We start from the raw sequence: 72,089 nt of genomic DNA, 5'->3' as shown, positions 1-72,089 counted from the left end.
CTGCCCTCCTCTCCCCCCACCTTCACTCCCTGTTCAATAGGATTGTCCAAGGCGACCCTTTTCCCCCTGAGATGCTAGAGGCTAGAATTGTGGTGATCCCCAAAGAAGGTAAAGATCCCCTTAACTGCGCTAGCTATCGCCCCATATCTCTCCTGAACTTAGACCTGAAAATCTTTGCTAAGATCCTGGCCAACCGCCTTAACCCATACCTCCCTTCCCTTGTTCACTACGACCAAGTGGGATTTATCCCGGGCCGCCAGGCGAGAGACAACACCAGACGTGCTATTGACCTTATACATATCTCGAACTCCAGGAGATCCCCCACTATCATGCTCTCCTTAGATGCCGAAAAAGCATTTGACCGGATCTCCTGGGGATTTCTGAGACCTGCCTTGGAGGCCTATGGCCTGTCCGGTGGCTTTCTCACTAGCATCCTAGCATTATACTCCACCCCCACTGCCACCATCCTAATCAATGGTATCCCATCTGCCCCACTTATTATTTCCAATGGCACACGTCAGGGCTGCCCCCTCTCCCCCTTAATATTTGCCCTCATCATAGAACCCCTTGCCTCTCAAATTAGAGCACATCCGGATATACACGGAATACAGGTAGGCCCCACAGATCCTAAAATCTCCGTCTTCGCAGATGACATTCTTCTTTCCATTACCTAGCCTCTCATCTCACTCCCAAACCTATTCTCAGTTCTACAAGCCTATAGCCTTATATCAGGATACAAGATCAACTACTCCAAATCTGAGGCCATGATACTCCATATCCTCCAACATGAGGCTGAGTCCCTTCGCGCCAACTTTAATTTTAAATGGCAGCCCACGAAGATTAAATACTTAGGGATATACTTAACCCCTCGTTACGACTCCCTTTCGGGAAAACTTCCCACCCCTCCTTGCCAACACACTTGCCGACCTGACCTCTTGGAACAGACTCTTCATCTCGTGGCTGGGCAGGATCATAGCAGTTAAAATGACCATAATCCCCAAATGGCTCTATCTTTTTCAGACCCTCCCAGTGGCGGTCCCGGCCTCCTTTCTCCGCACTATCCAACGAGCCCTTGTACGCTTTATTTGGAACCACAGACCTCCCCGCATTGCTGCCAACACTCTGAAAAGACCAACCTCCGCGGGAGGCAGAGGTCTTCCCGATGTCAAACTCTACTACCTAGCCTCCCATCTATCCCACATTGTCACTTCATATGCTCCTCCAGGATCGGTATCCTGGTTAGACATTGAGGCAGCCTTCATTGGCATCCCAGACCTGACCCCCTTATGGGGCCTCTCCTCCGCCTCCCAACCCCCAACCTCTAAACTTCTCCCCACCATTAAATTCAACCTTAAAACCTGGGACACCCTCTCTCTGAAGAGGGGTCTCACTACTACACCCTCACCCTTGACCCCCATCTGGCAAAATCCCATGTTTCCCTCGGGACTCTCGATTACGAGGTCCCGGACGTGGATAATACTGGGCCTCAAATTCCCAATCAACTTTGCCGATCGGGGCCAATGGTTGTCCCTACCTGATCTCCAACAGAAAACCCCCTCACAACCACTTAATCCCTTTCAATTCCTACAAATACGCCATTTTCTAAGCTCTCCCCTCCCCCCCACCGCCTTACTTCGTGCCCTCACTCCCTTTGAAAGCCTATGAATCAACTCCCATTCCTCCAAAGGCATAATCTCCCAACTTTACTCTCTCCTATTAGAATCCTCCCTTCCCCTTTCCCGGCCCCATGAACTCGCATGGGAATGGGACCTCGGGCCCCCACCAGAAACTGAAGACTGGGAGGACATGAGACTAGGGATTGCTAAATGTTCCATTGCCACCGCTTTTAAGGAAATGGCCTACAAAGTTTACTACCGCTGGTACTACACCCCCGACCGCCTTAACAAATTTTTCCCGTCTTCCTCTCCGGCTTGCTGGAGGAACTGTGGGGCTAGAGGCACTATGCTCCACATATGGTGGACCTGCCCGGTCATCGTGCCCTTCTGGGACCTAGTGCACTCCCTCCTCAACTCGCTCCTAGAATCCCCTGTGCTGAAAGATCCTTGGATCTCCTTACTGTGTTATCCCCCACCCCCTCCTCAATAAATTCTCCCAAAAGCTGACCTCACACATTCTAATCACTGATCGCCCTTAACTGGAAGAGCCCTTCCCCACCTTCCCTACTGTCCCTTAAAACTAAAATTTGGCACATCGCCTCAATGGAAAAGATCACATACTACCTCCACGACCGGGGCCACATCTTCGAGCAGGTCTGGTCCCCCTGGCTCGCCGCCGAACGTAGTTAGCCATACCCCTCCTCCTGCTCCTTGCCCTCTCCGTAGACCCATGGGCACCTCCTATCATCCCTCTCTCCGGCATACCTCTTTCTCCTACCTCCTCTTTCTCTATCGTCTCTTCTTCCTTTATCTTGTCTGTTCTCGCCTCCTTCCTGATTCCCCTCCCTCCCCTTATTCTGATCTTGTTGTTCTCACGATATATATTATGTACAGATGCTACTGTGGTTCCCCCCCTCCCCTGTTCCTCTCCTCCTCCCTCCCTCCTCCCCCTCGAGCCCCATGTTCGAACTCTATTGTTCTTTCTACACCGATTACCCTGTTGTTTATTTGAAAATTTGTGGTCTATTCTGGACGCTGGCTATGTTGGCCGTCTGTCCCATGTACTCCTGTAATGTCTTCTCTATGTGCCTGACCACGTACAAATACAGAATTAAAAAAAAAAAAAACCTTAGCAGCTAAACAATGCGATAATGAATACACTTTAAACCTTAGCAGGGAAAAGAGGACACAACACCAATTTGTAGTTAATCCCTGGGTTCCGACACCACAGTGTAATATTTCTGAAAGGGGGTTAACAATACAAATTATGCACTACAATACAACAGAGTAAATGGCTACAGTCAATATACATATGTGAGAATATTCGCATGCGCCTCCCGGTCCGGTCCTCCGCTATCAGGTTGATAACGTTGAGAGTCTTGTGTCAGGCCGGGCTGCAGCAGGCTTTATTTATACAAGTCTTCCAAAAGCAATACAATGGATACTGTAATAACGTTGTCCATTGGACACAGGAATGCACTTTTACAGTACAGGAGAGGTCATAGGTTAATTTGAAAAGGTAGGCAATGTCTTTCCCAACTGCTCTTGTGGGTGGTCTCCTCTGGATTCCCACCGCATACATAATATACAGTAAATAAAGTTTATATCTATATTCTGCTTCTGCACCTAACTATCCGTAGGAACATGCGATCTTCCGCAAAACAACACCGGAATGTTTCCCTTAAAATACCCTACAGCTGGATACCAAATACCACCTTATAACCTTAGTCTGTCCCCTCTTATCCTGTAAAGGTGAATCCCTTTGTTCTGCAACCATTTAAACAGCTATAACTTTCTGATGTGGTGCAAGGAGACTTTGTGTACATTGTGCACTATTTGGATTAAATATGTAATGTGTTCTGATGGCCCCCCATGCGTACACAAACTCTGCCGTAAACACCCATACCACGCGCCGATGCGCAGGACCGCGGGAGCGACCATACGCAAAGTGCGTACATGTGCACGCACTGCAGAACAAGTGCACGCGCAGTGGGCATGTGTGTGCAGTTTATACGTGCTGTGTGTTCTGCAATATTTTTCGACTTTGACACCATTGATTAGAACAAAAAATTCCAGTGATTTTGTCATTTTCTTCCTTTGATTTGGACCAATAATACCATTGATTAGAACGAATAATTCCAGCAATTTTGTCATTTTCTTCCAGTGATTTGGACCAATAATACCATTGATTAGAACGAATAATTCCTGTGATATTGAGGTGTTTGTGTCGCTTAGCTTAGCCGTCCAGCGACCACAGTGCACCTCTTTTTCTCTTTTCTTTGCATCATGTGCTGTTTGGGGCCAATTTTTTTAAGTGCCATCCTGTCTGACACTGCAGTGCCACTCCTAGATGGGCCAGGTGTTTGTATCGGCCACTTGGGTCGCTTTGCTTCGTCATCCAGCGACCTCGGTGCAAATTTTAGGACTAAAAATAGTATTGTGAGGTGTTCAGAATAGACTGGAAACGAGTGGAAATTGTGGTCATTGAGGTTAATAATACTATAGGATCAAAATTACCCCCAAATTCTATGATTTAAGCTGTTTTTGAGGGTTTTTTGAAAAAAAACACCCGAATCCAAAACACACCCGAATCCGACAAAAAATTTTCAGGGAGGTTTTGACAAAACGCTTCTGAATCCAAAACATGGCCGTGGAACCGAATCCAAAACCAAAACACAAAACACAAAAAATGTCTGGTGCACATCTCTATCTGATACCAGTTCCTACTTCCGATTATCGGAAATCTGTGCAGGCCCCTATTAAAGTGGGCTGGATCCAAGGGAGTTGCCTGCTCTTCCACAAGACCGTGATATACTTGATCACCATATTAGACACCACTAGTCCTTCTGCTTCTTCTGTCTGTAACATACAGTATGCTGTCGTTTTTTCAGCGATAGAGCAAAATATTGGGCTCAAATATATAATACCAGACACACTTAGGGTGGAAATGTATCAAACCGTGATTTGTGAAAGTGTCAGTTGTGGGCAATCTAAAAATTGCTGAAAGGCGAACTGATAACATACAACTGGTGAACCACCATCTGTATGGCGCAAAACACAGAAGCTAAAGCACTAAAGTGATGGTACAAAGGACATTGATGTGAATGTAGTTAAATAGCTGTAACATTAGTACTATAGGTGGGAATTACTGGAATGTGTCCTTAAAAAATAGATTATGGTTTTTATATGTTACTGCACATTTGCACTTTTCCGCCTACAGAATGCATCTTTCATGGACCACAAGTTCACAGGAGATAGATTGCATGTGTTTGCAGATTAGAGATTGCTTTAATATTTATATACTGTGCCCTAGGATGATAACATGTTAAAGATGTATTGCAGTGTTCTTCCATAGAATCATGTACCGATAAATAATAAGTTGATGGATATTTTGTATAATTTTTCCTGAGCTATGTTTTTTTGAGGAGCAGATATAGTAACAGCATCATGAAACAAAAATGATGAGCATCATATTGTGTTTCATTTGTGTTAGCTGTATTGATGCGAAACCAAAAGTCCCCGCGGTGTTGCACAGAGGTTAACTTTGCACTTCAATTAAATAGCATGATTTATGACAAATATATCCAACTCATTTTTCATGTTAGCAACACAGCATTCATGCTGATCATCTGCTGTATGTACTAAGCAATCACAACTGTTGGGGAATTATTATGGCACTATAACTTAAAATTAGTTTTCTACATGGCAGCCCACTATATTATACATAAAAAGATGACAGAAAGCTAAAGAACATTCTACAAATATTCTACGTTCCACTATGTACAAATATACATACTGTATATATATATATATATATATATATATATATATATATATATACTGTATATATATATATATATATATATATATATATATTAGAGATGAGCGGGTTCGGCTCCTCGGGATCCGAACCCTCCCGAACTTCACCCATGTTACACGGTTCCGAGGCAGCCTCGGATCTTCCCGCCTTGCTCGGTTAACCAGAATGCGCCCGAACGTCACCATCCCGCTGTCGAATTCTCACGAGATTCGTATTCTCTATAAGGAGCCGCGCGTCGCCACCATTTTCACTCGTGCATTGGAGATTGAACGAAGAGGACGTGGCAGCGTTCTCTCCCTGAAAAGCTCTGTAATCTGTGCTCAGTGTGCTGCAAATATCTGTGCTCAGTGTACTGCAAATAATCTATGCTCAGTGTGCTGAAAATATCTACGTTCTCTGCCTCAAAACGCTCCATATCTGTGCTCAGTGTGCTGCAAATATCTGATCAGTGTGCAGCATTGTGGGGACTGGGGACCACCAGTATAAGTATATACATGATGTGGCCATTCACTGGTACCTGGTGACAGAACGTATACTGGATTCCCCCCACAATGTAACTTTATATCTGTCACCTATATACATGATGTGGCCATTCACTGGTACCTGGTGACAGAACGTATACTGGATTCCCCCACAATGTAACTTTATATCTGTCACCTATATACATGATGTGGCCATTCACTGGTACCTGGTGACAGAACGTATACTGGATTCCCCCACAATGTAACTTTATATCTGTCACCTACAGTGGCGGATTTAGGGGGGGGGCACCAAGGCACGTGCCCCCCCTGTCATTTTTAATAGATGTTTTGTATTGTCCATGCTGCTGTGCGCACCCGCCCCCGACATGTCCCCCGCCGCTGTGCGCATCCGCCTCCGGCACCCGACATGTCCCCCTCAGTGGCGCACGCCACCCTGATGAGTTGAATCTCCTGTTCTTGAGATGGAGACACAGCTGTCTCCATCTCAGGTAAAAGCCGCGATCGCGTTCGCGACCGCGGAGCCGCTGCACTGCAGCGGCAGCAGAGAGCTACCATAGCTCTCTACTATAAACAGTCCGGAGGGGTGAAGGGGGAGCTGCTGGCTGCTCAAGTTCCCTCCGTCCTTACAGTGCTGCTAGCGCCTGGTGGAAGGGTAATTACATACTGTAACTGTATGTATGTTTGTATTTGTAGTAATTTATGTATGTGTGTATGTATGTGATTGTGTATGTATGTTTGGGTGTGTGTTTGTGTATATGTGTTTGTGTGTTACTCTGTGTGTATTATATGGTGCAATACTGCATGTCCCTGGTGCAGTAGTTCCCTGGGTGGAGACTGGCATGCACCCCTCCATGCAGTGGAAACCAGGTGGCACTTAGTAGCCTTTGTGAGTAAATCAATGTATTACAAAAGGCATAGTGTACCGATGTTTCAATGGGCGTTTTTTTCAAGGTGCTTTACTGTAGGCTTGAAGGAAAAAAAAACGCTTTATGTGGCGTTGAAACGTCGGTACACTATGCCTTTTGTACTGTAATACATTGATTTACTCACAGAGACCGCTGAGTACCGCCTGGTTCTACTGCATGGGGGGGGGGGGGGCATGCCACCTATTACATATATGGAGGGCACCTTGGTATTAAGCAACATCTTCAGTGAGTGCCTATTTTTTGTCATTAGATATATATATATATATATATATATATATATATATATATACATACACACACACACACACACACACACACACACACATGTACGTGCACACATACATACATACATACATACATACATACACACATACATACACACACCCACACATGGAAACCCCCCTCACTAAATCCTGCGTTTGCCCCTGCCCCTGCTCTCCTCTCCTGTCACCTGCTGCTGCTGTTCTGCTCACACGGAGGAGCCGAGCAGGAGGAGGAACTTTACAGATGCAGCCCGCCGCCGCTGGGGATCTCTGCTACCGATCTCCGGCGTGGTGCTGTGCTCCCCACTGACACCACGCCGTGTACGCTGTGCAGTGAAAGTGTACTACTCACACTCTCACTCTTAGCCGCCGGCGCTGATCCTCCCCTGCCTAATAACCAAAGGGAACCTGGTGCCCGCAACGTAATGTGAAGACATCACGCCATCCGCAGCAGCTGTCTTCTCCTGTACCCTTAGGACCTGTACCCGCCATGCGCTGTCGGCTCCTTCCAGTCCTCAGGTACCAGCCAGTGGGGCAAACCTGCTGTAAGGTATTTGCTCCAAAACAATGCCCACTGCCTTGACTATAATATAATACTACAAGTGCGTGGACTGTAATATAATGCTACAAGTGCCTGTAATATAATGCTACAATGCACTTGTAGAATTATATTATATCCCATGCATTGTAGCATTATATTACAGGCACTAGTAGCATTATATTACAGTCCATGCACTTGTAGTATTATAGTAAATGTGATGCCGGGAGGGAGGCATGGGCGTGCGATATTGTCAGGGAATGCTTCATTATTTAGATTATTTTGAATAGGAAAGTATGGTTTTTTGAGAATAGTATGTACAGTCACATCATGTGTATATAATATATTTTTCTTTCCTGAAACAAATGTTTTGTCCCTGTATCTCTACCTCAGCCCCCTCACCCTCCCTGTATCTCCCCCTCAGCCCCCTCACCCTCCCTGTAGCTCACCCTCAGTGTCCCTGTCCTCATCCTGTAAATCCCCCTCAGCGCCCTTACTCTCCCCCTCACCCTCCCTGTATCTCCCCCTCAGCGCCTTTATCCTCACCCTCCCTGTAACTCCCCCTCAGAGCACTCACCCTCTCTGTAACTATCCTCAGCGCCCTTACCCTCCCCATATTTCCCCCTCAATGCCCTTACCCTCACCCTCCTTGTAACTCTCCCTCAGCACCCTCACCCTCCTTGTATCTCACCCTCAGTACCCTTACCCTCACTCTTCCTGTGACTATCACTAAGCACCCTCCCCCTCCCTGTATCTCCCCCTCAGGGGGGGGAGTGGGGGTAAACTGGGGAGAGAGAATGGTGCTGCTGTGAGCGGTCTTTTGCTGGGGGGGGAGGGAGTGGGGGTGACCTTCCTGCTGTCAATCTTCATGCGATCGCCCCTGCGATCGCTTTCTTCTGTGTTCTTGTCGTTGCCCAGCAACGGCCGTCGCTGAACAATAATGCGCCTGCGCATTGCGTCCGCTACGTATGTGCAGTTCCGACCCGTTCGCACGGCTGCGAAAACCAGCAGCGTGCGAACGTTTCGGAATGATCCCCATAAGGTATAAGAACTAACTGTGGACCTGTACCCCCTCCAGCAGTGCATTTCGATCATAGACACACTCGATACTCACATTGAGCACTTGACCACACCCCCTCACACAATTGGTCACACGCACTGAAACTTCGCCACGCCCACTCCACTTCTAACTCCACCCCTCCTTGATAGCACAACCACTTATGGTGCCCCCCCTGTCATTCTTTTCTGGATCCGCCCCATGTCACCTATATACATGATGTGGCCATTCACTGGTACCTGGTGACAGAACGTATACTGGATTCCCTCACAATGTAACTTTATATCTGTCACCTATATACATGATGTGGTCATTCACTGGTACCTGGTGACAGAACGTATACTGGATTCCCTCACAATGTAACTTTATATCTGTCACCTATATACATGATGTGGCCATTCACTGGTACCTGGTGACAGAACGTATACTGGATTCCCTCACAATTTAACTTTATATCTGTCATCTATATAATAATTATAGTAATACAGTACAGTAGGCCATTGCTGTATCTTGCAGCCCTGTGTCACTGCAAGTGTCCATTCCATATCTGTGCGGCATTTTTGTGAGCAGTATATATAGTATTGCAGTGCAGCATTTTGGTGACTAACAGTATATAGTTGTACAGTAGGCCATTGCTGTATCTTGCAGCTCTGTGTCACTGCAAGTATCCATTCCATATCTGTGCGGCATTTTTGTGAGCAGTATATATAGTATTACAGTGCAGCATTTTGGTGACTAACAGTATATAGTTGTACAGTAGGCCATTGCTGTATCTTGCAGCTCTGTGTCACTGCAAGTATCCATTCCATATCTGTGCGGCATTTTTGTGAGCAGTATATATAGTATTACAGTGCAGCATTTTGGTGACCCAACAGTATATAGTTGTGTACAGTAGGCCATTGCTGTATCTTGCAGCTCTGTGTCACTGCAAGTATCCATCCATTCCATTTTCTTCCAGTGATTTGGACCAATAATACCATTGATTAGAACAAATAATTCCAGTGATTTTGTCATTTTCTTCCAGTGATTTGGACCAATAATACCATTGATTAGTAGAGATGAGCGCCGGAAATTTTTCGGGTTTTGTGTTTTGGTTTTGGGTTCGGTTCCGCGGCCGTGTTTTGGGTTCGACCGCGTTTTGGCAAAACCTCACCGAATTTTTTTTGTCGGATTCGGGTGTGTTTTGGATTCGGGTGTTTTTTTAAAAAAAACCTAAAAAACAGCTTAAATCATAGAATTTGGGGGTAATTTTGATCCCAAAGTATTATTAACCTCAAAAAACATAATTTACACTCATTTTCAGCCTATTCTGAACACATCACACCTCACAATATTATTTTTAGTCCTAAAATTTGCACCGAGGTCGCTGTGTGAGTAAGATAAGCGACCCTAGTGGCCGACACAAACACCGGGCCCATCTAGGAGTGGCACTGCAGTGTCACGCAGGATGGCCCTTCCAAAAAACCCTCCCCAAACAGCACATGACGCAAAGAAAAAAAGAGGCGCAATGAGGTAGCTGACTGTGTGAGTAAGATTAGCGACCCTAGTGGCCGACACAAACACCGGGCACATCTAGGAGTGGCACTGCAGTGTCACGCAGGATGTCCCTTCCAAAAAACCCTCCCCAAACAGCACATGACGCAAAGAAAAAAAGAGGCGCAATGAGGTAGCTGTGTGAGTAAGATTAGCGACCCTAGTGGCCGACACAAACACCGGGCCCATCTAGGAGTGGCACTGCAGTGTCACGCAGGATGTCCCTTCCAAAAAACCCTCCCCAATCAGCACATGATGCAAAGAAAAAGAAAAGAAAAAAGAGGTGCAAGATGGAATTATCCTTGGGCCCTCCCACCCACCCTTATGTTGTATAAACAAAACAGGACATGCACACTTTAACCAACCCATCATTTCAGTGACAGGGTCTGCCACACGACTGTGACTGATATGACGGGTTGGTTTGGACCCCCCCCAAAAAAGAAGCAATTAATCTCTCCTTGCACAAACTGGCTCTACAGAGGCAAGATGTCCACCTCATCTTCACCCTCCGATATATCACCGTGTACATCCCCCTCCTCACAGATTATCAATTCGTCCCCACTGGAATCCACCATCTCAGCTCCCTGTGTACTTTGTGGAGGCAATTGCTGCTGGTCAATGTCTCCGCGGAGGAATTGATTATAATTCATTTTAATGAACATCATCTTCTCCACATTTTCTGGATGTAACCTCGTACGCCGATTGCTGACAAGGTGAGCGGCGGCACTAAACACTCTTTCGGAGTACACACTTGTGGGAGGGCAACTTAGGTAGAATAAAGCCAGTTTGTGCAAGGGCCTCCAAATTGCCTCTTTTTCCTGCCAGTATAAGTACGGACTGTGTGACGTGCCTACTTGGATGCGGTCACTCATATAATCCTCCACCATTCTATCAATGTTGAGAGAATCATATGCAGTGACAGTAGACGACATGTCCGTAATCGTTGTCAGGTCCTTCAGTCCGGACCAGATGTCAGCATCAGCAGTCGCTCCAGACTGCCCTGCATCACCGCCAGCGGGTGGGCTCGGAATTCTGAGCCTTTTCCTCGCACCCCCAGTTGCGGGAGAATGTGAAGGAGGAGATGTTGACAGGTCGCGTTCCGCTTGACTTGACAATTTTGTCACCAGCAGGTCTTTCAACCCCAGCAGACCTGTGTCTGCCGGAAAGAGAGATCCAAGGTAGGCTTTAAATCTAGGATCGAGCACGGTGGCCAAAATGTAGTGCTCTGATTTCAACAGATTGACCACCCGTGAATCCTTGTTAAGCGAATTAAGGGCTGCATCCACAAGTCCCACATGCCTAGCGGAATCGCTCCGTGTTAGCTCCTTCTTCAATGCCTCCAGCTTCTTCTGCAAAAGCCTGATGAGGGGAATGACCTGACTCAGGCTGGCAGTGTCTGAACTGACTTCACGTGTGGCAAGTTCAAAGGGCATCAGAACCTTGCACAACGTTGAAATCATTCTCCACTGCACTTGAGACAGGTGCATTCCACCTACTATATCGTGCTCAATTGTATAGGCTTGAATGGCCTTTTGCTGCTCCTCCAACCTCTGAAGCATATAGAGGGTTGAATTCCACCTCGTTACCACTTCTTGCTTCAGATGATGGCAGGGCAGGTTCAGTAGTTTTTGGTGGTGCTCCAGTTTTCTGTACGTGGTGCCTGTACGCCGAAAGTGTCCCGCAATTCTTCTGGCCACCGACAGCATCTCTTGCACGCCCCTGTCGTTTTTTAAAAAATTCTGCACCACCAAATTCAAGGTATGTGCAAAACATGGGACGTGCTGGAATTGGCGAAGATTTAATGCACACACAATATTGCTGGCGTTGTCCGATGCCACAAATCCACAGGAGAGTCCAATTGGGGTAAGCCATTCCGCGATGATCTTCCTCAGTTGCCGTAAGAGGTTTTCAGCTGTGTGCGTATTCTGGAAAGCGGTGATACAAAGCGTAGCCTGCCTAGGAAAGAGTTGGCGTTTGCGAGATGCTGCTACTGGTGCCGCCGCTGCTGTTCTTGCGGCGGGAGTCCATACATCTACCCAGTGGGCTGTCACAGTCATATAGTCCTGACCCTGCCCTGCTCCACTTGTCCACATGTCCGTGGTTAAGTGGACATTGGGTACAGCTGCATTTTTTAGGACACTGGTGACTCTTTTTCTGAGGTCTGTGTACATTTTCGGTATCGCCTGCCTAGAGAAATGGAACCTAGATGGTATTTGGTACCGGGGACACAGTACCTCCAACAAGTCTCTAGTTGGCTCTGCAGTAATGATGGATACCGGAACCACGTTTCTCACCACCCAGGATGCCAAGGCCTCAGTTATCCGCTTTGCAGTAGGATGACTGCTGTGATATTTCATCTTCCTCGCAAAGGACTGTTGAACAGTCAATTGCTTACTGGAAGTAGTACAAGTGGGCTTACGACTTCCCCTCTGGGATGACCATCGACTCCCAGCGGCAACAACAGCAGCGCCAGCAGCAGTAGGCGTTACACGCAAGGATGCATCGGAGGAATCCCAGGCAGGAGAGGACTCGTCAGACTTGCCAGTGACATGGCCTGCAGGACTATTGGCATTCCTGGGGAAGGAGGAAATTGACACTGAGGGAGTTGGTGGGGTGGTTTGCGTGAGCTTGGTTACAAGAGGAAGGGATTTACTGGTCAGTGGACTGCTTCCGCTGTCACCCAAAGTTTTTGAACTTGTCACTGACTTATTATGAATGCGCTGCAGGTGACGTATAAGGGAGGATGTTCCGAGGTGGTTAACGTCCTTACCCCTACTTATTACAGCTTGACAAAGGGAACACACGGCTTGACACCTGTTGTCCGCATTTCTGGTGAAATACCTCCACACCGAAGAGCTGATTTTTTTGGTATTTTCACCTGGCATGTCAACGGCCATATTCCTCCCACGGACAACAGGTGTCTCCCCGGGTGCCTGACTTAAACAAACCACCTCACCATCAGAATCCTCCTGGTCAATTTCCTCCCCAGCGCCAGCAACACCCATATCCTCCTCATCCTGGTGTACTTCAACACTGACATCCTCAATCTGACTATCAGGAACTGGACTGCGGGTGCTCCTTCCAGCACTTGCAGGGGGCATGCAAATAGTGGAAGGCGCATGCTCTTCACGTCCAGTGTTGGGAAGGTCAGGCATCGCAAACGACACAATTGGACTCTCCTTGTGGATTTGGGATTTCAAAGAACGCACAGTTCTTTGCGGTGCTTTTGCCAGCTTGAGTCTTTTCAGTTTTCTAGCGAGAGGCTGAGTGCTTCCATCCTCATGTGAAGCTGAACCACTAGCCATGAACATAGGCCAGGGCCTCAGCCGTTCCTTGCCACTCCGTGTGGTAAATGGCATATTGGCAAGTTTACGCTTCTCCTCCGACAATTTTATTTTAGGTTTTGGAGTCCTTTTTTTTCTGATATTTGGTGTTTTGGATTTGACATGCTCTGTACTATGACATTGGGCATCGGCCTTGGCAGACGACGTTGCTGGCATTTCATCGTCTCGGCCATGACTAGTGGCAGCAGCTTCAGCACGAGGTGGAAGTGGATCTTGATCTTTCCCTAATTTTGGAACCTCAACTTTTTTGTTCTCCATATTTTATAGGCAGAACTAAAAGGCACCTCAGGTAAACAATGGAGATGGATGGATTGGATACTAGTATACAATTATGGACGGACTGCCACGGTTAGGTGGTATAAAAAAACCACGGTTAGGTGGTATATATTATAATAATAATACAATTATGGATGGACGGACTGCCTGCCGACTGCCGACACAGAGGTAGCCACAGCCGTGAACTACCGCACTGTACACTGGTTGATAAAGAGATAGTAGTATACTCGTAACAACTAGTATGACACTATGACGACGGTATAAAGAATGAAAAAAAAACCACGGTTAGGTGGTATATATTATAATAATAATACAATTATGGATGGACGGACTGCCTGCCGACTGCCGACACAGAGGTAGCCACAGCCGTGAACTACCGCACTGTACACTGGTTGATAAAGAGATAGTAGTATACTCGTAACAATTAGGATGACACTATGACGGTATAAAGAATGAAAAAAAAACCACGGTTAGGTGGTAGGTATATAATAATAAATAATACAATTCTGGTCGGACGGACTGCCTGCCGTGTGCCGACACAGAGGTAGCCACAGCCGTGAACTACCGCACTGTACACTGGTTGATAAAGAGATAGTAGTATACTCGTAACAATTAGGATGACACTATGACGGTATAAAGAATGAAAAAAAAACCACGGTTAGGTGGTAGGTATATAATAATAAATAATACAATTCTGGTCGGACGGACTGCCTGCCGTGTGCCGACACAGAGGTAGCCACAGCCGTGAACTACCGCACTGTACACTGGTTGATAAAGAGATAGTAGTATACTCGTAACAATTAGGATGACACTATGACGGTATAAAGAATGAAAAAAAAACCACGGTTAGGTGGTAGGTATATAATAATAAATAATACAATTCTGGTCGGACGGACTGCCTGCCGTGTGCCGACACAGAGGTAGCCACAGCCGTGAACTACCGCACTGTACACTGGTTGATAAAGAGATAGTAGTATACTCGTAACAATTAGGATGACACTATGACGGTATAAAGAATGAAAAAAAAACCACGGTTAGGTGGTAGGTATATAATAATAAATAATACAATTCTGGTCGGACGGACTGCCTGCCGTGTGCCGACACAGAGGTAGCCACAGCCGTGAACTACCGCACTGTACTGTGTCTGCTGCTAATATAGACTGGTTGATATTTAAAGAGATATTAGTAGTATACAACAATACTATACTGGTGGTCAGGCACTGGTCACCACTCCTGCAGCAAAAGTGTGCACTGTTAATTAATATAATTGTACTCCTGGCTCCTGCTAACAACCTGCAGTGCTCCCCAGTCTCCCCCACAATTAATTATAAGCTTTTAATTTATACATTGATGACTGTGCAGCACACTGGGCTGAGCTGAGTGCACACAGACTGAGTCACACTGTGTGACTGACTGTGCTGTGTATCGTTTTTTTTTTCAGGCAGAGAACGGATATAGCAGAGAGAAGTGAACGGATATATTATATTAAATAAAAGTTAACTAGCTGCTGCACTGGTCACTGACTGTGGTAAACTAACTCTGTCTGCGACTCTGCACAATCTCTCTCTATCTAATCTATCTATCTCTATTCTAATGGAGAGGACGCCAGACACGTCCTCTCCCTATCAATCTCAATGCACGAGTGAAAATGGCGGCGACGCGCGGCTCCTTATATAGAATCCGAGTCTCGCGATAGAATCCGAGCCTCGCGAGAATCCGACAGCGTCATGATGACGTTCGGGCGCGCTCGGGTTAACCGAGCAAGGCGGGAAGATCCGAGTCGCTCGGACCCGTGGAAAAAAAAGTGAAGTTCGTGCGGGTTCGGATTCAAAGAAACCGAACCCGCTCATCTCTATTGATTAGAACGAATAATTCCAGTGATTTTGTCATTTTCTTCCAGTGATTTGGACCAATAATACCATTGATTAGAAAAAATAATTCCTGTGATATTGAGGTGTTTGTGTCGCTTAGCTTAGCCGTCCAGCGACCACAGTGCACTTCTTTTTCTCTTTTCTTTGCATCATGTGCTGTTTGGGGCCAATTTTTTTAAGTGCCATCCTGTCTGACACTGCAGTGCCACTCCTAGATGGGCCAGGTGTTTGTGCCGCCCTCTTGGGTCGCTTTGCTTAGTCATCCAGCGACCTCGGTGCAAATTTTAGGACTAAAAATAGTATTGTGAGGTGTGAGGTGTTCAGAATAGACTGGAAATGAGTGGAAATTGTGGTTATTGAGGTTAATAATACTATAGGATCAAAATTACCCCCAAATTATATGATTTAAGCTGTTTTTGAGGGGTTTTTGAAAAAAAACACCCGAATCCAAAACACACCCGAATCCGACAAAAAAATTTCAGGGAGGTTTTGACAAAACGCGTCCGAATCCAAAACATGGCCGCGGAACAGAATCCAAAACCAAAACACAAAACCCGAAAAATGTCCGGTGCACATCTCTAATATATATATATATATATATATATCTCTATCAGCGTGCAGAGGTGCGGCACTCTGGCTTTAGAAAAACTTCACTTGAGTCAGTGGATATAGATCAACACTTCAATATTTATACATATTGTAATCAGGATAATAGAACCAAATAATGAACATACCTTAATAAGTGCTCACCACGAATGAATGAGGGCATCAGGGCCAGGACCGCTCACCCTCCCCGTTGCCGCACTGAGGGGTGACGTCATCAAACTGAGACCATACAACCGCATGTGTATACCATCACCATGGTAATGTGCTGAATACTATGATATAAGAGAAAGAACATACAAAGTAGCACAAGTCAACAATATTTACATCTTAATACACAATAACTGTACTAAATAAAGTATATATATTGCAGATATAAGCAAATTCAATAAATGGATACATCAAATATTAGTCGCCATGCTTTAGACCAGAGAAAGGGACTGAATTAGCACAAACTTGCATAAGATATGTTCTCATTTAACCCTTTTTGGGTGAATCACATTCAGTCAATGAATCCGCCGTACCTCACAATGTAACAGCTGTAAGGAGCTGTCTCCCCTCCTGTATTTTTTAAAGGGACAGTATCTATCATCCTATAGCGGAGACTAGACAAAGGGTGTCAAGCTTCCAGAAAATGATGGGCGACAGGTTGATCACTCACGCCTGTTGCCAATGCTGCCCGTATTACAGCTCTATGGTTCCCCATACGTTCTTTGAATTTAGTTTCGGTTTTACAGATATAACATAATATATATGTATAGAAGAGTGACTCCCAAGCACTGCCACACAAATTTCAGATCCATTAATGGATTCCAAGACTTGCTATGAATTCCAAATTCTCACCAGGAACTAACCTGCTATACAAGAAATGCGTTCCCATAAAGGTTTCTTTTTTTTTCCTTCAAAAATCCATATATCCAGATTATATACTCGTAAGATTATTCACATATGGCCCATCTGGACGTGGCTTACCTTTATAATAAGCCCTATATGCACTGAAAGGTTTCTTTCTGAGTCCTCACTTGTATACGGACCTTCTATACCCACATCCGATGGTTCCAATGTGTTGTGCAGGCACGTCGCATGGGTACAAAGCAGATTGCCACTCAGTGATGGGTTTGTGTGAAGGATCCATTTGCATGGGTGTTTGCAAGGAGATTGACAGGAAGAAGCCATTTGTGGGTGTCAACTGACCATTTTCTGGGAGTGTTTGGAAAAATGCAGGCGTGTCCATGCGTTTGCAGGGAGGTTACCTGATGTTAATTCCGGTCCCGGACAGGCTGAAGTATTTGCAGCGGCTGAGTAAGTCCTGGGCACAAAATCCGTTTGTACAGCTCTGCTAAGCATGTGTTCGCACACTTGCAAAGCAAAAATACACTCCCCTATGGGCAGCGACTATGCGAACGCAGGACTGCAAAAAATTCCTAGTGAGTGAACAAGTCTGAATTAGGCCCAAGTACCAGTGCTGTGGCTGCTGACAGTCATGGTAGTACTACAACATCTACTAAAGATACTCCAGGGAGCAGAAAGTTTAGGATAGGGCACCTGAAACAGTATATTTTATCATGTTAAAAATGGGTAGAGGTGTCACATTAGAAACTGACAAATTAGTGCACAAAAAAAGAACACTGAGGCTGAAGAACAAACTGTGTGTTCGCAAATCCCTGTAAAGAGTCTAGGGTTGTCCATGTTAGATCTTTGTGAGTCTGATATTTCATACACTGTACTTGTAGAGTAGAGAAGCCTCCTTCACCTCCTTCCACCATTTCTGCACCAACTGCAAATGTGGGGATGAGCAGTCCAAGTAAAATGTTGATGATGACGTTATAGAACTTGAGGATACTAGTGTGGAAGTGGAACAGGATGAGGGGGATATTTATGTATTATCTAATGCTAATGAGATTGAAGATGTGGATGGTACCATGTTGCATACTTTATCCAAACATAAAAAAAATCTCTATATGAGTTTTTATGTATGTAATAAATGGTAGGGAGGAAAAGAGTTATGGTAAAACTTACCTTCATAAACTCATTTTCTTCAAGGTCCATGGAATCCACAGGGTTAATCCTTAACCTTGGATATGATTTGGTGGATACCAGGACTGGCACTGAATATTAAAGATTTTTGAGCCTCCAAGGATGCACTGGGGTTCTCTCTCGTCATACCCTGCCCCTATGCTCAGGCACTTCAGGTTTAGTTAACAAGCCCAAAGAGGCAGCTGGATAAAGGAGAGAAGAAAGTATGGTACACACAGAAAATCACACTCTCATAGAGAAGAGATAGGAACTGGTGATCATAAAGGCAACCCATTGAAGCATGGTGCATCAGGGTGGGTGCCCATTGGATCCCATGGACCTCGAAGAAAAACAGTTAACAAAGGTAAGTTTTACCATAACTTTTTTTTTCTTCTTCGGGGTCCATGCTCTCCACAGGATTACTCCTTAACCTTGGGATGTCCCAAAGCAGTTGTTTTAGGGAGGGAATGCTCCTAAACTGAAAGGAGGACTTGGCTGTCAAAGGTTGCATCCTGAGAAGAAAACATATCAAAGGCATAAAACCCAAGAAACATGTGGGCAGAAGACCATGTAGCAGCCTTGCATAATTGTTCAGCAGACATTCCACGGTGTGCTGCCCACAAAGGACCCACAGAGTAGAATGGGCCATCACGGTAATTGGAACAGGAATTTCAGCCTGCGAGTATGCCTGTGAGATGGTCATGAAAGGCAATGTGCCAATGTCTGTTTATTCGCAGGCCAGCCCCATTTGTGGAATCCATACAGGAAAAATAAAGAATTGTTTTTTCAAACAGAACCAGTTCAGTCCACGTAGATCTTAAGAGCACGGACCACATCAAACAAAGCTTCCTCTGGTGAGAGACCAGGTTCCTGGGAGGCCGATACCACGATTGGTTCGTTAATTTGAAATTTGGTCCAAATGACCACCTGGTCCTAGTGGAATATCAGAAATAAGGAGCAACAAGAGAGAGCTCCCAAGTAGGAGACTCTATGGGCTGTGGCAAAAGCCAGCAGATAAAGAGTCTTGGCAGTGAGCCACTTGAGGTCAACCTGTTCCAGAAGTTCAAAAGTACTGTGTTATAAGGCTTGAAGAACTAAGGGGAGGTCACAAGGCGCTTTTGGAGGGATGGATTGAGGCTGTATCTGGAGAACCCCCTGAAGGAAGGTGCGCACATCCGGTAAATGAGCCAGTCTCTTCTGGAACCAGACAGATAAAGCTGAGACCAGGTCCTTGAGAGAAGCCAGGCAAAGACCCATGGACAGGTCTGCCTGCAAGAAGGCTAAGCACCTAGGGATCCGGGTAACCTTAGGGTCATAGTTCTGATGAGTACACCACTGGAAATAGAAGTGCCAAATCCAGTGATAAATGCAAGCTGAGGCTGGTTTCTGAGCCTGAAGCATAGTCTGAATCACCACACTGGAGAAACCTTTTTGTCAGGAACCACAGTTCATGCACTGCTCGCACACGCCACTTACCGGTACGCTGGTGTATTCTGTGCCGCAGATCAGCCACTGGTGCTTTCAGTGGTTACTAGCATGATTTCCACTGACTCTGGCTGAGTCACATGATCCAGAGTCACATGATCCAGGTATCCAGGTGATTACTTCCTGGTTCTGTGCATGCTGCTGCTGCTGCCGGCAGCAACCAATCTGCATCCTTCTTGGGGAATATAAGCAGGCTTCCCAGAGTCCTCATTGCCTTGAACAACTTGTCAGTTCTCCTGCAAGTTCTCCAGCGTCACTCTCAAGGCTCCAAGCTTGCTCCAGAGATCCGTTTTCCTGTGTCCTGCTGTACCTGCCTTTCCTGGTTACTTACTTGCTGCCAGAGACTTCCATTATCTCCATCTCAGTGTGTTACCAGTCTGCGGTGCTCAGCCCAGGATTCCCCTCACAGGCTCCGGATATCCTCAGCTACCCAAGCACTCCAGAGTTCACCATCTCCGATAGACTTACCTTTTCATGTGACCATCGGACTCACCATCGATGGTTAAGCACTTCAGTATAATCCGGTATTAAGCATCCCTGTAAACCCGAGTGTCTCACAGCCTCCACAGAGGAACCTGAGCAGAGGGCCGCGACCTGCCTATCAGGCACAGCGAAGACCATATCCCCTGGCGGGGGTCACTGGCGAAAACCCCTGGCGAGTTAGACTCCGCGCCTCTGCTTCAGGTCTCGCCAATTCTCTGTGCTCACTGTGTAAACTTCCGGAGTGCTCCAGCATATGACTTGTACATATCTCAAGCCACCTAACTTCTGCCTCCCTGCACCCTCCACTGGCTCACCCAGGTCATTACCGGGAACACAATCAGACCAGCCTGTGACAGATTGTTCAAGGCCGATGGACTCGGCACATGACCACAGTGTGGGCCCAGTGGCTCTTCAGGATGTTATTTCACGAATAGAGACACAGGAAGCCCCACAGCAGCTAGTCACTACCTACCTACAGGAAGTGTCCACTCACTTGGATGTCCTCCAGCAGTCACTCAGGTCACCTGCCCCTGTAGTGTCCACTCCACCAGCTGCTCATTCTTCTGTGTCTGTCTCTCACAGCTTTCTGCTCCTAATAAATATGCAGATTTCTCAATCAATGTGACATCTAATTTGAACTACAACCACAGAATTTCGCTTCTGCTAGGACAAAGATAGCTTACATTGTCTCCCTGCTAACTGGTTCAGCTTTAAGTTGGGTATCACCGCTGTGGGAAAGGTCTAACCCTTTACTCACTGATTACGTCAAATTTGTTTCCGCATTCAGGGGGTAATTCCAAGTTGATCGCAGCAGGATTTTTTTTAGCAGTTGGGCAAAACCATGTGCACTGCAGGGGAGGCAGATATAACATGTGCAGAAAGAGTTAGATTTGGGTGTGGTGTGTTCAATCTGCAATCTAATTTGCAGTGTAAAAATAAAGCAGCCAGTATTTACCCTGCACAGAAACAAAATAACCCACCCAAATCTAACTCTTTCTGCACATGTTATATCTGCCTCCCCTGCAGAGCACATGGTTTTGCTCAATTACTAAAAAAATTCCTGCTGCGATCAACTTGGAATTATCCCCTCAGACGCATATTCGACGAGCCAGGTCACGCAGCATCCACCTCTACAGAGATACTCAGTATTAAACAAGGCTCCCGTCCCATGGGACAATTTGTAGTCCAATTCTAGACCTTGGCTTTCGAATTAAAGTGGAACAATGAAGCACTAACTGCTGCTTTCTGACTAAGAGTTTCGGAGCGCATTAAGGACGAGTTGGCTACCCGTGATCTTCCAGATCAGTTAGAAGATTTACTCTCCCTGTGTGTTAAAATAGACCTACGTCTCAGAGAGAGAAGTCTAGAGCGGCAGGAAAAAGTTTTCTCCAGAGTTTCTTCCCTGCCTCTGCATTGTCCAGTGACTGCTAGTACAGCAGAACCTAAGCAAACAGGTAGATCTAGGCTCTCACCAGAAGAACGATCCAGGAGGCAAAAAGAGAAATTGTGTTTGTATTGTGCCGCTTCCGGTCACTTTATCGCGTTCTGTCCTGAGCGTCCGGGAAAACACCAAGCCCTAACCTGCAATGGGGGAGTCAGGTTAGGCCGTTTAATAAAGTCTCCTCCTTCTCCTGACTTAGTACATCCAGTTACCTTTGTGACTCCAGCAGGTTCCTATCACGTCTCTCCCCTGGCGGACTCTGGGGCAGCAGGGAACTTCATTACCTCAGACCTTGCCAAAAAATGTAATATTTCAGTCTCGTCATTGTCTCCGCACCTCTATCTGACTGCAGTCGATGGTAATAAAATTCTTGGCAGTGATATCACACATCAGACAGCTTCTGTTACCATCCAAGTGGGGATTCTTCATCAGGAACGCATTGAGTTTCTCATCATTCCTAAATCTTCTTATGACATTGTGCTAGGGTTGCTGTGGTTACGACTCCACAATCCTCGCATCAATTGGGCCTCACTTCAGATTGAGGAATGGAGTGATTAATGCCAGAAGCATTGCATAAGTGAAGTAACTCCCATCCGGTCCACTGAGATTAAGCCCTTGCCCGGCCTACCCACAGCATATGAAGAATTTTGTGATGTATTCAGTGAACAGGCTGCTGATGTGTTACCTCCTCATCGTAAATGGGATTGCCCCATTGACCTTCTTCCCGGAAAGTCCCCTCCTAAGGGGCGCACATACCCACTCTCTGTACCCGAGACTAAAGCAATGTCTGATTACATTTAGGAAAATCTGCAAAAAGGTTTCATCCGCCCTTCCTCCTCTCCCGCCGGAGCGGGTTTCTTCTTTGTAAAAAAGAAAGATGGAGGCCTGCGTCCCTGCATTGATTTCAGAGGCTTAAACAACATAACAGTTAAAAACAGTTATCCTCTTCCTCTCATAACTGAGCTGTTCGATCGTGTCAAGGGAGCAAAGGTCTTCACCAAACTGGACCTCAGAGGAGCATATAATTTAATCAGAATCCGTGAGGGCGATGAATGGAAAACAGCTTTCAACACCAGAGATGGGCATTACGAGTACCTTGTAATGCCCTTCGGATTAAGTAATGCCCCTGCAGTTTTTCAAGAGTTTGTGAATGATATATTCAGAGATGTATTATACAAGTTCCTCTTCGTATATCTCGATGACATCCTGATATTTTCCCAAGATCTCCAAACCCATCGCAGTCAGGTGAAAGAAGTCCTGTCCCGTTTACGTGTAAATAAATTGTACGGTAAACTCTCCAAGTGTACCTTTGAAGTACCCTCTATACCTTTCTTGGGGTACATTATCTCCGGCTCAAAATTACAGATGGACCCCGAAAAACTTGAGGCCATCAACGGTTGGTCCCAACCAACTACACTAAAGGCTGTGCAGCACTTCATTGGCTTTGCCAATTATTACAGAAAATTTATCAGGGGATTCTCCACGCTCATCTCTCCAATTACAGCCCTGACCAAAAAAGGAGCAAATCCCGCCGCCTGGTCTGAAGAAGCCTTGTCCTCATTCCAACTGCTAAAACAAGCCTTCATCTCGGCTTCTATTCTCCAGCAACCAGACCCTGATAAGCCCTTTTCCCTTGAGGTTAATGCCTCTAATGTGGGTATTGGCGCAGTGCTATCCCAGACCTCGGAAGATGGGAAGCAACATCCATGCGGTTTTTTCTCACGTAAATTCCTTCCTGCAGAGAAAAACTACTCCATTGGCGATCAAGAGTTGTTAGCGATCAAGTTGGTATTGGAAGAGTGGAGGTACTTGTTAGAGGGTGCCAAATTCACCGTAACCATTTTTACAGACCACAAGAACTTGCTCTACCCTCAAGCGTCCCAGTGCCTGAATCCTCTATTCTGGTCCTCTATTCTGGTCACTATTCTTCTCGCATTTTGATTTCAAGATCTTGTATCGTCCAGGCTCCCAGAATGTAAAGGCAGATGCGTTATCACGGTCCATGGAGGAAGATGTTCAGCCTCATGACCAGCGTCCCATCATCAGTCCCACTGCCTTTGCCACCACTCACGTGTCTCCTGTGCCACCTCCGGGGAAAATATATGTGTCGCCTGAAATTCGTCCGAAGTTACTATCGTGGGCTCACGCCTCACCGTTTTCTGGTCATCCTTGGGTTCTCAAGACACTTGAACTTGTTCGTCGCTCTTACTGGTGGCCCAAAATTAGGAAAGATGTCCAAGATTTTGTGGCCTCTTGTTCCACATGTGCCCAACATAAAGTACATCGCCAAGCTCCTGCAGGTGCTCTCCTCCCATTGCCCATTCCTACGCGTCCATGGACACACTTATCCATGGACTTCATCTCAGAGCTCCCAAAGTCCCAAGAGTGTAATACCATCTGGGTAGTGGTGGATCGATCCTCAAAGATGGCACACTTTATACCACTCATAGGTCTACCTTCGGCTCCCAAGCTCGCCCAAATATTCATACAGCATATTTTCAAGATTCATGGACTTCCTACAGAAATTGTCTCTGACCGTGGTGTACAATTCGTAGCCCGCTTCTGGAAATCCCTTTGTTCTGCCTTACAAGTGAAGTTGAATTTCTCCACAGCGTACCACCCCCAGTCCAATGGGCAAACGGAGAGGGTCAACCAGGACCTTGAAGCATTCCTCAAGCTGTACATTTCCTCTTCACAGGATAACTGGGTTAGTCTACTTCCTTGGGCAGAGTTTGCCCATAATTTCAGGTACCATACGGCTACGGGTTATTCACCATTCTATATTGTGTACGGTCTACATCCGCGTCCACCTAACTTCGAGGCGCTAATAGCTTTAGAAGTGCCAGCTGCATCTTCTACACTCAAGCACTTCTCTCTAGTTTGGAAAAATGTCCATGTCTCGCTCAAGAAAGCTTCCAAGCGATATAAAATCTTTGCTGATCGCAAACGGCGAGCTGTTCCTCTGCTGAAACCTGGAGACAAAGTTTGACTCTCCACTCGGAATCTACATTTACGGGTTCCTTCCATGAAGTTTGCCCCTCAATTCATAGGCCCATACTCCGTGGAACAAATGATCAATCCTGTGGCATACAAGTTTAAACTACCAGCCTACCTGAGAATACCTAATTCTTTCCACATCTCTTTGCTGCGGCCTCTCATTCTTTACCGCTTCCAAAAATCTTCCCCTGAGTCCCCCAGAGTCTACACCCATCGAGGAGTTGAGTTCGAGGTCAATAAAATTGTGGATTCTCACCAGAAATATGGGCAAATCCAGTATCTTATCGATTGGAAGGGCTATGGCCCAGAAGAGAGAAGCTGGGTTAATGCCTCTGATGTTCACGCTCCTCGTCTGATCTTAGCCTTCCCCAGGGACAATCCTTCCAAGCCTCGTGGGTGTTCGGTGCCCACCCTAAAAGGGGGGGGTACTGTCAGGAACCACAGTTCACACACTGCTCGCACACGCCACTTACCGGTACGCTGGTGTATTCTGTGCCGCAGATCAGCCACTGGTGCTTTCAGTGGTTACTAGCATGATTTCCACTGACTCTGGCTGAGTCACATGATCCAGAGTCACATGATCCAGAGTCACATGATCCAGGTATCCAGGTGATTACTTCCTGGTTCTGTGCATGCTGCTGCTGCTGCCGGCAGCAACCAATCAGCATCCTTCTTGGGGAATATAAGCAGGCTTCCCAGAGTCCTCATTGCCTTGAACAACTTGTCAGTTCTCCTGCAAGTTCTCCAGCGTCGCTCTCAAGGCTCCAAGCTTGCTCCAGAGATCCGTTTTCCTGTGTCCTGCTGTACCTGTCTTTCCTGGTTACTTACTTGCTGCCAGAGACTTCCACTATCTCCATCTCAGTGTGTTACCAGTCTGCGGTGCTTAGCCCAGGATTCCCCTCACAGGCTCCGGATATCCTCAGCTACCCAAGCACACCAGAGTTCACCATCTCCGATAGACTTACCTTTTCATGTCACCATCGGACTCACCATCGATGGTTAAGCACTTCAGTATAATCCGGTATTAAGCATCCCTGTATACCCGAGTGTCTCACAGCCTCCACAGAGGAACCTGAGCAGAGGGCCGCGACCTTCCCGTCAGGCGCAGCAAAGACCATGGGGGTAATTCCGAGTTGTTCGCTCTGTATTTTTTTCTCGCAACGGAGCGATTAGTCGCTAATTCACATGCGCAATGCCCGCAGTGCGACTGCACCAAGTAAATTTGCTATGCAGTTAGGTATTTTACTCATGGCATTACGAGTTTTTTTCTTCGTTCTGGTGATCGTAATGTGATTGACAGGAAGTGGGTGTTTCTGGGCGGAAACAGGCCGTTTTATGGGTGTGTGCGAAAAAACGCTACAGTTTCTGGGAAAAACGCTGGAGTGGCTGGAGAAACGGAGGAGTGTCTGGGCGAACGCTGGGTGTGTTTGTGACGTCAAACCAGGAACGACAAGCACTGAACTGATCGCAGATGCCGAGTAAGTGTGGAGCTACTCAGAAACTGCTAAGAAGTGTCTATTCGCTATTTTGCTAATCTTTCGTTCGCAATTTTGATAAGCTAAGATTCACTCCCAGTAGGCGGCGGCTTAGCGTGTGCAAAGCTGCTAAAAGCAGCTTGCAAGCGAATAACTCGGAATGAGGGCCCATATCCCCTGGTGGGGGTCACTGGCGAAAACCCCTGGCGAGTTAGACTCCGCGCCTCTGCTTCAGATCTCGCCAATTCTCTGTGCTCACTGTGTAAACTTCTGAAGTGTTCCAGCATGTGACTTGTCCTTATCTCAAGCCACCTAACTTCTGCCTCCCTGCGCCCTCCACTGACTCACCCAGGTCATTACCGGGAAAACAATCAGACCAGCCCGTGACACTTTTTCTCTTAGGAGAGATGTCACAAAAGCCACACCACCAAAACAGACGAGGGAGGTAACGGATGGAGGAAGGGCACTTGGGAGAGTAGGTCTAGACAAACAGTTAGATGGAAGGACTCATCAATGGAGAGATATATTTGATCCATAAACCAATGGCATCTGGGCCATGCTGGAGCTACCAATATGATCCTGCCGCCATCCTCTTTGAATTGTGACAGTACTCTGGAAAGTAGAGACACTGGAGGGAAGAGATAGGCCAGATGGAAAGCCCAGGGGACTGTCAGAGTGTCCATAAAGATCGCTCCTGGACCTCTTGTCCTGGCGCCGTACACTGGAACCTTATATTTGTGTCTGGAGGCCATGAGATCGATGTCTAGAAGTCCCCATTTGCGCACCAGTATCTGAAAAACCTCTGGTTGTAAATACCATTCCCCGGCCTGACTGTTCTGTCGACTGAGGAAGTATGCATCCAAGTTGAGGACTCCTGGGATGAAGATTGCGGATATGTCCAGGTAGCATTCTGCCCAGGCAAGAATCCATGTCACCTCCTGCATAGCTGCCACACTGCAAGTGCCACCCTGACAATTTATATATGCCACTGTCAAGGAGATGTCCGATTACATTTGTACCAGAGAACCCTGGAGGTGGCCTTGGCTATCAGAAGGGCCCAGTAGACAGCTTGAAGTTCCAGGATGTTGATCGGGATATCCCTTTCCATCAGAGACCAGCAACCCTGAAAGCAGTGACTGCCCGTGACAGCCCTGAGACTGGCGTCTGTGGTGAGGAGTGTTTAGTGTGGGATGCTGAATGGCCGGCCCTTGTTTAAATTGGACTTGTGTAACCACCATGACAAAGATGCCTGAAGAGATCGGGGAAGAATCAAGGTCTGGGATTTTACTTGAGATGGTGACCCCCATCCTTTTGGTGAGTCTTGGGTGCTGAAGAGGCCTTGAGAGAAATTGGGTATATTCCACCATGTTGAATACTGAGACCATGGAGCCTAGGGTCTGTATTACTGAATGTACCAAGACTCTTGGACTGCAGAGCAGGTTGTGGATGCACAACTGCAATTTTGTAATTTTGTCCTGAGGGAGGAATGTGCATTGTACTCTGGGTGTGCTCCCAGGTGCTGCATCCTCTGGGATGGGAAGAGCAAGGCTTTTTTCCAGTTGATTAGCCATCCATGGTACTGAAGGAATGCCACCGTCTGCTGTAGGGGACTTTCCAGCACCATTGGGGACTGTGCCAGGAGAAGCAGGTCCTCCAGGTATGGCAATATCTGAATTCCCCTTATCCGGAGAGTGGCCGCCATCATCCCCATGAATTTGGTGAACACCCTGGGGGCTGTAGACAGGCCGAAGAGAAGGGCCTGGAATTGGAACTGGTGTTGCAGAACAGCAAACTGAAGATATAATTGATGACAGGGTGCAATAGGTACATGGAGGTAAGCATCCTGGATATCTAGGGAGACCATATAGTCGCCATGTCACATAGCCAGGACAATGGACTGTTGAGTTTCCATACAAAATTTGGAGACCTTGAGGTACTTGCTCAGCAATTTCAGATTCAGAATTGGACGTATGATCCATTTGGATTCTGAACCAAAAAGAGGGTAGAATAGAACTCCTGATCCTGCTTAGACTGTGGAATAGGGATGATGACCCCTGACTGTAGGAGGGATGGTAGGACTCCACACAGCACTTGTGCTTTGCCAGTGATGGAGTAGTAGAGAAATACTGTCTGGGGTGACGCTTCAGGAAGGAAAGAGCATGAGAGACCACTTCTAGACCCCAGGCATTGGTGGTGACTTGACGCCATGCATGGCAATTTGGAGACGTTAGCCTACCACCCTGGGGTTTCCAAGGGGGAGACCCACCCTGTTAGTCAGAGGGTTTGCTCTCTGGCTTCGTAAGTGGACATCTGGCAGCCCAAGCCTGTTTGGTCTTGGGTTTGGAAGTCTTGACTGTGCAAGACCCTCTTGCGAATGTCTGACCTTTGGCCTTGCTGTTCTGATGAAAGGACATAAAGGACGAAGTCCGAGGTCACACTGACGATAGTGAAGGCAGACAGGATGTCTTAAAGCTAGCCAAATTCTCAACAATTTTGTCCAGTTCCAACCCAAACAGGAAGTGGCCTGTGTATGGCAAGGCTTCCATGGCCTTATTTGTGTCTGAATCTGCTTTGCTAGATTGGAGCCAAACAATGCAGTGAGCTGCAATGGAAACAGTGGAAGCCTTAGAGGACAGTAGGACTGTGTCCAGAGCTGCCTCCCCAATGTAATAGTCTCTGAAATTATTGAGTAGAGACAACTCGTCCTTGGTGGGATGAGAGTTGAAACTTTGTTCAAGGTTGTCCATCCAAGATTCTATGGCCTTAGACAGTCAGGCTGTAGCAGTAGCCAATCTAGCCGGTGCTCAGAAGAAGGAGTACATTGACTTCAGACACATTTCCAACTGCCTATCTGGCAGATACCAAGGGAAGATGCTGTAGAGATAGGGAGTATTTATTCACATGAGTATCTACTGTAGGTGGAGTCCCCCATTTCATACAATCAGCTGATGGCATCAAATAAAAGGAGCTGAGCTTCTTAGGGACTGTAAATTTCTTAGTAGGAGCTTTCCATGCCTCGCTTATGGCTTCTGTGAAGTGGTCCGAGTGAGGAACTCTGCTAAAACTACCTTCTGCCATTTATGCAAAGGATCTTTAGTAGTAGGGTCTGGTTCAGCATCCTCTAGCTGAAGTGACAACTTCACAGCCCTATTTAATGCAGCCACATGAAACTTAGGTGGGGCCTCCTCATCCCCTGAGAGGGATTATGCATCGGAAACCTCAGCTTGCTCAGCAATATGTAATGATTCATCTGAATCAGAGAGGGGATAGACTGCAAGTAAGGCACAGGCCGCTTAGAAGTAGAGTGTGCAGGCAATGTACCTTGACCCTGCATCATGTTTTGAAAAACAGCCGAGGAAGCCGCCAAGCTCTGTATACAGCTAGAGAATGAGTTCAACCATGTACTAGGGATGGGTTGGGCTGCAATGAATGTGGAAATCCCATAGACGGTGCCATTAAGGGCTGCAGTGGTTGTGAGGTTGTGATATAGCCATAGGGGAAGTCACTGGCTGCAGTGATTGTGGTATACCTATAGGGAAAGCCACAGGTGTGGTAGCAATATGGTCAGCAATCTTAGCCAGCAATGTGGTAAAAGATGCTAATGGGGATTCTTGTACAAGTGCTCGAGGGGCTGAGGTGCTGGAAGCACCAAACAGGTTGTGCACTGACCATCCTGTGACAATTCCTGAGGTACAACCTCTGTCTTACAGGTTTTACATGCTACCATTGTATTGTAGAAGCCCCTGACTGCTTGGTTTTAGCTTTGTTAGACATAGCAGAATTACTGTGAACACACACATTTATGGCAATGTGCGCATGTAACAGGAGTAGTATGTCACACAAATTACAATATAAAGTACAGTGTAGCAAAAATAACCCCAAACACACAAGTTTTCAAGGGTTATTTTGGAAGAAAAGCAAAACAATATCAGACATAGACATAGAGGGATTGAAAACATGCAGCAGTGCTAGCATAAGTCACATACAATGCAGAATAAACAATTCAACTGCAATGGGCACTGATATCAACTACCCTGCTCTGTAGAAAAGGTTTAGTAGGATGCAGCACTTTGTATAACCTATGTGTTAGAGGTATGCAGGGAGATTCTGCCCACCACACCTGGAGACCTGCAGAGCTCAGAGAATGGCTGCCCAGCGTCTCTCTGTGGAGGAGGAGGAGGGGGAAGGAGCAGCCTAGGGTGGGAATACCACTGTGTAATTGCATCCTGGGCTGGGGAAGGGGCCGCTGAGGAAGTGCTGACCACCCCTATGCTGAATGTCATCACTTGTTCTCCTAGCTTGTCTGTGTCCCCAGCACCAGTATACATTAAAGCCCTGGTGGTCTAGTGCAGCTGCAAGAACATTTAATGGTCTGGGAGCACTTTGGTGCCGTTGGTCCTCTCCCTAGACCAGCGGTAAATGGATTGCGCAATACGTGGGTCCCGCAAATGGGAGCCTGCCTTATCTGTCCTCCAATTACCCGGTTGCAGTCCTGGGTACCCCTGTGCCTCTGGTAGTGAAGGTGTATCACCAGGGGTCCCGCACCCAGTTGTGGCATTGCGGCCTGGTGGGGGTGTTGGAGCATCAGCACTGGCTTCCTTTTGGACTGCCAGATGCTGATTGCTCAAAAGAAACAACAATAAAAAAAAAAAATTACATTTAAAAAGTAAAAGTGTGGGCTGCAGTGTGCAGCCTCTGTTGAGTGTGACCAGCTCCATGCTGACACTGAAAAAGACTGAAGTGCCTGAGCATGGGAGCGGGGTATGAAGGGAGAGGACCCCAGTGCATCCTGGGAGGCTCACAAAGCTTTACTGTTCCGTGTCAGTCCTGGTCTCCACCAGATCGTACCCACGGTTAAGGATTAACCCTGTGGAGACCATGGACCCTGAAGAAGAAAATTATTTATATTATTCTACAAGATCCTCATGATATACAATAGGTTAAGAATCGAATCTAACCAAACTGGTCTAATAGTAAAGAAAACATCAAAAAAAACAAAACGAACAGTATTGTATTTTATCTTATGCTTATTTTTGGACATAGTTTTTTTTTTAAATTAACCTACATCTTTCCAACTTTTCCATTATACTCTTGCAATGTAACTGACTTGGCGGAAAGATATAAATCATGCCTAATGCATCTGTGTTATTGAATCTGTTTTATGGGAATTTTATGATTACGAGAGAAAATTGGTTACTCTATTCTTGAGAAACTATTCTTATTAGTTTATTATGTCAATGACAGAATTGTTCATATTTGTATTTTCAAAGAACTACACGGACATTCTAAGCCTCAGAATTAAAATTTACAGTCACATTAGAAATGTACTGTAAATTCCTATGCCTTCATTGTTCTAGAATTCTATGTTCTATGTTTTTATATTATATAACATGTTATGGTAATTTACTTCTACAATTAGGGAATTATGTAAATGTAATAATCTCTTGATAGTTTGAACTACTGCAGTCTTGAAAACATATTCATTTGCAACACGTAAAAGGCCATTGTTTTTTCTTACGATATAATTTGGACCTATAATTTGTTTTTTCAAAACTGTAATCTAAATCAACACTCAACAGTAACTTGTTCACAGTCTGTTCAAGTATAAATAACACTTTGATTGTTCTTCTCCCTAAAGTGTTCGTATCAGTTTCAATCACGTTATGTATTCCCCTCTCAGCCACTTGCTTAAGCTCCTGTCAGTCATTATCAAATATAGGAATGTATCTTTTCAAAATAAATACTGAAAAAAAGTCCATGCATATGGATGTTTAGGGAAAAGAACTGAGTTAGCATAGTACGACCAGAATAATAATGAATTTGAAGCAATACCTTTCCATACATACAACGCAGTTATAAACTATACTTCATCACATAACACAATGGACATACAGTTACAGTATGCTTAAAGTCTTCATGTATCTACTCAGATGTGAAATATGTGTGAGTGCAGGTGTAAACTGTTTTCAATCCTTTGAAGGGCTATCTGAAAGGGGATAACAAACTATGAAATGATGATGATGATGATGATGATGATGATGATGATGATGAGTGACTCAATAAATAAGAGACAACATTTTAACCATGCAGACATTATAACTTTAAACATAACCTTTTAGGCACATGTTTACAGTTATAATGCTGCCCAGTTAAAGCATGCTGGCTTTCTGGTGTCTACAAAGTCACTGTTAACATTGGGCCTGATTCTGCTTATGTACGGTGTTGCACAGCTGTAGGATAGCGGATCTGCAATAGGGTACAGCTAATATGCTAATGGTGCAGGGGGCACCTGTACTAGGACAGGGACGCTTTCTGCCAACATCTGTGATTGGATTGGTGCATCCAAAGATGCAGCATCGTATCTCCACTGCGTCTATTGGTCCTGATGGTCGCAGACCTCAGCCGTCTGTTTAAGCTGAAGACTGGCCATTGGAAGTCTTCTGCCGGGTCCAGGAAGTCTGCATCTATTGATGCTGCTGACCCTCGGGTCAGCACACCTACAAAATGGGGGTGACATGCTGCGGCTAAGGTGGCAGCAATCACGTAGCATTCATTCTGCACATGGACAGAATGTGTCCTGCGCAAGTAAAGTTCCCCCCCCCCCATTGGATTTGTATGTAAACCATTGTGTTTACATATGCTGGTTTAAGCCTTCAGGAGCTTGGGGCACTTACGACAGGGAGCCCCCTACCCTCTTGTCAGCACTGTCCCCCTAGCTGTGCCTGCTGTGTGTGTGCTTCCTCCCCTTGATGCTTCTGCAGCAGCAACTTCAGCACACACTCCTCCCCTGTGTCTCTCAATAGCATCAGCCCCCCTTTCTTCGTGTCACTGCAGCAGTAACCCCAGCACACTCTCCCCCCTGTGTCTCTCTGTAGCATCAGCTCCAGACCCCGCCCCCTCCCATTTCTATGCAGCATCTTCCCTGCAGCAACCTCATTTACTGTATACTGTATAAAGCGCAACGTAATATGCTGTGCTATATAAGAAACTGTTAATAATAATAATAATAATAATAATAATATTTCTTCTTGCTCCTCCTCATAGAAGCGCTGCCATGGCAGCAGACTCTTCACTATTCAGTTTTTCAGCTCACAGTGCAGAAAAAAATGTTGTGCTTGGTTACGGTGAGCGGTGAAGGGGCATCTTGGCCCCTCCAGCACTGCAAGCACGGGGCCAAGACCCAGTCACAATTATCAGGAGTACAGTAGCAGCCAGAGCTTGACTGGAGCAGCTCTGGCCATGGGGCCCTCTGACAGAGAAGGGCCTGGAGGTATTCGCCCCCCTTAATACTCTAGGATTGTATTCAAATCCGAATCAGGCCCATTGTAGACTGTAGATATCCAGACTACATCCCGTATAAGCAGTATAATCCAATGGCAGGTGGATCCAACAGTCTTGCCTATCAGTATCATGCTTAAAATGTCTGATTTTTGTTCTAGTGGTGTGATGTGCATTTTATAAACCATCGCTATTTTTGTCTTTCTAATTGTAAAGGTCAGGATGGTGATTACAGAACTGAAATAATGCAGTCTAATGTGCGGTTTTGTCTTTAGTAAATCACAATTATAAAATCGCAAAAACATGGTTGAGTAAGACCTAATTTTAGTAAATGTGTCATGGTGCTCTGAAAGGCAAGATAGCTGTAGCCACAGTCTGTGAGCCATGCCACTAATTAAATCAATAATCAAGCCATCAATGATATTTTTTATCTGACGTCTTTATTAGAGTGATTACTACTTCTCCATTCTTTATGGTGTACCACAAATAAAAACAATAATCATTGAACTCAAGTCATCAATGCTTTACCTGGCGTCTTCCACACTACATATTTGCCAGGCCCAAGTATTTTTAGAATTATAATTATAACTGATTCTCCATTGTTAGGGCCTAATTCAGACCTGATCGCAGCAGCAAAATGGGCAAAACCATGTGCACTGCAGGTGGGGGGGGCAGATATAACATGTGCAGAGAGAGTTAGATTTGGGTGGGTTATTTTGTTTCTGTGCAGGGTAAATACTGGCTGCTTTATTTTTACACTGCAATTTAGATTTCAGTTTGAACACACCCCACCCAAATCTAACTCTCTCTGCACATGTTATATCTGCCCCCCCTGCAGAGCACATGGTTTTGTCCATTAGAGAAAATTTTGCTGCTGCGATCTGGTCTGAATTAGGCCCTTAATTATGTAATCATTAATCAATCAAATTAATGCTTTACCTGGATTCACTGTGCAAATATCATTAAACTACTGTACGGAACCTCCATTTACCTGTAAAGGCCCTGGGTCTCTGACGTAGTTCTTAAATGAATGAAAACTTTCTATAGGGTTGTGTAGTTTATAAAGCTGCCATCCTGTCTGACATTGCTGTGCCACAATGTTTCATAGATGTGCTATATTCTTTTACAGTAACTGGCAGTGCCATGTGTTTGTGCCGCTGCTCTGTGTCGCTTGCTGCAGCTTTTGGCCATTATTGTCGAACAATATGGTGAACTGTGAGATGTTCAAAATTGACAGGAAATACTAGAAATGAATGTTATTGATGTTAATAATACTGTAGGAACAAAAATAGGTCCAAATTACAGTTGAGTGAGGTTTTGCCAAGACCAAAAAACAAAACACTGCGGGAAACAGGAGGGACCGCACAACTCTCTAGTTGCAATGCAATGTTTGTAATTGTACTCTGTATTCATGCAATGGTTCATTGTTGTGCATTGTATTTATGTTTACTGTAATTATATGTCTACCTGTTGTATGGTGCCTAATAAATAAAAGATAATACTAATGTTATTCTTAGTTTGACTTTGATAGAACCTACAAGGCTTACTAAACAGCAAAACTTAGCTGTATTTCCAATGGACTTGTCATTTCATGTTTAAAATATATATATTTTTCTAAGTACAGTATGTCTCACAAGTGCGTGTTTATTTTAAATCCTCCAGCTTTTAAGTGCTAGGCCTCTCCAGGATTCAAGATGTGTATCAAACTACTGTATATAATCAATTACATATATGTGCTTGTAGCTTGGTGTATGAAAACAACAGCATGGCTAATGATGCTCCATTGATTAGCAAACACTGAGATAGCAATGTGAAGAGGCTAACAGTTTCACCACAAAGAAATAGACAAGAGCAGGGAAGAAAATTGTGTAGCCTGGTAATATGTTATCAAGGTATGACTCCCTAAGCAGATAATCTTCAAGGCATCTAGGTCTTTATGTGAAAGAGATTTAAAACCATATTATCCAAAATGTCTTGCTGCTATCCTATTAGTATCATTAATAATACTGAAAGAATTATTGAACAATACATAGCAATGTAAGTTGTGATTAATATCTTCTTCTAGTGGTATAAATTATTAGCTGCATACATTTTTAATTATAGGAGTACGAGCGGCAATTTGGATGTCAACAGGAATCAGTGTTGATGTCTGAGAACGAACAAAGATCAAGCGCATAGAACAAGCATACTAAAAGAAGCTTAACATGACAGTGTAGTCAGCAGTTATGTTTTTCAACAGCTATCTGAAAACATTACAGCTTTGCATCCTTTGAGACAGCAGGAGCAAGAGCGCATTGGTTAAGGTAAGGAGAAAGTTTGAAGTGGTGCAGAAATAACTTCTTTATTGTAATGTATGTGATTTTTTTATGATAGCTCTGCTGCCTCTCAATCACTCCAGTTAAAAAGGAATAGTATAAGAGTAAGCTTATATGGGGCACCAGGAGACTAAATGTGGTACATGGTATGTTGTAAAAAAAGAAACTATGATGGATTTGTTTCGAAGCTCAGAATAGGGAACTCACAGCAGGCTGGGATAGAGAGTATAGAAATTTTAAGGTTCTTTTTCCTTTTTAATAAGCAACAGAAAAAAGCTCCTTTTTGATCCTGCTGATGCTTATGTTCTGACACCTGCCACCAGCAGTACTTGGACACATCCTTTTTATTTTCTATTCCCTTTTAACTGTCTGGCAGTCACTTTGATATATTTTTGTCTATCTGTAATGCCAATGAAACAAGGTGGTAATCTCACCAAGGATTTGTCATGACACAAGATGCTTTACCCTAAAGCCATAACCTGGAAATAAACACCTAAATCAAGGCTTATGCTAATTGATATGATATATTTCTTGCCGTTATGGATAGCGAGCAGAAGTCTTTTAAATATGATGCACTCTTTATATTGTATACTCCAGAGAGAGTTTCAAATAAATGGAAGTTTCTTCAGCTATATAGCAATGCATCACGCTACAAGTGACAGAGGCAACATTAACTTCAGATTGATATCTCCGAAGTGATGGTAATAAAATGTATCATGTATCAGAAAAGTTATGAAAATGTAATACTTATCATGCCACATAAGTCAGTTCTTATACTATATTACTTGACTTATCGATTTGTGTTAAGAGAGAAAAAAATAATTTAATTTGAGAAATTTAACCGTGAGATATGTTACAGCATTAAACAAATGAAGCCATTTTTCACCAGTTTCTTGAAGGGTCATTCAGTTGAATTATTTTCAATCAGGTTCTGGGATTTATAAAAGTCACACTACACCCAAACTCACAGTATTGAAGCCAAGTCTGGCTGTAAATGGGTTAAGACTATCTTATTTCTCATGTGTTTTGTACTTTAGAACATCTATTTTCAAAACATCATCATTGCTGCCAAGTCTGTCTGTCATCTGCCTTTTCTGACTTTGAGGCTTTTAGCTTTGCTCCTTGAAGACAACCTTAAAAAGATGCACATTTGCAGAGAGCAGAGAAAGCCTAGCAGCTGCTGTTGTGGAAATATATTAATGGTAAGAAAAGAGAAAACATGGTCTAGTTTACGTCTACTAAACTGTGCGATAATCTAACACTGTACCTTAGACACAAATATACCTCTCTAGGGGGGTAATTCAGACCTGATCGTAGCAGCAAATTTATTAGCAGTTGGGCAAAACCATGTGCACTGCAGGTGGGGGGGGGGGGGAGAGGCAGATATAACATGTGCAGAGAGAGTTAGATTTGGGTACAGTGTGTTCAGACAAATTTGCAGTATATAAATAAAGCAGGCAGTATTTACCCTGCACAGATACAAAATTACCCACCCAAATCTAACTCTCTTTGCAAGTGTTATATCTGCCTCCCCTGCAGTGCACATGGTTTTGCCCAACTGCTAACAAGTTTGCTGCTACGGTCAGGTCTGAATTACCCCCTAAGTCACATGGGCCTGAAGATATCACTAAAGGTGTGTACACACGGTGAGATAAATCTGCAAGATTTTGACTATAGAGTCAAAATCTTATGAAAAGTTAATGCATATCTCAAGGTGTTAGGCAGCTTGCGATACCGATTCGATCCCGATGCGCATTGCCGGGGGAAGGGGGGGGGCGGTATCATAAGGCTAAATGGACTGTGCAGGCAAGTCAATCTTGACTATCTAGTGTTCTATCTAGTACAAAGTATAGTCAAAATTGGCACTTAGTCAAAATCAGACATAAACAAAATCTCAAGCACAGATAGTCAAAATCTGTGCTATCTGGGCTATCTGGGCTCTGGGGGAGTTCTAGGGAAATCGCATAGTCAAAATCGGGCATAGCAAGGAACTCACCATGTGTATGCACCTTTAGACATTAAGGTGTGCAGATGTTTTAGCACAGAGAGTGGGAGGGGAATAACCAGATTCTCTGTTCACCAGAACTCCCATAGGACTGCATTTATCTCATCAACTAAAAGACGACAAGCTTATTTCTAATTAGTGTGACTGCAGTATCATAAACATACACATCATCAGACTTATCATTACTTAATAAAAATGGTATAGCCATTGAAGAGGATGCCATTAAATATATATTTCAAGAAAGGTGACTGTAGTAATGTACAAGTGAAAATATTGACTATAGATATTGGAGGCAGATCATTTTTAGATCCTACAGAATACATTCTATAACTGGACACATGTTCTTAGGAGACATTACAATGCAATAATACCACTATGACTTTCAGTAGAATATCATTGCCTATATTTACTAAGCTTTGGTGCTACTGATGATGTACGTCCTTTTTTATGGCTAGTTAGACGCATTTTATTTGAGTGTAAAGAGTGTAGACTGGGACCATACTACAAATACAATAGCTATTTGTAGTTACGTGTGCGTTGGGCTTCTATTGTTAAAGATACATGACCCAGGCTTATATAACCGTAATTACGCAACCTTATTTTTCTGATTGGTTGGAATACATGTTCCCATTTATCTGCATCTATATAGCATATACTTATCCTTGTGGTGGGCTACACTGGACCTGTAATCATTGAACCAGACTCAATACATGCCTATATTTGATCTCATGCAGCCTACTCATAGACTATTCTTTTGATAATGTACTCCTGCGGACATTTTAGAGGCCCAACTAAATACATTATTATTTTCCATCAATCTAGCTATGCTTATATGCATGTCAACATACTATAGTAACTGGCATTTCATTGGTGCAAATCACAACCAATTAAAATGGAAAGGTTCCCAATTTGCCAATTTCTTACTTGGTAATTTATCTATTAGACCAGTAGAAATGCCATGCGCAGCTTGCCAGGGATCTTTATGCTGGAATATAGATTAAATAAATTGCACTGATTAGAGATGGTAATTAGAAGGGTGCTCTTTAGGGAGAGTACAAGACATGCCTGTTTAAACAGAGGCTGTAGCCATCACTGAGAGACTTTTTTTTTGTATTGGAACCAGGGGTGTAGAGAGGGTGCCGTAAAAGTTAGAGGGCGCACTGCCGCCTGCTCACCCCCTCCTTCTGCCAGCTATACCTCACTGACTCGGACTCTGAGACTAGGTAGGGAACAGGGCAGGTCAGAGCTGTCAGCAGGAGACACTAACAGCTGACACATGTTCGGAGCTCTGCCACCCTCCTTATATGTCTCACTGTCTGCTTGTTGCTGTGCAGGGTTACTTCTGTCCTGCTGCACCACTCTCTGCCCCGCCTGCTGCAGCACCTCTTTCCCCCCCCCCGGCTACTGCAGAACTTCTCTTTGTCCCAGCTATTGCAGTATCTCTCTCTATTCCAGCTACTGCAGCACCTTTTTCTGCCCAGGTGCTGCAGCACCTATCTCTCCCCCCGGCTGCTGCAGCACTTCTTTCTGCCTCATGTGCTGCAGCACCCGTCTCTGCCCTAGGCTGCTGTTACAGCACCTCTCTCTGCATAAGAGGCTGCAGAGTAACATTTATAAGCGGCTCTACTATGGCATAACCTCCCCTATATTTTTGTTGTGCTCCTTTGGCGCACACTGTCCCTGTTTTAGACATGACGGGCGCCCAAAAGAAACGTTCACCCTGAGATCCACAAGGTCTAGAACCGGCCCTGTCACCAATTTTGTATTTTTCAATATTGTTTCTTTTCAATTCAGTATAGGGGAGGGGGCGCCGAAACATGCCCTTTCTCCGGGCACCATGGCACCTAGCTATGCCTCTGCTTGGAACTGAAAGAGAAAAGGTTTTGAAGTTTTGGCCTAATTCCTTGAACATTTGAAGCTCTATTAAAGGCAAGTTACTGGTATCTCACACTGCCTAACCCTTAGTCATCCCAGGAAAACCACTAAGTTAGTACTCTGAAATAGTAAACAGCCAGGCCTACTTCTAATCCTGTCGCCCTGAGGTCTTTTTTTAACCTTGTAGAATGTTCACTACCATTAGGCGCATTCAAGTAAAGAACAGTAAATTAGATTTCTATTTGTAAATATCAAGGACTTATTGTTCTAAAAGCATAGCAAACATTATTTTAAAATGCTTATTAAGTTTAAACATAAGGAGGACCTTACAGCTTGTTTTCCCTATGGTCCTTTTTCCCTAGTTCTATACTTGAGTTCTTCACACAAAGTCATGACTACAGTATATTTTAGCGTAATAATATGTATATTAGACTGTGCTGCTGGCTTTTCCCTTGATACTTTATATTTGCCTTTTCCCCCCATCTCCAAATGGGTTTGAAAATTCTGAAGTTCTTTCAGAATTTATACAGCAGATGTTGATGAGATCCCCTAAGAATTATATTACAGAGTATGCCAACAGCAAAATGAAAAAGAAAGGTCTGTGGTGGTGTAGATTAAGAAACAGCTACTAAATCTAAAGCTTTAAATGAATAAAATAGTTATTTTATTAACATAGGTTAATTAGGGCTACTCTATTTGAAGCACAAACTATAATTGCATAAGAAATAAAGTTTTCTTAGGTTGGGATTTATTCCCTATGCTTCCATTTGGGTGCATACTTTCATGAATCCTGGCAACCTAAATGTACCAGAAAGGCAGATATAAATAGTCACAGCATAGGAAGTAAATCAATCTAAATTCTTAATTGTTTGCACAAGCTTAGAGAAAAATGTGTCATTAAAATCCATGTATTTCATTACACTTCTCTTTGTTCTGCCCTTCTATTAACAGACTGAGTATGTTTACTAAGCCTCATTTTCTAGGAGTACAAAAAAGCCACACTGGTTTAGCTGGCAATAACACTGTAGCCATAAATAACACCTGTGTTCAATTTATGTACTCTGTAAGTTTTATTTACAGTATTTTGCATATACAGTAGCTAAGCAGAGTTTTCAAATTATTTTTTTAAACTAACTGATGCAATTAAATTACCCTTTTGTGGTTTAGTGAAGAAGTGCAATTGCTAAAATAACATGTTTAAAATGTACATTTAATCAGTGGAATTATCAGCCTTATTACACTATATAAATAGTACAGTACATAAAAGGTTTGTCCACTTTTAGGCACACCTGACCTTTCTGCCATATAACTGTGCTATATACAGTGTAGAACTATAGGATTGCTAAAAATACACATTTTAGATTTTGTTTTGGAATATGAGCATATACAGTATCTGATAATGCAAAACAGAATAAACTGTACAGCATATTTTGTAAGTAAATTTCAAAGCATGTAATAAATAAGTTAATATAAACAAGTAAATAATATATTAATATATTTTGTGTCAATAGTTTTCATAAACAAAGAAAAAAGAATGTGTTGTTTACATTCTAACAGTATAAAGAAATATCTATCCTGAGTATAAACAAATAAAAATAATATTCATAATAAGATCTGTACTGAAAAATGTAAATCTTTTAACCAGTTTATTTAACACTGAGATAGGTTTCTAAAGTAAGAACCACCTCTACCGCTTACATTTCTGTCTGTTCTAACAATCTGGGAACATGTATATTTTAATATGATGGCCATTTCATATAGGATATGTTTTAAGGGGTGTGGTATGAAAGGTAGATAGTAACTAGGTAGACAGTGTCTAGGTTGACCACTATTGGTCGACAGTAACTAGGTCGACAGGGTCTCTAGGTCGACAGGGTCTTTAGGTTGACCTGGTCTAGGTCGACAGGTCAAAAGGTTGACATGAGTATTTTATGGTGGTTTTTGTGTCGTTTTCTTCAAAGAGTGACCGGGAACCCCAATTAGTGCCCAGTGTCCCCTCGCATGGCTCACTTTGCTCACCATGTTTCGGGCAAGGTGCCTCGCTCCGCTACCGCTGTGCTCGGCACAGGTTACCGTTCCCAATTGTAGTCCAAGTGGATCATTAAGTATGAAAAAGTAAAGAAAAAGAAAAAAATTGTGAAAAACACTGTTGACCTAGAAACCCTGTCGACCTAGTTATTGTCAACCAATAGTGGTTGACCTAGATTGGGTCGACCTAGAGACCGGATCCCGTTTTAAGATATAATTTAAAAACGCAAATGCTTATATGCAGGTAATGCATGCGATTTATGGTTTAGATTTAAATACATTCATTTCCTGCTATGTAAGCGTTTGCTAATTTAACATCTAGCTTCATATATCCATTTTAGCACATCTGTTCTGTTGTAAGCACCTCAATCATCAGATTGATATTATGTGTAAAAAGAGTCCTTTTGAAACAGATTGGCCTCCTAATAGATGGCCTCCTTAATTTTTTAAATGTCTATAACAAGATGAAGCAGATGGCTACACTTCCTTTTCCTTAAGAAATAGTATCTTTGTGACAATAAGCTTCAAGTAATTCAATACTGGCTGAATGGAAGATTACTCTGTTGTAACCTTAGGACTCAAAACAAACTGAGCAGATGTACTGTACTAAAGCTACCACCCAAGGAACATATTGCTTTCATTTACTCTCCATGATGGCTCTATTTATATAGCGGTTCTGTATTTTGTGTCTTGAGCTCACCTTGTTTTACTGTTGTATATTTTGCTCATGGGGATGCAGCTACTTGTCATTTATTACCCAACCCAGCATGCATTTCGTTTCTGGTTATGCAAACAGTGTTATGTCACTTAGTCTTCAGCAGCTATATGAAACAGCAATAGTTCTTCATAACTTTCATTTCAACACCTAGGATGCCAGAGGAAATATTATGGTATTAATAGTTGTATTACGCATATGATGAAATCTAATTATAATTCTAATTACTGATCTTTTATGAATATTAACAAAGTCCTGAAACTGCAAATGAACATCCTTTGTGGTGTGATTCTCCTTTGGATTTTTTTATTGTCCATGAATGTTATTATATTTTTCATCTGCACTTTTTAATCTGATGGCTTCCACTATATACCTAATGGGATAACTGTTATAATAAAATCATCTGTAATCTATTAAAATAAATGTTGATCTTTCTGTGTTTTACTGGTGCTTAATACAATATCTTACACTTGGAAATATGAGTCATGGACACTACGTGTGTACAGAATCTGCATGTTCTCCTGCATTGTGAGGGCTTCATTTGGGTACTCCAGTTTCCTTTCACACTTCAAAAACTGTGATTCTGCCAAACTTAACCATAAGGCAACAGCGTAGCTACCATAGGTGGAGGGAGTGCAGCTGCTATGGGGCCCAGAGCTGAGAGGGGCCCATCTTCCTTGTCACAGATACATTTTTCACCATTAAGAGATGCATAGGGGTCATTAGAAACTTTTGAGTTGGAGTCTACAATATATCTAGGTATGCCCCTGAACCTGCTTATTGTAATGTGGTATAAAATGAACTGGAGGGCACTATAATGTTACATACAGCAATATGAACTGGGGCACTATAATGTGATACAATATGAAGTAGAGACAATATAGTGTGGCATAATATAAACTGGGAGCACTGCACAATGTGTGGCATAAAATGAATTGGGGTTACTGCATAATGTGAACTGGCAGCGCTAATTGTGACATAATGTGAAGTAGGGCACTACTAGGGTTCAGAAAATAAACAAATGCACTACTATGGGATATAACATCAACTAGGGTACTACTAGGGTTAAAATAATTACATAAGGCACTATTTTGTGGTATACAATTAACAAGTGCTGCAGAGAGGTGTCTCTCTAGAAGCATTGGGACAGGGGCCCCTTCAAAATGTTGCTATGGGGTCCAAAAAGTTCTTTCTACGCCCCTGCCATAGGGTGTCTGTGTGTGTGACAAATATTCTCTGTACAGTGCTGTACATAATGGTGGCTTTATATAAATAAACAATAATAACAGGAGCTGTAATACATTTTACTTTGAATTACATTAATCTGCACTCCACACAAACAAATGATATGTTGTGCCATTGGAAGATAGTATATTCTTTTGGTACCATAGAGAGTAAATATCTTTTTATTCACACAAAATTATAAGGAGCAAAACAGGGAATAAGTGCCTGTTATACAGAGGTGAAGTAATACTTTACAGGCTAACAGAGCATCAGTGGAATATGAACACGTTTTCACAGAATAGTGTACTGTACTGTACTTTGCCTCCACAGTTTTTATTTGAATTATGGCCCTTTGAAATGATATTGTAAAATATATATAGTCAAGAGTTCCTTTATCTGACAGACCTTGAAATGCTTGACAAAGTATTTACATTTGCTCTGCAGCTATTTTTTTCTCTTAGACAGAAAAAGGGGAATTGCAGTGTCTTCAGTATGTGTAATGGGAAGACGTCTGCAGTGTGTAGAAAGAAATAATGTTCCACATAGTGATGAGCGAAATCCTTACTAAATATTGCATGCATTGAGCCGTGTGACAGAGCAGGTCGTTATGCAGAAGTGCACAGTGCTAGAGATACAATCTTAGAGTCTTGCTTCTGATTTGCCAGTCAATGTAATTTGGTAGAATGCAGTTCTGCACCGTATTTCTGTTTAAAGTGATTTGAAAACATTTTTGGAATGTAATCTCCATTTAAAAATCAGAGGAAATACATAAAGTTTCAATCACTAGTTCATACCTCCCAACATTTCATTCAATGAAAGAGGGACACTTTAGTCACGTGCCAAAAGGGGGTGTGGTCTATGAAAAGGGGGTGTTGCTTCACAGCAGTGCCGTGATCGCTGGTCACGACCCCCATTTTTCATCACTGTGAGCTGCTGCCATGCCCCCTCTCCTTCTGTCTCCATTGAATAGATTCTGTGCGGCAGAGCAGTGATTGACAGGTGCCTCCCAACTGCCCCCCCCCCCCCCCCCCACCGCGGGACACTGCAGCCTGCGGGTGGGACAGCAGGACAGTCCCAAAAAAACAGCTGGGAGGTATGGTAGTTAGAGAAACAGGCTGGCGACTATTTAACTTGCCTGGCCAATGAATGAACTTCTGGTTTTGTTTGAATTCCAGGTGACACATTTATTCATCCCCAACTTTAAGAACTCTATAGCGTTCATTATAGACCTCTATAGCAGGGATAATGTATGGCAGGTTTCTTACCTAGCAATTGATGGGGCCCTCTGTAAAGTGATTTTTCTAAGCATTCAGTATCACTAACATGGATTCGAGCCAAACTTTTCATCAACTTTTTTTTTGCTGTCTGTTCTATGTGATGCACATAAGTCCACATCCAACTGAAATCCAATATGCTGAGGACCACATCCAGTCTGATCAATATTGTACATTATACAGCACAGAGATTCAAGGGGTGCGACCTGGAAAGTGGGTGTGGCCTCACAGCACAGACCCATTTTCTGGCATTTTGGGGGCGAGCAGCTGGGCAGTCCCCTGCTTACCTCCATGTACTGTATAGATGCCGTGCATCCATTCAGAGATCACTCGGCATCTATTCAGAGATCACTTGCTGCTTTTCAGAGCAGAGAAGCGGGTGATCAAAGGATCCCCCAACTGCCCCCCTACCCCGCCCATGGACCACTGCTGCCCGCGGGAGGGACAGCGGGATAGTGTCCGAATAGCGGGACTTTACCACTGGAATCTGGACAGTTGGGATGTATGTACTGTGTATTCATTATGTTAACAGTATAATAAAATGCATTCAAAAATACAAAATAAATCACTCATACATACAGTATTACAGATGTTGTTTCCCCCAGCACCCTGAATGATAACAGTCAGTAACCAGATATAAATCTCACATAATATTAGAATTCAGAGATCTTGGTTACACATATTTGTGCAAATGTGTGAATAAGCCCTAAAGCCGCATCAAGGCGTCTCTGTATATTTGGGGCCCCTAGCGCTATATCTAGGTGTAGGGTGTGGCATCCCAAAACACCAGCATAAGCTAGAAAGCCCAGGGCAGCATACCAGTGAAAAACTATAGTATTAATAAATGAGTATTTAGGAAGCCGAAGCTATAAAGAAGGTGAAACAAAAATGAAATGCAATTAAAATAGAGAAATAGTGTTAAAAAATTAATAAGTGAAAAGTGTTAATAGAATGTAAAGGTATGCCACACTAAAGCCATCCAGCTCAGCCAGTCCAGAGGCACCACACCCCACACCTCCATTACCCCAATCTGGGTCTATGATTTACCAGCAAGGAGCCACATGATAATGGCTCCTTACTACAATATATCTAAGCTAAGAGCTACCTTCCTTAGAGCAACCCCATAATGCTCCATGTGGCATGTCAGGGCCTGCACCTCCTCCTAATGCAGGAACCTCTTTGCCTCTCACAACAGTCATATATAATGGTAGATGCTCAATCAGCTTAATGATATCATTAAGCTGATTGAGCATCTACCATTATATAAGTGAGTATTACAGATGTGTCCACATACACCTGTCCTCAAATTGCAACAAATAGCTCTATTTGATGCACCACAAAACCTTGAGACTTAAGGGCCCGATAACAATGACAAATATGAATGATATCGTTCAAAAATTAAGGATAAATCGTTCATATTGGTCAGTGTGTATGCATCAACAATGAACAGTGGCCCTCATTCCGAGTTGATTGCTTGCTAGCTGCTTTTAGCAGCAGTGCAAACGCTAAGCCACCGCCCTCTGGGAGTGTATCTTAGCTTAGCAGAAGTGCGAACGAAAGGTTAGCAGAATAGTGCTGAATTTTTTTCAAGCAGTTTCAGAGTGGCTGCAGACAACTCCTTCCTTGCAATTACTTCAGACTGTTTGGTTCCTGGTTTGATGTCACAGACATGCCCTGCGTTCGGCCAGCCACTCCCCCATTTCCCCAGGCATGCCTGCGTTTTCTTAGCACACTCCCGCAAAATGGCCAGAAACCACCCAGAAACACCCACTTCCTGTCAATCACTATACAATCAGCAGAGCGACTGAAAAGCGTCGCTCGGTCTTGTGTAAAACTGCATAGTTTTTTGTGAAAGTACTTTGCACGTGCGCACTGCGGCCCGTACGCATGCGCAGAAATTGCCGATTTTTAGCCTGATCGCTACGCTGCGAACAACGGCAGCTAGCGATCAACTCGGAATGACACCCAATGTGCGGCCCCGCAGTCGTTCATCATTGATCTACCCTCGTTTATACATGCAAGTCAATTTGGACGATTTAGATGTATGTATAGATATAGATGTATAGATATAGATATCATATTGTCCAAATCGGACATTGATACTGTCCAGTGTGTAGACATAAAAACGTTGATGAAAAAATCGAGCAACGATAATATCGTTGGTCGTTAAAATCACTAAAATCGCCCAGTGTGTAGGGCCCTTCAGAGCCTGATTCTAATTTGGGAATAAGAGCAAGTTATACCCCTTTTCCACCTGTAGCACGGGTCGCAGCCGGGAGCCTGACACGGCTGTGACACGTGCTACAGCCCCCTTTCCCCACAGTGATCACTAACCTGGCATATTGCCGGGTTGGTGACGCTGCTGCTGATGCGGCAGGGGCGGCGCTGGGAGATCAGATGATCTCCCAGCGCCGCCCTTCCATTCACTGTGAATGGGAGCCGTGTCGCCTTGGCACGGCTTCCGTTCACACTACACGGCTTACCGGGTTGAACACATGTTCAACCCAGCAAGATACCCAGGTCAGATTCCCAGATCACTTGATCCGGGAATTTGCCAGGGAGGCCGTTTTCACTAGGGAAAAACAAGGGGAAATGCATGCCCCCGCGCATTTACCCTAGTGTTTAAAGGGGTATAACTGTGTACCTGGACAAACCATGTTGAAATGCAAGGGGTAAAAACACTTATTTTTTTTGCATACATGGTAAATACTGGCTGATTTTGCATGTAGCCCACAAAAGCTGTTAAACTTTAATTTTACACTGCAATTTAGATTTGAGCTTGGACATGTCTCTCTCTCAAACCTCTCTTCATATTTTACATCTGCCTCATTCGGTTTGGTTAAACAAGATAAATGTATTTAAATGATATGACTAGTGGAATCACTAGGGTTGGTGTCACTTAGTGTGGATTTCTTGCACACGCATTTGGTGCCTACACATGTAAAGGTGTGTCCTCATGTCTGTGAGGCCATGCTCCCCGTGTCTGACATTTTGGGGGCATGGCTGTGTGTCACCAGGGCAATATTAATGGGGCAACAGAAGCAGTCACCCCGGTACCCCCACACCTAGAGGTTTGCCACACCCAGTGGTCGCTACAACTGGTGGCATGCCAGTTGTGGGCATGAGAAGCTGAGTATTAGGGGAGGTACTCTCTGCCAGATCCGGTGCTATGCTGCTGCAGCGTTTAGCATGCCCCCTTTTTGAAGAATGGTGCTGAATGCCGCCCTTGCTCCATCTTCCAAACGAAGCAGCATGTCAATCATGCTGCGGCTGACAGGGAGCGGCGAGCGATATTGCAAGACAGAATAGGTCTTGTGCCTGCACAGACTCCCAGACATTGTAGCTGTACACAGACCATCGGGTGCCTGCTGGCCATGCCCAGGTCCGGATATGCATAGAATGTTTCTCTGCCTGTTTTCTTGTACCCTATAAGTTGTTTTGTCTATGCTTTTTTTGCTCTGATGACTAAAGAAAAAAAGACTGCATACAACAACAAACTTCTCAATGAAACAATACTGGTGTATTGTACTTAGAAACCTTTATTGTGTATCTCTCAGGTAGGCTAAAGAGACACCATTTAGAATATTAAATAGAGGGATCCGCTTGGATCCCTCTCAGAGGGGCTGTGTGATAGAAGATGAAGATGGCATTGCCCACTGCATCCAAGCTCTGAATTTATCTAATTCCGGGGCTTGGTGCATATGTGGTACAAGGCCAAAATTCCTGAAATTGCATTTTCGGAGCTTTGGCCACATTTTTATGCCTTCTGCATCACATGTGACTGTGCCGCCCTACTGTATACCCCAGATTTTGACAAGGAGATCCATTCTGCAGATATGCATGATATAATATTTAAAAATATATTTTTTAAACTATAGTAAATAAAAAAAAAAAAAAAAAACTTTTATGAATGGTTTTGAAGGAAAAAATTGTCAGCGAAGTGGTTAAATTATCTATGCTGCAAATTGTTGTTCTTTTCTAATACAGCGCTTCCAAAATGTAAACACTTTCCTTTTCCCACAGACAATGAGAGATGTTTGTATCTGATAGAAGCTCTGTGTCTGTAACAATGGGCAAACCATTATGGATGAAGGCAGCCTTTAGTAGCTGTGTTTATGTGAGCAGATGGGCAGTGTAAATAAATGGTGAAAGCTATAAGCATTTTACTGAGAGCTGTGATACAACTATGTTCCATTTATTTTACAAAACACAGCCATACCTGCCAACACAATTGCATACCTCCCAACATGACCCTCACCAGGAGGGACACAATGCTCTGCTTCTGGACTTTTTCTCTTAATTTATGATTGCCAGCACCTGTGTTGAACAGGTTAATGGATAAGAAAGGTGTTTTAGCACAGGTGACTGCAATCATAAATTAAGAGGGAAGTCCAGGAGCAGAGCATTGTGTCCCTACTGGAGAGGGTCATGTTGGGAGGTATGCAATTGTCTGATCTATTGGAATAAAGGTGTGGCACTGCTAGACATAGGCCTCCTATAGGTGATTCTGGCAGAAATTTGCATGCCAGAGGCATCGCTTAATTAGACATCAGGAATGTACACAGTCCTAATTTAAATATACAAGTCTTCTTATTCACTCAAACACAGTTTATGAAGGTCCTCCGCACACACAGCTTCTAATTAAATAAACCAGGTTTGCTGAATGTGCCTGGTCTCTCTAGAATCTCTGAAATATTTAACAAACATACTGAAACGGAAGATATTGCAAGTGTGACTGAAAATACATTAACTGTAAGTCAAAACAAAAATATAATATATATTTAATAGCTTTAAAGGGGACAGTATTATGATAACAGTAGCATTTTGTTCTAAAATATATGTAATTTAATAAAAGATCTAAGCCCACTCTTACACATTATTTCCTTTCATTTGCTCCATTATTGATATTGCACACTAAGTGGGTCATTCAGAACCGAACGCCATTCTTGCATACTCTCCCGGATCGGGTGGCACTCCCGGCTTCCTGGAAGGGCAGGCAACCCTCCTGGAGCTGCCTCTTGCCCCCCCCTTCCCCACAGCAACCAATACCCCCTCAGCAGACCTGTAATGTGGGCGGTCCGGGGAGCCAGAGGACGCAATTCGCGTTATCATAATGTAGTCCTGCTCCCTGCTATTTAGTGCTGGTAACTGGCACTGAATTTTGGGGGCGGGGCCATGATGATGAAATCGTGCATCCATGGCCTTTACCGCTCACTAATGATGAGGCCATGCCCCCCTGTTTGACTGACCTGGCTGCCCCCTCCTGCATGGGGCATCCAGAATGTCAGTAAGTATGCCTGGATGCAGCCGTGCGTCTGTACATAGCGGCTGCTTTGAATGGTCTGCTGATGAGCACTGACCGCAGTGCACGGTTGTAACTTTGCACATTGCGGTCACAGTGGCGTAACTACTGTCCCCGCAGCCCTCGCGGTGGCTTGGAGGCGCAGGGCTGCGGGGGGCGCCGTCACTGTTTTAGTGCAGATTGACATGTGGACGAGCCGTCTGGAAGTCAATCTGCTGTCTCCCTCCTTCCCTTCAACCCTCCACTGGCGCCCTAGCCGCTGCTGTGAAGGAGGGACACGGAGGGCACAGTGCGCGCCTCTCCTGTGTCCCTCATGCGTCTCCGGCGTGTCTATTAAATGAAGTGCCCATTCGTGAGCTCTGATTGGCTCACAAACTGGCACTTCATTTAACAGACACGCTGGAGATGCAGGAGGGACACAGGAGAGGCGCACGCTGTGCCCTCCGTGTCCCTCCTTCACAAAACAGCGGGGGAGCGGGGGGGAGTTGTACCTGGCACTGGGGGAGCATATTTGGCACTTGGGGGGGGCATATGTGGCACTGAGGGGGCATATGTGGCACTGGCGGGTATATGTGTACCTGGCACTTGGGGGGGCATATTTGGCATTGGGGGCATGTGTGTACCTGGCACTGTGGGGGAATATCTGGCACTGGGGGCATATGTGGCACTGGGGGCATATGTGGCACTGGGAGCACAGCCCTACCAACAAGCATTACCTCCTAGCAACAAGCATGACACCCAGTGCATGAAACCCCTGGCAACGAGCATGACACCCAGTGCATGAAACCCCTAACAACGAGAATGACACCCTGAGCATGAAAACCACTGGCACCGTGCATGGAAACAAGAGCATGAAACCCCTGGCAACGAGCATGACACCCAGTGCATGAAACCCCTTGCAACGAGCATGGCACCCTGAGCATGAAAACCACTGGCACCGTGCATGGAAACAAGAGCATGAAACCCCTGGCAACGAGCATGACACCCAGTGCATGAAACCCCTTGCAACGAGCATGGCACCCTGAGCATGAAAACCCCTGGCACCGTGCATGGAACCAAGAGCATGAAACCCCTGGCAACGAGCTGGTAATTTAAAAGTAATTAGAAGCGGTGTGTGGCATAATGTATCACGGACATTGCGGTGTGTGTCATAATGTGTCACAGACATTACGGTGTGTGGCATACTATATCACGGGCATTGTTGTATGTGGTATAATGTCTCAGGGGCATTGCAGTGTGGCATAATGTATAACGGGCATTGCGGTGTGTGGAATAGGGTATAACGGGCATTGCGGTATGTGTCACAGGCATTACGGTATGTGGTATACTATATCACGGGCATTGTGGTATGTGGTATAATGTCTCAGGGTCATTGCAGTGTGTGGCATAATGTATCACAGACATTGCGGTGTGTGTCATAATGTGTCAGGCATTACGGTGTGTGGTATACTATATCACGGGCATTGTGGTATGTGGTATAATGTCTCAGGGTCATTGCGGTGTGTGTCATAATGTGTCACAGGCATTGTATGTGCTATAATGTATCAGGGCATTGCAGTGTGTAGCATAATGTATAACGGGCATTGCGATTCCCCGACATAATGTGTCACAGGCATTACGGTGTGTGGCATAATGTGTCGGAGGCATTATGGTGTGTGCATATTGTGTCATGTGCATTATTGTGTGTGGCATAATGTCTAAGGGCCATTGCAGTATGTGGCATAATGTATACTGGGCATTACTATAAGGAGGAAAAATGACAAATAATGTAAGGGGCATGAATCAGGATTATTTTTCTTTCCTGTGGTGGCCAAATTCAGGGCGTGCAGGGTGAAAAACTAGGTTTTAAGTCTTTTCCTGCAATGCCACGCCCCTTTATGCGAAGCCACGCCAATTTCAACAAAGCTATGCCCCTTTTTTTACGGCGCGAGCTGATTTATCGCTTTACTAGTACCAATTATGGGGGGGGGGGGGCAGATAATTTTTTTGCTTGGGGGAGAAAAAATTTCTAGTTACGCCACTGTGCGGTCACATCCCGGAAGGAAGCATCCACAGTGTGATTTTGTGATTGACAGCGTCGGATATTCATAGGTGGCGCTCTGGGAGTGTTTTCAGGGTGGCTGCGTGATGTCACACACAGCCACTCCAATAAAAAAAATGGCTGCGGTGCCAGGGGTCAACTTTGGTTTGATTCATCCGCAATTTAATTGTGGACGCACCGAAAGGCAGCCCGTCACATATGCTGGGCGGCCTTGCCCTGTGAAGGGTGGCCCCCAGCATGTGAGGAGATGGAAGCAGATTTGGCTGCGTATGAGGCGATCTGCGTCCATCTCTGAATAAGGTCCTAAATATCCACCTTCAAGAACCTCTTTGTACGTTATTTTTTTATTAATTATTGCTGCTTGGCTTAGAGGCATTAACCTGAAAGTATTAGCACATAAATTTGCATCCTGAAGTGTTTGCACGATTCATGGATTTATATGTACTGTACTGTATGTCGTTTTCAGGGACTTTTTCTTGTGTGTGTTTGTACATCACTACTGCGCTGCTGTATTATGACATTGAAATGACATTAAATATCATGAAAATATGCTAATGCCACAGCCACTGGGCCAGTACAACTATAATGAATGTGTTTTTGTAGCCAACCCCGTTATCTCCACCAAACAGTGACCATTTTATGGAGGTTACAAAAACACAGGCATACCATGACATGTTTTCTGGGTGTAGCTCAGCCAGCGACTTAAACTTTCATCGCAGTAATCACATTGGCACCTTTTATTTAAGACAGACATTCTGAGCAGCCGTAAGGTTGCTCCGAAGTTCACTGTTGTTCAAAGTAAGCAACAGATTTGAGATGCCGGCAGGGTACGAATTTGTGCGCAAGGTGGTGGTGACAACATTAGCATATTTTTGCATATTTGCTGCATACATGATTGCAGTAGAGATGACATTTGCCACCACCTGTGAATCAGGTTTCAATGGGTTCTATTCATGAAGCAGTGAAAAGAGTGGAGAAGTGAGCCTGTGGATAAGTTGCCCATGGCAACCAATCAGCTGCTCTGTACAACTGTACATTATGCAAATTATAAATGTTACTTCAATGCTGATTGGTTGCCATGGGCAACTTCTCCACTGGATCACTTCTTCACACTTTTCACTACTTCATGAATAGACCCCAATGTCACTCACTTTGGAAATAAACTCTCACTGCATCTGCCGTCACTAATCAGTCACCGATCATGTACAGTGCTCAACTGCACATACACCAGCACTGCATCCACCTCTGAGCCCGGCGTATAGTGTCCTGCACTAGGTTGGAAGAGTATCAATTTGGCATCTATTTTTTGGATGCCAAAATATCTTGTTCTGGAATTATCAGTATTGCATATAATAATAAACTCTAATTATGGAAATAGGTTTGGATAATTATTTTAAAACAAATACAAGGGTATTCTTTCCCTTTCTAATGGCAAAGCTTGTACTATAATGGTGAACTATCAGATTTTATATTTTGAAATTACAAAGCCGTATCTAAAAATTTAGATAACAAGCAATAAATGTGATGGTCTTTCTCTCTCTGCATGCATCTCATTAAATCTTTCTCTTTCTGTCGTAGGTATCAAATATTTTTTTTCATAACAAAGTATTTGATCTTTCCAAGATAGCAATAAAGCATATAATCCTTTTTTCAGGCAACAAATTCTTCTTGAAGAGATTTATTATGAATAAATAAGATAAGGTACACATTGATTGCAGTGCCCAACTAAAAATTAGATTGATCCTACCCTTTTAAGTTGTTCTAGAAGAGTATTTGAATTTCATAAACATATATGACTAGAACTGTGGGTGGCATTATTTGTAGAATTATAATGAGCATCTGGCAATGACCGGCATGTATGTCCACGTGTTCAAAGTCTCTGTCTTCTGAATATCAATAGGATTTTACAAGACGAAAAACTAAACAAACACAAAACCCTTTAGACTCAGACTCACCAAGTTTTCTATTTATGGGAATTTATAAAAAATTATTTTTGCAAATAAGATCTACTGTAAGAAATGAGGTACAAATCACCACAAGTGGGTGTGTGCCCATAAAATCAGACTCTTGCTATCATTTATCAGGTACAGAGTTGTCCCTTATTTACCTTCTGTCTTTTGAAAACTGGTATTACACTCTATAGAAACTTCATATCAGCATCTTTGCACACCAATGCAAACATATAAAGTGCGCCACACATCACATGCTATGTGGCTGAAAAACATCATTAATGTCAAATACACAATTATCCTGCTCATCTTGTTGCACTTCCAAAGTAGCATCTTCAATTTCTATGTCTAAACCATCAACAACAGCTTTACTTTTACTACTATTATACTCACATTTACAGAGGGTTCAGAAATGGTGGAAGGAGGCTTCTCTGGGATTATCTTATGGTAGGTGGGCGCTAGTAATTGGCTATAAGACACCTAAAATACCAATACTGTTCTATGACCGCAGCTTCCCAAATTGAGGTGCTGATCCTCAACCCAAAAAATTCATAAAAATAATGAAAAACCACTCAGAGAAGCGCTGTTTATCAAGTGTTGGATAATCCAAGTGTGTACCATTTTCATTGTGGATGGACTCTTAAATTTAAAGGAACATTTAATAAGCCTATGAGATCAATTAGCCCATGCATGGAGCTTATTTTAAGGAGCATTTGATAAGCATAAATGCTGTATCTTCATCCGGAATACAGGAGGTTACATTTCATTAAGGGAGTTTTTACAATGTATCTTACATTTTGTTGCTACTTTTAGTTACTAATGGTAGGTTCATAACACAAAACCACAGGATACTTGGTTCATTTATTGTATTGTGATATATATACATACTAAATATTTTTAATAATAAATTTTATTAATACTGTTCAACGACAGCGCTTCTCTGAGTGGTTTTTCTCTAGGATTACCATGTCAGAATCAGAAATGTGAGACTCACACATATCACTTCGGGACACCCTAAAGCCCAGTTCACACTAGCTGAGCTGATGGCGATAATGGCGGCGGCGGGGACCTGGTGGGGTGCTGGCATCGGCAAGTGCATACACACTTGCCAATGCCAGCGGGGAAGGGAGCGGCAGTGGGGGGCAGTGGGAGGCACAATGCACATGCTGCATCTGCAGCATGGCTGTCATTAAAAAGGACCTCCATCATCTGTATATGTTCAGACAAGGGAGGGGGGCCTTAACGATGCACGGGAGCGTGCATCGTTAACGACATTGAGTGTGCACACTGGACGAGATTGTAAAAGATCTCTCTCAGATTGGTCCTTCTTAGCGAGATCTTTTACTTTCTCGTCTAGTGTGTATGTGGCTTTAGATTCCCTTCAGGAATTTGTGGTTTGTGAACACATAATTTGTACTTCAGCCTTAGTGTTCCAGTTTTAGAGGTGAAACATCTAGACAAGAGAGCGAGAAGGTGGTGCATGTGAGGTTACAGAAGATGCCTGATTGTGCCTTGCCCTGGCTTTCACAATAGGCATTCTAGTGCAGTAGTAGCACCATAACTCACAAATAAAGGCCATGGTCTGAGCTTTCCCTGCTACTCTGTGTGGATTCTCTGCAATTACTTTTCCTTTCATAGTTAGATTAATGTTTTCTTAAAAATTGTCATTGTTTAGATTTGGAGTACACATTCTTACACCTTGTTTTAAAACTAAATGCTGAAGAAGTACTATGACTTCCAGCACTAATACTGGGATTATCCTGCTCTTCTTTAGACTGATTTATGATTGATTTAAACCAGGACAGGAGAAAAGCTACTGTACTTGAACCTGGAACTGCCACCACACCAAGTTAACATACAATGAGACAGGGAGCTTATTATTATCCTTTATTTATATGGTGCCACATGGGTTCCACAGCATCTAAAAAAGGATGGATGGCAGTATGGTTGACAGAGTACCGAAAATCACAAATGAGCAATTTTCAGTACAGTGCGCATGTACTGCAGCTGCACAGTGCATGCGTATGGAGTCACAGTGTGATGACAACCCTGAAGGATGTGATTACACTATGATTGACAGCGATGGTCATCAGGGAGTGGCATTTTAGCGTTACAGTGGACGGGGCAACAACAATGAAAAAAATGGCGACCGACGACCTGCATACGCATCCTAGTTGTGGCTGCAGGGGTCATCCTTAGTTTCTATGGATGTGATCCGATCTCATTTGTTTAGCAATCCCATTGCTGGCCACCAAGTAGCATGCTGGGTGGTCCCCAGCATGCTACAGAAGCAGTTGCAGATTCTGATTTTTAGCAGAATCTGCAATCCAACCTGAATAAGGTCCAAGTGCATAAACAAATGAGCAAAACAAAAAAACAGCGACAAGACAGTACAGTACAGTACAAGACAATGTAGGACAAGTACTGCATATAAACATTGCTGCATCAACAAACATTACACTGAAATCAGTATCACGGTGGAAAAAACAAGGATCAGGTGCCATTGTAGAGAGTATGAAGTAGAAAATAGTTTAAGTAAGAGAAGGAAAAGCACATGTGGGAGAATAAATAGCGTCCATGCCCACAAAGTGGCGAGCACAGAGAGCCCGCAAGGGGCTCTTCTGTGCTCACCCCGCTGCCTGCAAGACGGCGGTCGTGATCCCAGCGCCGGTATGCCAGGTGCCGGGATCTCAAGCACCGGCATAACATACTACACCCTGTGAGAGAATGTGAGGACCCCAGCAGAGAGAGCAGCGAGAGAAGTGATGTCAGAAGAAGTGGGGATATCTGAGTGACTGAGTGTGTGATTACCTGATCTTGGAATGTTACAGTTTACTGCTGTTTTAAGAACTACCTGTAAACCTTACCCACAAAACCTGGATGTGAAGCTGTATCCTGTCCGAGCTAGAAATAAAGTGTGTCGGAATATACTGCATCTATGTGATTCCTGAAACACTACCCTAAATATCTAAATTGTATCAAAAGACATGACACCATGAAAAAAAAACATTTTTTTTTCAACTTTTATAATTTTAGGCCGCAATATCCAGTAATAGGTACAGTAATATATACTGCCACCCTTACAACACAGTCTTCCCATAATATCTAAATTGAATTAAAGGGCTTAAAACTTTCTTACAGCAGAAACAAAAACTGCTTTGGGTCACAACTCACTAATACCCCTATCAGATATAATAAATCGGCTTCAACCTGGCTTGCACCCAGCACACAGAGCACAGGTTGAAGCTGTGTCTACCCCTTTCACACATGGGCAATGACCTAGGTTATTCCTAGGTTGTCAACCTTCACACTAGACTCGGGTCATCCAGTGACCTGGGTCTTCCAAAATTCAGTGAGCACTTAGAGATGATGACATCTCCAAGCGCTACTGCCCCCAGCCAATTGATTTCTTTTAGGTGTGACCTGCCGTAGGCAAACACAGGGGGGTATCCAGTTGCCTGGAGACCCCCCTCCTCTTGGCCAGTGACTCAGATCATGACAACAATAGTAATAGAATATAATACGATTATGAGAGCTGTCGACACAACCTGCAGTTTAAGGGACAGAGCTGCTGCACGTGCGCATTGGTAGCTGCTGCTTCTACCAATTTTCTGTGTGTGTGGATCTGAACCCTCAGTCACTGCAGTGGACCAGAGAGTGGCTACCAGGAAGAAGAGACATGCACCTTATCATGAGGTGGAAGAATGTGTGCTTAGAAAGTACAATTCTGTCTCCTACTTGTTCTCTAATGTTTGTGTATTTATTCATTATGGGTTATTTAACCTTTACCTGACCACTTATTTTATTTATCTTAGTTAAATATGTTTGATACAGCTTTTAAAATAGACCACCTATAGTGTTAAATATTAATATTGTATTCAACACGGTATCCAATGTATAAAAAGACCAATGTGTACATTAATGTCCAGGGTTGGTACTAGGTCCTTCTACCACTGCCCAAACTCCCGCACTTGCTCCAATGTTCCGCAGAGCAGGAGATTGTGGATTGTATTTGGAAACCCCCCTCTAGAAATCCTGCGTTTGCCACTGCCTGGGTCATCAAGACCCTGGTCACACATTTCAGACCTAAGCCGGGTTGTCTACCCAGGTTGCAAGTCCCAGGAAAAAACCCTGAATGCAAACAGGGTCATGGACCCGACACTGTCAACCCGGGTACACCATTTCAAATAAAAGCTTTACCCCAGGTCGATGCACAAAAACCCAAGTTTTAGGCTTATGTCTTATTTTTTGCAATAATTTTTTTTCAGCTAAGTTTGTAATCACAACACTGTCACTGTCCCTAAAATACAATATGCAGATGTGACACTCTTCAACTTACTCGTGAGTATTAGCGACAGACAGTGCTTAAAGTGGTCATAGAGAGGTGGTGAAACTCACCGCCCCCCTCCCCAGCTCCTAGTAAATAAAGGGACTGCGAGCTCCACAGGTGTGCTCCGCAAAAAGGAGAATGGTTTCAAAAAGAAAGGGGTGTGGTCATGCAACAGTATCCCCAGTTCACATTACGCTGCACAGTAGCACAATCATATTCACATTACATCACATTAATCATGTTATGACACAAAGTAGTGCCCCTTATACACAATGCCCACAGTATTAGTGCCACTAATCACATAACACCCAGAACAGTAGAGTCCCTTTTGCAATGCTCACTGTAGTGGTAGTGCTCCTTATGCAATGCCCACAGTGGTAGTGCCCCTTATGCAGAGTCCATAGTAGTGGTGCCCCTTATGCAGTGCCCCTTATGCCCCAGGAGTAATGCCCCTTAATTAGTTCCCCTATTAGTAGTACTCCCAGTGGTAATGCCACCTGTAGTATTGCCCCATTGGTAGTGCCTACTATAGTATTGCCCCTTTGGTAGTGTGCCCCTAGTATTTCCCCCTTGGTAGTGCCCCTAGTATTGCCCCTTTGGTAGTTCCCCTAGTATTGCCCCTATAGTAGTGCCCTCTCTAGTATTGCTTCTTTGGAAGTGCCCCCTGTAGTATTGCCCCTTACACACACACGCAAAAAAAAAAAAAACAATTATGGCAAAAATGCATCTGCAACCCATTCTTGGATAAGATGAAGGTAGCCACATCGATCTGTATACAGCAGTGTACATGGTAAAGATACTGTACCTTTCAACAAACAGGAGCAGTTTGTATTGCTGATTGCTTGCTAATGTCTGACCCTCACAGACACACAGATTAAAGATGCAACAGTAAGTGTAGCTTCACTTTTTCAACGCACCCCACCCCATTCAACTCTCTGTAATGGCGACTGTTCAAGCAAAACTACAGTCCACAACCCTCCCCATGCGCTCTCCTGTGTATAATGGTGTAGAATGGTGCCATCTTTACTCGCTTTTTCCAGCCACTCCAACCCCCTGCAACTCTTTGTAATAGTGTATTGGCAACAGGTAAGGCACAACTATAGCCTAACCCTCCCAATGCTTTCACCTGTGCATAATGACTCCTGAAACCATGCACGTGGGACTTACTCTATATACAATGAAAAACATGTGGGATCCAGTGTTTAAAGTAAAAATAAATTTTGCTTCATTTTGAGAACCGAATGTTGCGGGAGGACCCAAACTGGGACTCAGGTTCTCTCGTTAACCCTGCTCATCTCTAATATAGTGGGCCTCGGATCCACTTAAACCATGCTCATTTCTGCTATAGTGTCCCAAGCTGGGACTGTGGTCTACTTGTAAACCATGCTCATCTCTAATATAGTGTGCCAAGTATATGTTAATTATAGAGTAATTTAGTTGCAATTTTGGTCTGTTAAAAATCTGCAAAGCATTACGGTATGTTACTGTAAACTGACGCACAAAAGTGCACTCCATGCAGCAGGGACATGATTAATTCAGGCGCGACCCTGTCCCACCAGTGGGTACTGGAAGGCAATCTTCAGTTATGAGGGATTATTCAGGTCGCATCGCTAACCTGACCTGCGCGTGCGCGACCAGCCAATGCGATCATTGCCTGCAAATGCCTCTGCCTGATTGACAGGCCAAGGCATTCGCAGGGTGGGCGGGGAACGGTGACAGAGTCACAACATCACATGCAGCCACTACAATGAGAAAAATGGCGGCTGACTGCCTGCATACGCAGCTTAGCTGCGGCTGCAGGTGGTTGTCAACAACAGTTGCTGCGACCACATTTAAATTGCAGTCGCAGCCATTGGGCAGGCCATTCTGCATGCTGGGCGGCCTTGCCATGTAATGGGCGGCCCCCCAGCATGCGAGAGAAAGGATTGCAGATTCTTCTTTTTAGCATCTAGAATCTCTGTTGTGCACCTTTTAGCAAGTGTTTGCATGTAAACCAGTAGCCAAAAGTTGCACTGGATAACATACAGAAGACTAATATGCATCTGCAGTACTAGTTCTGTGACAGCATCCATGTCTCCATGTTTGTAAATTTGCCACATAAAATAAATTAGATAATAATGATAATTTGCTGCATAAAATAAATTGGATAATTATTATGATAATAATTTAATTTTAAAAGATAGTTATAATGGAAAAAATTATGAGCTTGTTTGCATGTAATGAGCATAGCAGCACTTATAATTATGTGACAGCTTCCATGCTGGTAAATTTTCAAATAAGCTGTGGCACACCAGAGTCTTAAAACAGCTGTGTGTACTATTGTGCTGTTCTTCAGATTATGTCCTTGGTACGGTCACATCTGTGTGACTGTTCACCCATCAGGTGGCAGGATTGCCCACCATCCAAGGCTAAATACAGAGCTGCCTCCACCCATTGCTATACTTTTCATCAGTGGTGCACCGACCGCCCAGCGATTTAACTATTAACTTGCTAGGTGTGAAGCATGGTACGTCTCAGGGCCTGATTCAGAGATGTACACAAATCTCATCACAGTTGTGATTTAGTATGCAGCAGCTGTGAAAAAAATGCAAATGTTGTTGCCACCAAGATTTGTATTGAGACACCTACTGGAGGCATTTGAAATCTGCCACTTGCTATAAAGATGCAGACATCGGACGCACATCTGTTACCACATGGTCACAAAAGATGGCCACGGGAAGTAAGGGGCAAGAGCCACTTTAACTGCTTATGGGATCACTGTCACAAGGTGTGACATGCCCCCGATACAGCCGTGAAATGCCTGCAATTGAGTTGCCACTTCACTAGTTCTACCCACAAATTCTACTAGTTTGCAAATAAATACTTACTGCAACCGCCGTCATAAGTCCATATGGGCACATGCGCAGTGTGACCTTGACACATGCACAGACACAACAAAATTGCTCCACTGCATACATCAACATTGCATCTTAATCAGGCACTATCCTCCACAAAACACAAAACACTAAATATAGGGCCTAATTCAAGGTTGATCGCAAAAGCTAAATCTTCCTCCAAATGGCAAAACCATGTGCACTGCAGATGGGGCAGATGTAACATGTGCAGAGAGAGTTAGATTTGAGTGGGATGTGTTCAAACTGAAAACTATATTGCAGTTTAAAAATAAAGCAGCCAGTATTTAGCCTGCACAGAAACAATATAACCCACCCAAATCTAAATCTCTCTGCCCCACCTACAGTGCACATGGTTTTGCCCATTAGAGGAAGATTTAGCTTTTGCAATCAACCTTGAATTAGGTCCATAAGAAAGAAAGGGATAAAGCCACAATGAGTATTAAACCACATTTGCAAAGAAAACACAATAACTACATTTAAATTTAAATAAATAAACCATCTATAAGGAAAACAGACCAATAAAGAACAAGACTAAAATAACAAGACAACTCAAGACAGTCACAAAATTCAATAGTGTTAACTGCAAACCAGCTGCCAACATTCTCAGACATTTCTCTCCTATTATGCAGCTCTTCAGACCATGATCAAAGGTACTGTAATTGGGAAATAGACAGTCTTCTAACCACTTAACTGGATAATAGTTTTTTTCATAAACTGCTCAGAAACTTTTTTTTTTTCATCAGTGAATTCGGTCAAGAACAACTATTTGAAACTAATGTAACATGATTTTATATTTATAACATTTCTCCATGGATGTGCCTAAAATCACATCTGTAACCGTATGGACAAAATTGACATGCATGCACAGTTGCAGAAAAATCACTCCACTGCATCCAACATGTGCAGTGTGTCCGCCTCTAAATCAGGCCCAGAATGGGTGAAGATGGTTGCAGGATACACAGATGGTGAGCCAATTCTGATGATTCAATACACAAGTTATGCCTAGAAACTGAAATGAATACTTTCTTCTGAGATTATAGAGGGGAATAATGTGCAAGATACAGTCAGGCCTCCAGCAGAGCAAGATTCTTTTGAGCTTGCTATATACATTGGAGGTCAGCAATGATCCACTGCGACTAAGTTGGATACTGATTTATTTTATCATCAGCCCTTGAATGGTTGATTTTGACACCTTTTTCTATGTGGTACAATCTGGCTACCAGATATTTTACAGATTTTATGCCATTGCTATGCCCCTAGGAAGTCTTGAAAGGACAAAACGCATACGGCGAGGGTGCTACAAGGTTATTCACTAGAGTGTCCACTGTCATGAGCTCACACACCTGCAAAGGGTGTGATAGGTGGTTGGGAAGGTCTACCTCAAAGTGTTGGTATCCTTGTCAGCATATATGAATTGTTCTATGTAAACATATTTGCAACTAGTGTATGGCAAAGTTTTTTTTAAATAAAAACTTTATTTAGTTAAAAGCCTGTTTCTCTAGGTGTTGGTGTAAGGGTTTACTCCTAGAGGTATCCATATGAATGGTCATCACATTTGAAGTGATCTTTATTAAAATCATCCAAGGATAATCTAGTCAAAAGAAATCCATTGGGACCATCAAGACTTGCCATTAACTCAATAAATGAGATCACGAACATCTCTATGTTTTATTGATTACATGTGCGGAAAGGTGTTCAGTATGAACTTTTAAAATTGATATCATCTAAAGATCATATTAGTTTATTGTAAAGAGCCATCCCGGTATTCACTGTATGTATTGTTTTTTTCTGACCTTACTAACATGGGGGTTAACCGTGAGGAGCAGCAGGCAGTCATTTGATACTGTAAAGAGTTTTTTATTAGCACAATTTAAAGGAATATTTGTTTTATATATATATATATATATATATATATATATATATATATATATATATATATATACACACAATAGGCAAGAACCCACAGCACTCATACATCCGCGGTGCCAGTGGTATTGTGACCACACTATTTAAATAAAAAATCATACAAATTCAGCACTCACCTAATATTAACACTTCAAACTGTAATTCATCTGAATTCAGGGAATGTTAGTTCCAAAATATTGCAATAGTTTGTTAAGCTGACCAGCCCCTTCACGGCCTTCCCATTTGGTCAGTCCCTACACTGACTTACACAAATCTGAGCAATGCTCACAGGCATCTTTTGAATTTTAAATGCACTGCATGCTTATATCATGTGTTTAGGCCCTGTCCCACTCTTTTAAAGAGACAGGAACCACACCCAAGCATATCAGTAAAAACACCTGGGGAATTTCTTAACATTTAATTTACATATGGACAATAGGGGTGCAAGAAAGAGTGTGACCACAAAAATTTTATATAAACAATAGGCAAGAACCCACAGCACTCATACATCCGCGGTGCCAGTGGTATTGTGACCACACTATTTAAATAAAAAATCATACAAATTCAGCACTCACCTAATATTAACACTTCAAACTGTAATTCATCTGAATTCAGGGAATGTTAGTTCCAAAATATTGCAATAGTTTGTTAAGCTGACCAGCCCCTTCACGGCCTTCCCATTTGGTCAGTCCCTACACTGACTTACACAAATCTGAGCAATGCTCACAGGCATCTTTTGAATTTTAAATGCACTGCATGCTTATATCATGTGTTTAGGCCCTGTCCCACTCTTTTAAAGAGACAGGAACCACACCCAAGCATATCAGTAAAAACACCTGGGGAATTTCTTAACATTTAATTTACATATGGTCAATAGGGGTGCAAGAAAGAGTGTGACCACAAAAATTTTATATAAACAATAGGCAAGAACCCACAGCACTCATACATCCGCGGTGCCAGTGGTATTGTGACCACACTATTTAAATAAAAAATCATACAAATTCAGCACTCACCGAATATTAACACTTCAAACTGTAATTCATCTGAATTCAGGGAATGTTAGTTCCAAAATATTGCAATAGTTTGTTAAGCTGACCAGCCCCTTCACGGCCTTCCCATTTGGTCAGTCCCTACACTGACTTACACAAATCTGAGCAATGCTCACAGGCATCTTTTGAATTTTAAATGCACTGCATGCTTATATCATGTGTTTAGGCCCTGTCCCACTCTTTTAAAGAGACAGGAACCACACCCAAGCATATCAGTAAAAACACCTGGGGAATTTCTTAACATTTAATTTACATATGGACAATAGGGGTGCAAGAAAGAGTGTGACCACAAAAATTTTATATAAACAATAGGCAAGAACCCTTGCACCCCTATTGTCCATATGTAAATTAAATGTTAAGAAATTCCCCAGGTGTTTTTACTGATATGCTTGGGTGTGGTTCCTGTCTCTTTAAAAGAGTGGGACAGGACCTAAACACATGATATAAGCATGCAGTGCATTTAAAATTCAAAAGATGCCTGTGAGCATTGCTCAGATTTGTGTAAGTCAGTGTAGGGACTGACCAAATGGGAAGGCCGTGAAGGGGCTGGTCAGCTTAACAAACTATTGCAATATTTTGGAACTAACATTCCCTGAATTCAGATGAATTACAGTTTGAAGTGTTAATATTAGGTGAGTGCTGAATTTGTATGATTTTTTATATATATATATATATATATATATATATATATATAGGTAGGTAAAGAAGGCGGCACTCAGGCAGACGTTTGTTGCAGTTAAAACTGTGGTCAGTTTATTCCGACATGTTTCGGGGTAATCACCCCGTCCTCAGGGTCATCATCGATGACCCTGAGGACGGGGTGATTACCCCGAAACATGTCGGAATAAACTGACCACAGTTTTAACTGCAACAAACGTCTGCCTGAGTGCCACCTTCTTTACCTACCAGTATCCAGAGGTACCTGCCTCCAGGAGGGCACCGCAGCATATACTACTCGACAAGAGTGAGTGCAGAGCACACAGTACAAGATATATATATATATATATATATATAGTGAAGAAAATGTTTCCCCAGGGAGCTGGTGTAGTCCTTTGGTATGTAAAAGTTTTGATAATACAATAAAACAATCGTAAAAAATGAGACTTTTTTATTTTATAACAGTAAATAAAAATAAAACTGTTTTACAATTTGCCCAAGATAACAATGTAATGTTTCGTACAGACAATGGTTGTGTTGGTATTAGTCCATTTTAGTCAAACAACAACATGATGATTATTCTTCCTTGAAGAAATGACAAAATCGCTGTCTTAACCCAACGCGTTTCGTCCTACAGACTTCATCAGGGTTTTTTTTTCTAATCAAGGAATCACAATATGGACATACATCTTAGCGTGTCTTCAAAGGCAAATAAAAACATTAAAATTATAACGAACCAGATTTCACCACATGGGATATCAATTAAATGTTTGTTAGATGTGACCCATTTAATGATTTTCCACTGGGCCAAACCCGATTCAAAATTACATAAGTGACTGTATTCAAATTTCAAACCAATTGAATTAAATCTAGCCCATAAAGCAGCTTTTCAATGAACAACGCCCAGGAATAGATTTGAAAAAGACAGATAACTGTAATAGTACCTCTCCACAGTTATCAACACTCCTAGCTGCTGTATATATATACAGTTTTTATATATATATATATATATATATATATATACACCAAAAAGAACAGACTGCGGCACTTAGGGACTAGTAGAAAAGTCAATGTATTAAATGATACAAAACATCCATCGAAGAGAGAGAGCCCGCCACGACACCCGTGCATGAATTTCCCGAGCTTCCGGGTCCGGCAGAGAGGGGGAGGCGCCAGGAGATGACGCGGCATGACGTCCGCGCTGAGCCCGGCCCGCCTGTTGCCTAGTAACCCGGAAGCTCGGGTAATTCATGCACGGGTGTCGTGGCGGGCTCTCTCTCTTCTTTAAAAGGTGAGTGGGATTTTCTTTTTCTTTTGTCACTTGCACATCTTGAGAAAGGGGTTGGATTCCCCGAAACGTCGATGGATGTTTTGTATCATTTAATACATTGACTTTTCTACTAGTCCCTGAGTGCCGCAGTCTGTTCTTTTTGGTGTTAATATTCTTCTGAGGGCACCGGGGCATGTTGCCATTTGTGGGAGTGCCGGGCTTCCTGTATTATATATATATATATATATATATATATATTTATATTTGTGTCCATGTGTGTGTATGACCGGCACTCCTTTAACTCATAGCATCTACCTTGGTGCCCTCTTCAAATATGGTAGTTCTGAAATAAGTATGGGTGAAGGCGGCACTCCCCGGCTTTGCAAATAAAACACACAGCTGAAGCAGATTACTGCAGTGTTTGAAATGCATTAAACATTTTTCACCAAGGCTGACATCAAAGTTACCTGAGGATGCATTCGCTTCATCAGATATACTATTATAGTTAAAACTTTTTTTCCATACATTGTGCTTTTTAGCATCTTTAGACAACCAGTGGAAAAACAAATTTCTTGAATTAGTATATATCATCCCACAGTTTATGAACTGTACCCCTTAAAAAGTCCAACTATATGGACTAAACACATTGGGTTTTTGTGGTGCCATCTCCTAGGGCTAACTGTGAGGATTTGGCCATAAACTTATAACCGTAAGGGTGGAGGCAGGAAATAGACACTTCTCACCTATTTGCGTTACTGAAAGTTCTGGCACCTGTTCTGATGACGTAAGGAATTTTATTCTGTATGTAATTTTATCAAGAATATATATATATTTGATACAAACTAATAATTGGCTATCGGGCCCTTGTTCTTGGGTAATTTGGTGGAAGGGTATATTTCCATAAGAGACTGAATATACCAGCTCTGTTTATTGGATGTCCCACAATGACTCAAGTGAAAAGTTTAAACTCAGGAATTTTGTCCAATATTTAAAGGGTGAAAGCGAGGCTTGGGAGTAGGACTGGATCTGGAGAGTGAAGGAGAGGTAGGAAATTATTTTATAACACTAACCTCAATCTGTTAATCTATGCATGCTGAGTCTCCCATATCTGAAATGCTTGGGACCAGAAATATTTAGAATTTCAGATTTTTCCATATTTTGGAATATTTGCTTCCCATAATGAGGTATTTTGGGATGGTACCCAAGTCTACACACAAAAATGCATTTATGTTTCATATACACCTTATACACATAGATTAAAGATAATTTGATAAAATATTTTTAATAATTTTGTGCATGAACCAAAGTTTGCATATGTTCAGGGGCAGTGCTAGGGTGTTCGGCGCCCCCCTGCAAACTATAAATTTGCGCCCTCCCGTATTCAACAAAGGGTCAGCGCGCACTGGGAAAATGGGTGTGATCTCACAAGTAAGGGGCATGGCCACACAATAGTACCCCCATTTAAAATTATGCCACACAGTAACACAATCTTATTCATCTTATACGTAATGTCCCATCCATAGTAGTAGTGTCCTTATATGTAATGCACCCCAGTAGTAGTAGCATCCTTATACATAATGCACCCACAGTAGTAGTAGCATCCTTATACTGTACGTAGTCCACCCCCAGTAGTAGAAGCGTCCTTATACGTAATGCCCCCCAGTAGTAGTAGCGTCCTTATACGTAGTGCACCCCCAGTAGAAAAAGCATCCTTATATGTAATTCCTAGAGATGTGCACTTGAAATTTTTCGGGTTTTGTGTTTTGGTTTTGGGTTTGGTTCCGCGGCCGTGTTTTGGGTTCGACCGCGTTTTGGCAAAAACCTCACCAAATTTTTTTTGTCGGATTCGGGTGTGTTTTGGATTCGGGTGTTTTTTTCAAAAAACACTAAATAACAGCTTAAATCATAGAATTTGGGGGTCATTTTGATCCCAAAGTATTATTAACCTCAAAAACCATAATTTCCACTCATTTTCAGTCTATTCTGAACACCTCACACCCCACAATATTATTTTTAGTCCTAAAATTTGCACCGAGGTCGCTGGATGACTAAGCTAAGCGACCCTAGTGGCCGACACAAACACCTGGCCCATCTAGGAGTGGCACTGCAGTGTCACGCAGGATGGCCCTTCCAAAAAACACTCCCCAAACAGCACATGACGCAAAGAAAAAAAGAGGCGCAATGAGGTAGCTGTGTGAGTAAGATAAGCGACCCTAGTGGCCGACACAAACACCTGGCCCATCTAGGAGTGGCACTGCAGTGTCACGCAGGATGGCCCTTCCAAAAAACACTCCCCAAACAGCACATGACGCAAAGAAAAAAAGAGGCGCAATGAGGTAGCTGTGTGAGTAAGATAAGCGACCCTAGTGGCCGACACAAACACCTGGCCCATCTAGGAGTGGCACTGCAGTGTCACGCAGGATGGCCCTTCCAAAAAACACTCCCCAAACAGCACATGACGCAAAGAAGAAAAAAAGAGGCGCTATGAGGTAGCTGTGTGAGTAAGCTAAGCGACCCTAGTGGCCGACACAAACACCTGGCCCATCTAGGAGTGGCACTGCAGTGTCACGCAGGATGGCCCTTCCAAAAAACACTCCCCAAACAGCACATGACGCAAAGAAAAAAAGAGGCGCAATGAGGTAGCTGTGTGAGTAAGATAAGCGACCCTAGTGGCCGACACATACACCTGGCCCATCTAGGAGTGGCACTGCAGTGTCACGCAGGATGGCCCTTCCAAAAAACACTCCCCAAACAGCACATGACGCAAAGAAAAAAAGAGGCGCAATGAGGTAGCTGTGTGAGTAAGATAAGCGACCCTAGTGGCCGACACAAACACCTGGCCCATCTAGGAGTGGCACTGCAGTGTCACGCAGGATGGCCCTTCCAAAAAACACTCCCCAAACAGCACATGACGCAAAGAAGAAAAAAAGAGGCGCTATGAGGTAGCTGTGTGAGTAAGCTAAGCGACCCTAGTGGCCGACACAAACACCTGGCCCATCTAGGAGTGGCACTGCAGTGTCACGCAGGATGGCCCTTCCAAAAAACACTCCCCAAACAGCACATGACGCAAAGAAAAAAAGAGGCGCAATGAGGTAGCTGTGTGAGTAAGATAAGCGACCCTAGTGGCCGACACAAACACCTGGCCCATCTAGGAGTGGCACTGCAGTGTCACGCAGGATGGCCCTTCCAAAAAACACTCCCCAAACAGCACATGACGCAAAGAAAAAAAGAGGCGCAATGAGGTAGCTGTGTGAGTAAGATAAGCGACCCTAGTGGCCGACACAAACACCTGGCCCATCTAGGAGTGGCACTGCAGTGTCACGCAGGATGGCCCTTCCAAAAAACACTCCCCAAACAGCACATGACGCAAAGAAGAAAAAAAGAGGCGCAATGAGGTAGCTGTGTGAGTAAGATAAGCGACCCTAGTGGCCGACACAAACACCTGGCCCATCTAGGAGTGGCACTGCAGTGTCACGCAGGATGGCCCTTCCAAAAAACACTCCCCAAACAGCACATGACGCAAAGAAAAAAAGAGGTGCAATGAGGTAGCTGTGTGAGTAAGATAAGCGACCCTAGTGGCCGACTCAAACACCTGGCCCATCTAGGAGTGGCACTGCAGTGTCACGCAGGATGGCCCTTCCAAAAAACACTCCCCAAACAGCACATGACGCAAAGAAGAAAAAAAGAGGCGCAATGAGGTAGCTGTGTGAGTAAGATAAGCGACCCTAGTGGCCGACACAAACACCTGGCCCATCTAGGAGTGGCACTGCAGTGTCACGCAGGATGGCCCTTCCAAAAAACACTCCCCAAACAGCACATGACGCAAAGAAAAAAAGAGGTGCAATGAGGTAGCTGTGTGAGTAAGATAAGCGACCCTAGTGGCCGACTCAAACACCTGGCCCATCTAGGAGTGGCACTGCAGTGTCACGCAGGATGGCCCTTCCAAAAAACACTCCCCAAACAGCACATGACGCAAATAAAAATGAAAGAAAAAAGAGGTGCAAGATGGAATTGTCCTTGGGCCCTCCCACCCACCCTTATGTTGTATAAACAGGACATGCACACTTTAACCAACCCATCATTTCAGTGACAGGGTCTGCCACACGACTGTGACTGAAATGATGGGTTGGTTTGGACCCCCACCGAAAAAGAAGCAATTAATCTCTCCTTGCACAAACTGGCTCTACAGAGGCAAGATGTCCACCTCATCATCATCCTCCGATATATCACCGTGTACATCCCGCTCCTCACAGATTATCAATTCGTCCCCACTGGAATCCACCATCTCAGCTCCCTGTGTACTTTGTGGAGGCAATTGCTGCTGGTCAATGTCTCCACAGAGGAATTGATTATAATTCATTTTAATGAACATCATCTTCTCCACATTTTCTGGAAGTAACCTCGTACGCCGATTGCTGACAAGGTGAGCGGCGGCACTAAACACTCTTTCGGAGTACACACTTGTGGGAGGGCAATTAGGTAGAATAAAGCCAGTTTGTGCAAGGGCCTCCAAATTGCCTCTTTTTCCTGCCAGTATAAGTACGGACTGTCTGACGTGCCTACTTGGATGCGGTCACTCATATAATCCTCCACCATTCTTTCAATGGGGAGAGAATCATATGCAGTGACAGTAGACGACATGTCCGTAATCGTTGTCAGGTCCTTCAGTCCGGACCAGATGTCAGCATCAGCAGTCGCTCCAGACTGCCCTGCATCACCGCCAGCGGGTGGGCTCGGAATTCTGAGCCTTTTCCTCGCACCCCCAGTTGCGGGAGAATGTGAAGGAGGAGATGTTGACAGGTCGCGTTCCGCTTGACTTGACAATTTTGTCACCAGCAGGTCTTTGAACCCCAGCAGACTTGTGTCTGCCGGAAAGAGAGATCCAAGGTAGGTTTTAAATCTAGGATCGAGCACGGTGGCCAAAATGTAGTGCTCTGATTTCAACAGATTGACCACCCGTGAATCCTTGTTAAGCGAATTAAGGGCTCCATCCACAAGTCCCACATGCCTAGCGGAATCGCTCCCTTTTAGCTCCTCCTTCAATGCCTCCAGCTTCTTCTGCAAAAGCCTGATGAGGGGAATGACCTGACTCAGGCTGGCAGTGTCTGAACTGACTTCACGTGTGGCAAGCTCAAAAGGTTGCAGAACCTTGCACAACGTTGAAATCATTCTCCACTGCGCTTGAGACAGGTACATTCCACCTCCTATATCGTGCTCAATTGTATAGGCTTGAATGGCCTTTTGCTGCTCCTCCAACCTCTGAAGCATATATAGGGTTGAATTCCACCTCGTTACCACTTCTTGCTTCAGATGATGGCAGGGCAGGTTCAGGCGTTTTTGGTGGTGCTCCAGTCTTCTGTACGTGGTGCCTGTCCTCCGAAAGTGTCCCGCAATTCTTCTGGCCACCCACAGCATCTCTTGCATGCCCCTGTCGTTTTTGAAAAAATTCTGCACCACCAAATTCAAGGTATGTGCAAAACATGGGACGTGCTGGAATTTGCCCATATTTAATGCACACACAATATTGCTGGCGTTGTCCGATGCCACAAATCCACAGGAGAGTCCAATTGGGGTAAGCCATTCCGCGATGATCTTCCTCAGTTGCCGTAAGAGGTTTTCAGCTGTGTGCGTATTCTGGAAACCGGTGATACAAAGCGTAGCCTGCCTAGGAAAGAGTTGGCGTTTGCAAGATGCTGCTACTGGTGCCGCCGCTGCTGTTCTTGCGGCGGGAGTCCATACATCTACCCAGTGG

Source organism: Pseudophryne corroboree, chromosome 5 (genome assembly GCF_028390025.1).
Source record: "Pseudophryne corroboree isolate aPseCor3 chromosome 5, aPseCor3.hap2, whole genome shotgun sequence".
Lineage (NCBI taxonomy): Eukaryota > Metazoa > Chordata > Amphibia > Anura > Myobatrachidae > Pseudophryne > Pseudophryne corroboree.
Note: the sequence above shows the minus strand (reverse complement) of the source record.